Source organism: Talpa occidentalis, unplaced genomic scaffold (genome assembly GCF_014898055.3).
Source record: "Talpa occidentalis isolate TD23 unplaced genomic scaffold, MPIMG_talOcc4v2.1 talOcc4.5, whole genome shotgun sequence".
Lineage (NCBI taxonomy): Eukaryota > Metazoa > Chordata > Mammalia > Eulipotyphla > Talpidae > Talpa > Talpa occidentalis.
The window spans coordinates 85,682,739-85,743,686 of NW_023604861.1; the positions used below are offsets into that span (position 1 = coordinate 85,682,739).

The 60,948-nt window shown below is 45.7% G+C and overlaps 1 protein-coding gene across 1 annotated transcript; it reads left to right on the forward strand.

The window, feature by feature from the left end:
* Positions 1–2,558: 2,558 nt before the first annotated feature.
* On the forward strand, positions 2,559–59,551 carry HK2 (hexokinase 2). The gene is made up of 18 exons (XM_037527700.1): positions 2,559–3,080; positions 18,173–18,335; positions 33,845–33,993; positions 39,603–39,722; positions 40,332–40,427; positions 41,194–41,293; positions 41,578–41,761; positions 44,960–45,115; positions 46,490–46,723; positions 48,039–48,343; positions 49,636–49,784; positions 50,027–50,146; positions 53,954–54,049; positions 54,529–54,628; positions 54,721–54,904; positions 56,557–56,712; positions 57,960–58,193; positions 59,327–59,551. The coding sequence occupies exons 1-18, from the start codon at positions 3,018–3,020 to the stop codon at positions 59,469–59,471; spliced, it is 2,754 nt and encodes a 917-aa protein (XP_037383597.1). The 5' UTR covers positions 2,559–3,017; the 3' UTR covers positions 59,472–59,551.
* Positions 59,552–60,948: the final 1,397 nt, after the last annotated feature.

A 60,948-nucleotide genomic window follows, 5' to 3' on the forward strand; every position in this document is an offset into this window, starting at 1 on the left:
AACATGCTGGTGACAGTGTCAAACAATGTACTAGTGAAAAAAATAAGAGGAAGGGTGGGCAGGGAGGAAGGGATTGTGTTATATAAAGACTTAGCAATCACTGTCAAGAGCTTATATTTTACTCTAAGATTGGACTCCATTGAATGGCTTTGAGCCAGGGAGAGATATAGAATGGTGTATGTATATATATATATATATATTAAAGATTTATATATTTATTTGTACAAGCAGTGGGTACAGTCAGAAGCGTGGGAGGGTGAGAGAATTCATCAGAGCCAGAGCAGGGAACAGAACAGGCAGACTGACTGAAATACACTGCTGAGGGGAGCAGTAGTTGGCAGGAGAGGTCTGCGCACCATGTAGGACCCTCGCTGGGGGCTGGGGATCGAACCGGCGCTGCCGAGGCTGCAGGCAGCTTTGCAACCCAGCGCTCAACCACTGCGCCACCAGGGGAGGCCCTAGAATGGTGTATATTTTAAATAGTTCACTTTAGTCTGAGTGAAGAAGAGACCATAGAGGTCAGCACAGAGGTATGTATAATGGAAGCAGGGGACAAACAGGATGATGTGGTATTGGCTCTGGCCAGGTTGCTGGAGGCTTAAGTAGGAGGTGACCAAAACCACAAAGAAAAGTTAGATATTGTATCTATTTTATAGGTCAAGTTGACAGCTTGCTGATGGACTAGCTGTATATGAGGGTTAAGTGGCAGGAAGGACTCAAGGATGATTAAGGGTGGATGGTAGTGCCATTTGCAGAGAACTGGGGTGGGAATGAATAGATTTGGGAAGAAAAGTTGAGTCCCACTTTGGACATGTGTGATTTGCTAGTCACTGCAGTGGAAGTAGTTGGAGAAATAGGTCTGGTGTTCAGGGAGAGGTCCCTATCATAAACTTACATTTGTGAGTCATCGAGGTGTAGGTGATATACTATTCGCCCAGCATGAGGAATCACCCAGGGAGACAGTGTAACTAGATCAGAGAAGAGGGTGGAGGACTGTCCCGAAACACTCCAGAATTAGAGAAAATAGGGACAGAGGAGCCTGGAGAGAGAAGTTAGAGGGAAACCAGGAGAGTGGAGCTTGCTGGCTCTGACAGAAGATGGTATGTTCAGATGGGGCATGTGGTCAATGGGGCATGTGGTCAAGATAAGAAAACAGAATTTGGCGACATGTAGGTCATTATGTAGACTACGGCAAAAACAGTTTAGGACCCAAATCTGACTATACAGAAGAGGAGAGATGAGAATGTGTAATTGCCTGAGGTACAAAGTTTTCTCAAGAAGTTTTGTCGAGAAGCCAGATCATGGATGTTCTTGTTTATTTCTGCTTGTTCACAAAATGTGAATGTTACGTTCTTTTGTTATTTTAGGATTTTTTCAATTCATTTATCCAACAAATATTTTCCAAAAATTAGCATTTATTACTTGTGTAGTATTAATAGTATTTCTTATACATGTTGCAGATGGTGCTCCACTGTTTATTGTTCTTCAGTAGAGCACCAGTGACACTTCATCTGCCTCCACACTAACTCTCCAAGCATTCGTTCCCATTCTCCACAAGCACCAGTCTTCTGTCTGCCGCAATCACTATTTCATTCCTGCCAGCTTTATGTATATATATAAATATATATGCATATATGTGTGTGTGTACATATGTGTGTATATACATATATGTGTACACACACACACACACACACACATATATTTGGAGAGTGTGGTGCCAGGCATTAGCTGTGGTGCGACAACCCCTTTTCTCAGCATACATATGCCATGCCATCACACCCCACGGAATCATTCAGTTACGGACTTATCACCCACCCAGTTTCACCTAAGCATCAGAATCATAGCTGCAGACAACGTTTCTTTCCTGCCTTCCACTTCCCCAGCCCTTAGAAGGCAGAATAGGGCTTCTAAGTCAGATGGACGAAGTTGTATTTCTTTCTCCCTGTGCCACTAATTAGCTGTGTGACCTTGAGCAAGTCTCATGACCTCGTGCCTCAGTTTCCTCATCTGTTAAAGGAGGTCAGTTAACCCCACAGACCATCAGTTTTGTGGTGCCTGGCATTAAAATAAGCAGCAGCTGCGTCGCCTCATTTTGCTTCAGCGTTGTGCTGACGCATTGAGCCACAATCGGTGAGAACTAAGATGCTTCAGAAATGTGACTGGCAGCGGGGGCCCCTCACATGACCCCGAAATGCCAGGTGGCTCTCTCCCTGCAGAGGGCGTGAGCTGGTCCGGTGACCTGTCTTTCCAGTCGCCCCACACTCCGGGTCTGTGATCACGCGCCCCCCACCCATAGCCGAGCCTGACACAGCGGTGGCTCATGCGCCTTTCCGCCCCAGCCTTTTGCCACGGACCACACGTCCCATCCCGGCTGCCGGCCCCGCCTCCCGCCCAGGGCGCGCCCCTCCAACTTGCCGGCTCGGGTGTCAGAGCAACCGCGCCCGCAGGCTTTGCGCGCGGATTGGCTGCGCCTCGGCGGCGGGCGGGCCGTGGGCGCACACACCCCTCCCCGTGTAGCCAATGGGCGTGCGCGCGTCACTGACCGGGCGGCCCACGAGGCGGCAGCCCCTCAATAAGCCACATTGTTGCACGAAACTCATAGCAGGAGTCCCAGGCCGCCGCTACAGCCGTCGTGTCACTGAGCCAAGATCCGCGGGCGAGTGTCGCGTGTGTGAGCCGGGGAAGTCCGAGCGCCCTAGTGGAGCCCAAGAGTGACTCTTTCCAAGTTGAGCCTCAGTGATCCTGTGGCTGAAGTTAGTCTCTTCACTGTGGGGCCACCCGACACGTCGCCGGGAGTTATTCTTGGGTGCCTTCCAACACTCGGGCTCCAGAAACCTGTTTCCAGAGACCCGAGACCCTCCAGCCGGGCGCGCCACCGCCGTTAGTCTTCGTTTTTGTGCTGCCCGCCTTCCCCGCTCGGGGCCGAGCCTCCAAGCCCAGGTACAAAGCGGTCTGCCCCGCAACCCCGCACGCGCTCCAGCTTCGGTCTCCCCTCTGCACCGTCGGGCCACGGCAGGATGATCGCCTCGCATCTGCTCGCCTACTTTTTCACGGAACTCAACCATGACCAAGTGCAGAAGGTAAGTGCGCGCGGGCGGAGGCAGATGGCTCGCCTCTAATACAGACTTGGCGACGTTTCCGACCCGTTCTGCCGGGCCGGCCGGGTGGGCGGGGACGATATTGTCCTTGATTCTAAAGGGACCCGCTTCCTCCTATGTCGGGCCGAGGACGTGGAGAAAGTCAGAGCTGAGTGGAAACTCCTGGGTGCGAGGAGCCACGTCCGCTAGGCACCGGCGGGCGTGTGCGCGCGTGCGAGGCGCTGGGGCTCGCGCGCAGCCACTGTCTCAGTTTCTGCTACCCTGCGCGCCCTCGCAGTTTTTTTTTTTTTTTTTTTGTTTCTGGAGGGGCGCTCATTTACACAGCCCGGCTCACGTAGGAGGAGCCCCCCCCCCGCCCCTTGTGTAGCTCGAGTTCCGGCGAGAGCACGTGGGGAGAATCCTGGCGAGGGGGAGGAGGCTCTGCTGCCGCGTGGGGGCTGCTGGGGCCCTCCAGCTCTGAAGGGCTGTGCTTAGTGGACTTGCGGTTTCCCCAGTCGCTCCCCACGGCCTTGCGGAGGTGGGGTTGCGGGGAAGCCGAGCCAGGAAGCAACCCGTAAGCTCGCAGAGCCGTCCGCGTGCCGCGCCCCCTCCCCGGAACTGAGCCTCCCGGAACTGAGCTCCGCGAGGAGCGCCCCCCCTCCCCATCTGCCCGGCGCGCGCGCCTCCAGATTTGTCTCGGGAGGGCCCCGCCCTGGGGACCCCGGGCCCGCCCCCAAATGGGAGGGGGTGACTTTGGATGTTACTTTCTGCTGCGTCTAAAAGTTAGTCCGAGAGGACCTACACCGCCCCCGTCCCCTGCGGGTCTCCGTATTCCTTGAAAGTTTTGTCAGTTACGAAAATGAAATTTTTCTGCCCTAGGCCCCAGCTATCTGTGCCCACCTTTTTCTCTCCCGAGCCCAAGCTCTCACTATGTCTGGGTCATTTACACAAGAAAGCGCCTCCGGCCCTGCCTGGAGCGGAGCCCTGCTCGCCTCGGGGGATGGGGTGGGGGTGGAGCTGGGCTGGACCCGAGGCGCTCTCTCTGGGGAGAATTGAGTTTCTGAAGTGCTCGGGATTTCAGGATTGGCTTTAGGCCGTCCTCTGCTAGAACTTGAGAAGAGCGACCTGAGAAGCTGGGGCGGAGGCGGGGGTGTCTGGAGTTGTAAAGCAGATAGAGCGTTGCTCAATTACATACTTGAAATTTCTGTGTCTCAGTGGGGATACTTTTTTTTGGAAAATGTCTTGACATTATCGTTTGGTGAGACGACCTCCTCCTGCTATTCCGGGTGTCCTGAGAGCAAAGGAAAGGATGGTGGATTACCATCTTGATGCTTTCAGAGTCATGACAGATGAACCCCCAGATAAAGCATGACATTACTCACTATGACTGCATAGGGAGCAGAAGGCAGCTGGTTTAGTCGAATTTTATTTTGTTTATAAAAGGATTGATACTCTAGCTCATTTCTGGGATGTGGCTTAGCTGTGCACTTTTAATCCAGTTGATTTAAAAAACATGTCTGTGAACCGGCAGGATCTTGGCAATTTTGGGCATTTCTGCCCTAGAAGTGAGCTTAACTCTTAGGCTGACTGTCATCTCTTGGTAAGTCCTAAAGTACCGAACCAGAGGGTCTTTAATCCAGGGGAGGTCTTCTCAGTTGGGTAATCATGGCCCCAAGACATTTGAATTCTTTTACAATATTTTTCTCCTCCAATGCAGAGGAAGCTGAGACCTGAACTTGGGAGCTGTATCACCCTCCTGGCTTGCAAGTCGGGGGCGTTAGGGGATTTCCCTTTGGTCTGGGCAGTGAAAAGAGAATTAGCCAGGGTATCTGGAAATGAGTTCTAATCTCTGTGGTTTATTAACCGCAAGATCCCTAAGCAAGTCACTTTGCCTGTTTGGACTGCTGACTACTTTTTGTCAAAAGGGCTGTACCTGCTGGTACTCTGCTGTCCATTTTATGGAGTTAAGATGATTAAGCACAGCAATGTGAAATCATCTTTTGCTGTAGGCTTTTTTTTTTTTTTTACACACATGCAGTTACCTTTCAGCCTGTGAAGTGTCTTGCCAACACTTGGGTGTATTTCCTCAAAATTACCAATGGAGGCAGAATTGAGTCAGGGCTTTTACTCACTAGGTGTCAGAAACTGGTTCAGCCTTCTTGCTTAGGTGGGTAAAGGTGTTTGACCCTCGCTGAAATTAGACAGGAAGTAGGAAGAGAATCAGAGAGAAGAATACTTTGGAAGAGTCTTTTCAAGTGGCTTGAAGGAAGGATTCCTGGATGGAAGAACTGGGAGAGAAGCATGAACTTTGAGTTTAACTTTACAGTCTTTTGGATCGGAATTTAGAAATTCCCTTGTGCTATCATTTTGCACATGCTGGGTTTTAGTCCACACAGAGGGCTTAGGTTAACCTGTGTAGAACTAGCTCCATCTGGATTACTTGTCTCCTGGTGTTCAAGCCTTGTTTTGTGCCTTTGGGATGAAGAGTAAGGGTTATTTGCTTACTTCTGCCCATTGACACTTTGAAACTAAGCAAAAGCATCTAGAATTTTTTGTGTATCAGGCAGTGGTTTAAGGAGCCCTGTGAAATAGAAACAATTAGGTTCAGCATCCCTGTTTTACTGGTGAGGAACTGAGGCACAGAGTAACTTGTCCAAGGCCACTAACTTTTTTGTAAGAGCTAGAAATTGAAGTCATATCATGGGACTTCAGAGCCCCATGCTCACTGCCATACTTCCTGCTTCTGGGAACATTTGTGGACTTATCTTGACTGTGTGCATTCACTTTTGGATGCTGGAAGCCCCTTTACCCAGCATGTCCCGAGAGGAACTTGCTCTCTTCTTCGATTAATGGTGCCAGTACCTTTTGAATATTCTGACTGAGAGCCTGGGACTCATTTTCATTTCTGGTAGCTACATCTTTGTCAAGTTGGTCTCTGGGTTACTTCAAAAGCCTCCTATAGTTTTTTTTTTGTTTCCATGCTCTTTCTGGAACCAAACTGGATCATTTCAGAAACCCTATATCACCCTTCATACTGAATATCGCTTGACCCCACCTGTCATCAGCCTCATCCGCTCTGTCTATCTCTTCATTGCCTGGAAGCGGGAATTAACATTCCTCTGAATGTCATATCCATTCACACTAGGAGTTTTTTGCCTTATCAGGACATTTATTTCATGTCACCATATATTGGAGTTGACAGTTTTCATTTGGATTCAATGACAGGGAGAACTCTGACTGTTCACCTTTGTAGCCACAGTTTCTGGCCACTGCTCTGGTGCTGAGGCGTGCAAGAATGAAGGGGAGGGCATCTTCCTGGAGAAAGAAGCTGTGCAAGGGCCCCAAGAAGTAGAGGATGAGGGGGGTGGGGCGGTCTTGGATTGAAGGGAATGATGGGTGAATGGGTGGGACTCAGAGGGAATGGCAGTGGGCTACTCCTTCATCAGGGCTTGGCTTGAGGCTGATCCTGAGGGCATTTCCTCTTCTCCAGCTCTCAAAGCATTATGATTATGTCAATCTTGGAGAGAAAGAGGATTTTCTTTAGTAATTAAATTATAGTTAATATACAAGACACAGGATTTTTGTTTTTCAGGAATGAGAACTGGGATTAAGCATAGAACTAAAATGAAGAATATGTTCTTCATTTAGCCACTGACCAAAATGATTTAACATGCGTTGACAGGGGATGACATATTTTCACACCAACCCTGGAGCATAAAAAGCTTAGTTATGGGCCTTCCTGGTGGCGCAAGGGTTAAGACGCAAACTATGAAGCTGTCCTCAGCCACTGCAGCACAGGTTCCATTCCCGGCCAGCCAGGGAGCAACCCACATGGCGCAGTAGACCTCTCCTGACTCGCCCGCTGCTCCCCTCGTCAGTGTACTTCGGTCAATCTGCATGTTCTGTTCCCCTCTCTGTCTCTGGTGAATCCTCTCACCCCCCTGCACTCTGGCCTATACCCCAGTTCTTGTGTGCATAAATAAATAAATCTTTAAAAAAAAAAAAAGCTTAGTTATGCTCCTTGTTATATGAATGGAGAGTGACTTTTAACTCTGGATTTAAGAGATGGGGGAGTAAATGGGAAGCCCAAAGATCCAACACAGCTCCCTACAGTTAAGAGAGAGAAGAGTTTTCACGTTATTTTGGGTGCAAGGCCCTCTGGCAGCAATGTAGAAAACTAAGACACCTTTTAATTGTCTGGAGAGATAAGGTTCCAGGAAAAGATACTTCACAGTCTCTAAAGGGTGGTGTTTAGTCCCTCCAGGTTGTACAGTCCTAAGAAGGTGGCTTATTATGGTGGGGAGTTAGGGACCCAAAGGGAGGCTTGATTGAAATGTTTTAAGATCACCTACTGCATGCTGATAATCTTTAGATAGGGATTAAAGTACCAGCAGTAAACTGATTAAAACCTTAGTAAGATTATTTTTGACTTGGTTAACTGACATTGTCAGTTCTCATTTGTTCAAATTAATGTAATTCTTAGTATCCTAATACTGTCCCTTCCCCGTTCAGAAGACAAATGATAATAATAGGAATATTTTGTAGCTCTTGCTAATCATTCATTCATTTGATATTTCCAAACTTTTGCATCAGAGAACTCTAAGAAGCACTTTTTTCTTTACCCCTGAATGAATTAAAATTCCCTCTGAGTCCCCTCAGCCAAAGCCAACATTTTTTTTTTTTGCACCCTGAGGAGTTTGAGGCTGCTAGGGGCCCTTTTCCAGGGGGAATCATAGCAACACAAACCACAACAGTTTTCTCCCAAAATCTGGCTGAGTAGGGAGAACTGATGTGCTAAAAGAACTCTGGCTTTCTTTGTTCAGATACTTCCAATTTAAAAGACAAATTTGATAAAGGAGTTCTTCATTATCATTGAGTTTGGAAGTCAGCAATTTTGGTTTCTTTTCCAACACTGTTTTGTCTGTCTTTGTCTTTTGCAGTGGGGATGGGGGCATAGGAAATCAAATCCCAGAGTTCGTGACTACTTATTATCACTCTGTGATCATAAGCCATGCTTCTTTGTCCTGGAGTGGCTGTTACTGTTAACTTCTAAATCAGGTCCATCAATTTGAGTGCTATTGACATTTTTGGTAGGGTTGAATTGGATTTCCACTCTACTGAAATTTATAGGGCCAAAGCCTCTGTGTGTATTTGTGTGTGTGTACTTTCAACTATGGGCAATTTTGTCCCCATTTGGTAATGTCATGAGACATTTTTGGTTGTCACAAGGTGAATGGAGCAGTTTTGTAGTGCATTGCTTATTGTCAGACAGTTAGTTGATAGTAGCCCCAACTGGCACCAGAACCCTCAGTTCTCAACAGTGCTACACCATGGGACAGTCATAATGGGAAGTGACCTTTTACAAAAGATGGGTTTAAGGTGAGGCCTATAGAGTGAGGTGAGGCCATAGCAGTCAGCAGATGTCCACAACCCCTGAAGGCTGGCTTGGGGAAGAGGGGAGGAGCCTGTTGTTGTCGTCAACCAGAAAAACGTAAGTGCCCCAGAGAACTGTCAGAGAGAAGTCTGCCTGGTTGTGCCTGGGAGAATCTCACCCTGGCTATTGCTGGGGTTTCTATGGAGGCCAGACTTCTACTCGGCTTCTAAATAAGGCTGCGTGTGAGCTCCAGAGCAGAGGATGGGGCACATGGATGGCCAGTCCTACAGTCATGGGGAAGGCAGTGTGGCCAAATGCATGCAAAACCAGACTTCCAGGGTTGAATTGGGTGAATCCTCATTTGCCGTGTGAACTTGGGCCAGTTAATTTAACCTCTGGGTTTCTTCCTCTTGTAAAATTAGTGTTTAGATAACACCTTAATAGGGTGTTGCAAGGGTTAGAGAGGGAGTTAATATATGTGAAGATCTTGAGAGTTGTGTCTGACATATGTGGTATGTGTCACAAATGTATATGGTAAATATTAGTCCATATAAACAAAGACTCTAGATACCCTGCTGCACTATCAATCTTTGTGGGAGCAAAAGGGAGGTCCCATTTTTTTCAAAAGGGCTTTTAGGGCCTTTTTATGCTCTGTGTCTGATGCTGGATATGGAGGATGGAAAATTCTTAAAGTTGAGGAACTGTCCTCATTTGCCTCCTCCAGGTTCTAAAACTGCTTTACTGGGCATAGGAGATCCATCCTTGATTTTCTCCTCTAACTTGCTTTTTTTCTGGTCCCCTGGGGAGTTAACATTCCCCATTCAGGGTTCTCTGGGATATCTTGTCCATTGATGTACCTCAGGTTGATGTACCTCAGGTTGAAGTGTTCTCCATGGAACATCATGAGAGACACAGCTTCTGAAAAATGACAGCTTTAGCTTAGCCCCCTGTTGCTGCAGAAATCTGATCTGTTTGCGGTCAGTGCTTCCTCCTAAGAGCAGAAGGGCAGAGGCTCCCAGCAGTCGCTGAGGCCATGTATGCTGGACTGGGCCAATTAGATGCTTATCACCCTCCCCCACATCTACCCAGATTCCGCCTTTCCACTGGGGAAACTGTTTGAGGTGCCTGTGTGTTCAAGTCATAAAATCAGGTGATGGTGGGTTTTGGTTTCACTGACCCTGGAGTTTCGCTGAAGGGAACAGTTGCTCCCACGTTGTTTTTGCACATGAGTGGGGGGATCCCTGGTCATCCTGGGACACAGCAGAGAGCTCTTTGCCTCTCAGATACACACTCTGGGGCCACACACTGTGGCTCCTCTTGACACAGTAGGTCAAGGTTCTTGACAGGGGTGCCCAGAGTTCTTGACAAAGCTCCAGGGGATCATCTGTGTGGAACCCACACTCTGCTCCCTCCTCACTTCCCACAACTCCCCATCCATGTGCAGCCTTTGTCTTGTGGTAACTGAGTTAGGAGTCTTGACTATTCCTGTGGGAACAGGAGCCAGAGAATTTCATTTCTCCTTAAGTTCTACTTTTATTTTGGGGGTTGATCATATTTTTTGTACTGACATCTGTGGATCTCTAAGCATTTCCTTGACATTCCTTCCCTGGCATGGCCTATGCCAAAGGTGAGTGGGACCCAGCCCCGGGGCCTTTGGAGCCCACTGCCCACCTGTCTTCCTGGCTCTCCTCACGCTCTGCTCAGCATCCCTGCCCTGGAGGCCTGGAGGTGGACCATGTTCTTAAAAGTCCTTATTCCCAACCTCTTCCTTCTGGCATCTTTCTACTCTTCTGATAAATGAAGGAATGAAGCCAGATAAGGCACCTGACAGTTTTAATTAGGGTTAAATGAGGGCATTTGAAGCTGCCACCTTTCCTTTTCCCATTTGAGGGACTTCCTCCCCCTGCTTCCTGTTTCCTCCCAAATTTTCCTTTCTCAACCCTTTCTGTGAAGCCTTCCAGCCATGTCCATTGACTCCTTTCTCCCCTTTAATCCTCAAAGGTCTTAAAACCACAAACACATGCAGTGTGTCTTAAATGCTAGACTCTGTCTAGTACCCTCCTGTAACTAGGCCATCCTCAAGCAGACCTCCAGGCTAGACATAGTTATTACTGATCATTCAGATGAAGGCACAGGGAGGGAACACAGCATGGGGACAGAACTTTGCTCAAGGGAAAGCCAGAATTCAGACCCAGGAAGCCTGACTCTGGACCCCAGGCCCTCACCCCAGCATGGGGCTTCCTGGGGCAATGAATGTGGATATTGCAGTTTCAGGGGTGATGAGTCAGGTATCGGTTAGGAAGGGACCTTTGGGATGTTTAGGCCAAAAAACCCTTCATTTTACAGATGAAGTACTGGGTACTAAGGGACCAGTCTCTGCTTCCACTGGGCAGACCCTAGAGCTGGAACATGTTTCCTCTGTCTCAGTCCTGTGTCCTTTCAGGCTCATTTGTGCAGTGCCTCTAGTCCCCTCAGATCAGTGGGGACAAGAAATCCAAGGTGTCAAGAGTGCATTGGCATCATTGGCACAGGAATTGGGAAAGGGATTTGGGGAGAGGACATTCCCTCTGGGCCCTGAAGGGCAAGTGGGAATTCCCCAGAGGAGGGGAACATTCTAGGCATGGAATCAACACATACATGTTTCTATATTTCCAGATAAACATCTCTTGGTATTGATGTGCATGGTTTAAATGATTGCAAATCTGTATTTTATTACTGTGAGAAACTGCCTACTATCTACCCTCACCTTAAATTTGTAATTACTTGTTGATATATTTACCTCCCACCAGCCAGTAGACGGGGCCCCTTCCAGGCAAAGACTGAGGCCTCCATTATCTAAATGTCCTGAGTGCTTGGTATGTGCAATCAATGTCTGTTGGTAAATGAACTGTGCCAGGGTCTGTGCACATCTGGGATATTAGCCCCTTGCACTGCTGCCCCGCAATTGGGACAAAATGTCTGAGGACAGGAGCATCCCCAGAAGGGCATCCCCAATGCCCATCTCCTGGAGCCCTGCTGGGTGCTGTTCCCTGAATCCTGCTGGGCTGTAACTCCGTGGCTGAGAGCAGAACTGGAAGAACAGGAAACCCTGTGACTCAGAACGGTGCAACAGGATCCTGGAGGAGTGGCCTGAGCCTTTGAGCCTTGGAGGTCAGCTCCACACTCACCTGCCACCCCAGGCTTGTGAGCGGGCCCTTCCTGCCTCAGAGCTGGATTCTCCCCAAGGTGGTGCACTGGTCCTAGGGAGGGCCCTCTGTGTTCCCACTGAAGGAAGTATTTTGGCAGATCGGTTTCTTTCTTTTTAATTTCTTATCAGAAACACCTGGCTTTGCCTTGAAACTTTACAAGGTAAACTTGCTGCTCTCTGCACAGCCTTGGTCCTCCCAGGAGAAGTCTATGAAGGCTTTATTACTAATGAGGTCGCTGACAACACTTGTCTGGCTTTCCCCATATGGGGACACCTGTGCCCCAGATTAGAGCACTCTGCTGGCCCCTGGATATGGTGGGTCCTGCCAGGGACTTGACCTGTGGTTTTGGGGAAGCTTCTCTAAACCTTGGTTTCCTTTCAAAGAGTTATGGTAAAACACTAGCAAAAGAATGATGCAAAAATATGAAATTCATTTTGAAACTAACTCAAGAGCTAGCTCAGTCGATGAAAGGCTACATGTGGTTGTGTTTACATTGTGACCTTCTCCTCTGGTTTGATCTCTTTTGACTTTGATCTCCTTTAACCCTCTGACCATGTGTATTGGGTAGACTAGGGGCTAGTCAGTGCCTTGCTTTTGTTTCTTTCTCTCCCTCTCTATTTTTACAAAATAGAGTATAATATACATAGGAATAAAGTATAATATACATAGGAAACAGCACATCAGGTTACTACCACTTAGATTCAGCAACAGGTTGTTACCAGTAGCCACTGGCACTAACCCCAACTAAGTGTAGCACAACCCTGACTTCTACCAACATATGTCTGTGTCTGGACTTAATATAAGTGGGCTCAGAATGTCCCTTTTTGTGTCTTGCTTCTTTCACCCAACATTTTATCTTGCGATTTCTTCTATATATGTTCCTTATGGTGGTAGGTGGTGTGTTCTTATTACTGTAGATCATCCCTGCCTCTGTCCCACAACACTATTTTGAATTAAAGTAGGTGAATCTAGTTAAAGACTGTCACTTTCAAGAGGGAGAGGTCCTTCCTAAATTTCTTTCAAGGAGGTCAGGTTGGACGTGGCCTAATATACCCATGTCCCGATTGAGTGCTGGGGAAGCCCACATTCAGTCAATTGTTCTGTTGAGAATCTATTAGAAGCTAAAACTAGTATTCATCTGGCAGGTCCAAGAGAGAGAGAGGATGCTAGGTACTAAATTAGAAATATCCAAAGATGGGAGAAAGGAAGTCCAGCTGGAGTCAGGTGTCTTTGTGTCCTTGGCCCTAATGCTTATATTTGTGGAGTCACTGAATTCACCCTTCTCCCAGGAGGGTGTGTCCTGTAAGGATGACTGATGAGCATTGCTCCATTGTGTATTATTTATCTGCTTACCAAAAGGATTAGGTAATGTGGTTCAGCTTGCAGTAAAAGAATTTCTAGAACAAGAGTCATGGAACAGACAGGGATTATTACAAAAAACAAAACAAAACAAAACAAAACAAAAAAAATGAAAACTGGGACTAAAGATAATTTACTGGATTGAGGCTAGAGCTCTGAGACTCCTGACAGTGAAGGCAAAAGGACAACTCTTTTGGAGTTGGCCTAATTTTCCTTGGCCCATGTAGGAAGCACAGTGAACGTGCGCAGCCAGACTTTCTCCTGACACTGGACCACAGAGAATTGATTGGCCAGTGAACAACAAAGCAATCATCCATGGTGGGGCAATCTTTATGATCCTCCCTTCCTGTGATCCCTTGATAAAAAGTGATAGGACTGAGAGTCATACTAATAGAAGTCAGAGAGCCAGAGCAAGGCAGTGAGGTAAGTAGCTTTCTGATCCAGAATTCGTCACCTTGCAGGATTTTGGGTTTGCTCACTTCTCCTGAACCATTTTACACGATCTTCCAACTGTCTCTAGGTCAACATACATCCACCAAGCCACACATGTTGTATATGTACAGTAAGTTCTCACTTAATGTCATTCACATGTTCTTGGAAACTATGACTAGGAGAGAAACAACATAATGAAACCAGGTCTTCAGAGAACTTTGTTTTAGTGTTAGTGTTGGCTGGGATTTTTTTCCCCTCATCAATGTTAAAATAAATGATGATGAATGAAATGGACCTGCCGTATGCTCTCAGCTCAGAAAACAGTTTCCCTGAATGCCAGTTTCACAGATCATTTACTCACATGCGAGATATTTCCTGTGGTCTGTCTTTCATGGAGTTTTCTTATCTGCTCAGACCCATGCCTCCATTTCAGAGACATTTATTGCATCTGTAGTATGAGTTGAGTTTTCCTGTAATGTTCTTTTTAATTGTGGATATATACATATATATATATATAAATCATGAAATTTACCACTGCAACCATTTTAAAGCATACAATTCAATGGCATTAAGTACATTCACATTGTTGTGACAGCAGCACCACAATCTAGCTCCAGAATTTTTCTTTTAAAATTTTGTACTGGGCCTCCCCTGGTGGCGCAGTGGTTGAGAGCTGGGCTGCGAAGCTGCCTGCAGCCTCTGCAGCACCGGTTCAATCCCTGACCGCAGGTGAGGGTCCCACTTGGGGCGCAGACCTCTCCTGCCGCCCGCTGCTCCCCTCAGCAGTGTATTTCGTCAGTCTGCCTGTTCTGTTCCCCGCTCTGGCTCTGGTGAATTCTCTCACCCTCCCGTGCTTCTGACTGTACCCAGTGCTTGTATAAATAAATAAACAAACAAATAAATAAATAAATCTAAAAAAAAAAATTTTGTACCAGTTTCACTCCAGTGCTTTGCATATAATTGGCTTTCAATAATGGTCAGAAAATGGAAAAAACTGGGGTCCCAGTAGTGGTCAGGGATTCAGGAATTAGATGATATGAATCTTATACATTTAGACATTGAAATTTAAGCTTTCACACTTCTCTTTAAAACCTCGTAAAGTATTCAAGGTAGCATTTATAGTGCTTTATAGAACAAACTGTTCAGATTGGATTGTTGTGCTTGCCTAGATATAAATAATGAAATGGTCAGGATCATTTTCCCATGGAGTCAGATAGAGTGGCCCCAGGATCCAGCCAGTGGTCACTTGCCACTCAGCTGGAATTGGCCTGCAAGATGAGATGGACCCTCTGGACCAGCAGTAGGATTATTTATAATTTCTGACAACTGTAGTCTCAACTGTGTGACCTTGGTTGACACAGTCTCTTGACCTCTTTGCTTGAGGTCCCTTTTTGGCTCTCCTCTCCAGGCCTTTGCTTTCAGGGTTTTCCCATATCTGTTTGGGGCTTGCTGTCTCAGCAAACCACTGCACATTCTGAAGTGAAGTCCATATGAGGGCAACCTTTTTTGCTCCTGCATTCCTTGCGTCATTGCTTTGCTTCAGTTTCCCGTCCTTTGTGAGTGTTAGTCTGGAAGAACATGTGGGTACTTAAGGAGATGAGTTTTCCATTTGGGTTATTGTTTTGTTTCAAGAGGAGGATGGGGTTAATTTCTGTTTAGAGTTTCTCCAGGATCTTCCCATAATTCTGTAGAGGAAGCTGCATATCAGACTGGAGTGTTAGGGAAAGAAAGAAACTGACCAAAATTGCCCAATAAGGAAGTCCTAATCTTTTCAAGATTGCTAAATAGATGTCCTAAAACTGCTCTTTCTTTAATACACACCCTTCCCTTCAGGCAGGTGAACTCACACCTCAGTTTGGCTTTGTTCCCATCCTGCCTGTCTCCCCAACTTGAGTACCCCCTTCTCCCCCTCTTCCTCCCTGATAGAGACTGAAAGAGAAATAGCCCAGTGTGATAAGCCACACACCCACCACAGAGAGAGAACGAACAATCAAAGAGGAACCACCTCTGTTTTGTTAACCCAAGTGACTAAGTAGGGTTAAGAAATGGCCTACTGTCCCGTGTACATTTGGTATCTCCTAAATGACTTTCTCCAATGACTTTGGACCTGGTGCTTCCCCCATCCCCCCAGTTGCCTCGGGGATAAAGTTGGCACGATTCTGCAAAGTGCATTCACTTCCTCCCCAAGCCAGGAAAACCTGTCTTTGTATGGAGACTGCTTTTTGTTTCTGACTTCTGCTTCCCTTGGCCACCCTTCACCCAACACACAAGTGCCAGCCAGGGCTAGGGGGGCCCCCTGTGGTGTATTTAGGAGGCTATGACATTAGAGAATTCATCCTCCCTTTCTGAGTGTCCCCAATAAACTCAGGATGAATACATCATCATGCTGTCAAAGAGGGGAAGTTTGGATCCAGATGTACATACCTGCATTTCCTACAGCTGTTCCATATCCTTTCTCTTGGTCTCACGTGACAGAGAGGAAACCAAGCCCTTGGAGTCATTCAATAAAACATGAGCAAGCGGATTTGTTCCAAGGGCTTGAATTTAGAGCCAGATACACCTCAGTTTGAACCCTAGCTTTTCTTCTCACCACCGTAGGGGTTTGAGTGTAGAAGGGATTTAGAAGTTTTGCAAAATGGCAATGAGGTCAAGTTAGTAAAGCCATAGGATGGTGTCTGGCTTGGTAATTGTCTAGCTATTGTAATTATCATCATCATCATTTCCACCTGTCATTGAACACTAAAATATGATTATAAGGGCAACATGACTCGAGTAAAGGCTGGGCTGTTTAACTTGTTAAATTCTTTGAGGGTTAGAATAAGAAATATTGGCTGGATTTCCAGTCAATACTGTAGCACCTAAAACACAGATGTTACACTAAGAATGGCTACTGTGGAATTGTGACCACTTCGTTTTTGTGTGTGCCGCTCATATTCCAAGAGTGTCTGTGCAAGGTGGTACAGGCTCTGTCCACTCTGCAGGAGCTCTCCTGCCTCCTTTGCAACATCCAGGGCCATCCATGGGAGGTGGGGGTGGCAGTGTGAGGCTCCTGGCCCTTTCCTTCTCTCTGGAAAGCAGTCATGTGGGAGTTGCAATACTATCATGTGTCTAAACTCATGCCAGTGTTTGGAGACATGTCTGAAGCCCCTGTTACTCTCCAACCTGCCTGCCAGCCCTGTGGATCATGCCCTCAGCTTGTTGCTTTGTTTCTGTTTTGGGGAATGACTGGAATAGAAGTTGGCCTTTTAAAGGCCTGAATGTACTACATTGCCATTTGGTCTGTATAGACCCGCTGCTGTCTACAGAGGGGGTTTGACCTTTTGTGTTTGTGTGACTTTGGGCACACTGCTTTTGGTAGAGTGGAGGAAAAAATATTGCCTACCTCACAGGGCTGTTGTGAGGAGTAAATGAGTTAATATAGTATGATGGTTGAGGATAGGGTTTACTGTTAGTGCCACATCAGGGTTTACTGTTAGTGCTATTGCCTACGATGACATCTTAGATTATTCCCAGAACTGGCCTGGCATTGGCTTCTGGTCTGGTGACCCTGAACTTTGAACATTAGCACCGAGATGCATAAGCCATGAGATAGCATTCTTGGGCCAGCCCAGGTGTCACTGCATATATAAAACAGGATACTGGGCCTCCCCGGTGGCGCAGTGGTTGAGCCCTGGCTTGCGAAGCTGCCTGCAACCTCTGCAGCGCCGGTTCGATCCCCGGCTGCTCCCCGGCCACCAGAGGAGGGTCCCGCAGGGTGTGCAAACCTCTCCTGCTGCCCGCTGCTCCCCTCAGCAGTGTACTTCTGTCCTTCTGCCTGCTCTGCTCCCAGCTCTGGCTCTGGTGAATCCTCTCACCCTCCCACGCTTCTGACTGTACCCAGTGCTTGTATAAATAAATAAATCTTTTTAAAAAAAAAAAGTACATTAAAAAAAACAACAAAACAACAACAACAACAACAACAACAACAAAACAGGATATTGCTGAGGCCATTAAAATTTCTCTGGGTCTGCAATCACCAGAGATTTGTCTCTCTTTGCACCAAAAGGGAGTTGCTTGCCTTCTGCAGAGCCTGTGTGAGTGGGCTTAAGTCAGGGAAGGGTGAGTTGGAGAACTGAATCAAGGGCAGTTGAGACTACAAGGAATGGGGAGCCATCAATGCAATGAGAAGGTGAGTAGAGGCCAGATCATACAGAACCTTGGAAGGATTTTGGGTTTGGTTCTTATGGGAAGTCATGGAAAGGTTTTAAGCAGGGGAGTAGCAGACCCTGGCTCAGAGTATAAAGTAGATGGAAGAGGTAAAGGTAGAGTTAGGGATTGTATATGTCTGGTCAAGAGGTGATGGCTGCTTGGCTGCGCTGAGTGGCACTAGAATGGACATGACTGTCTTGTGAGGTGAGGGGGAACAAGATAGGAGGTTCAATAATGAACTCCAGTTCCAGGGAGGTTGCCACAGGTTTAGAAACTCAACCTTTCTGAAAAGAACTCTCTTCTCCCCAAATATGTCTTTTTCCTGATCTTCACCATGCTCTAGAAATAAAATTAAACCAATTTTTCTAAATTTAATTTTTTGCTTTTTTAAAAAAAGACAAGGTCCTGTCCAATTCCTGTTAAATGGCCTTTAATAATATGTACAGACTTAACAGATTCTCTTCTGTGGGAGGGCTGAGTGATGTTCCATGACACAGATACACTGTAATATATTTAACCTATAGGTCTCCACTCTTGTTTCCCACCTCTTCCAGGTTGACCAGTATCTCTACCATATGCGCCTTTCTGATGAGCAGCTTCTAGACATCTCTAAACGGTTCCGCAAGGAAATGGAGAAGGGACTTGGAGCCAACACCCACCCCACTGCCTCAGTAAAAATGCTGCCCACCTTTGTAAGGTCCACTCCAGATGGGACAGGTACTGTGCCTGGGGGAGCTGGCTCTGGGTGCTCCATTGATTCCTCTGGCTGGGGGGGGCAGGGGGCGGATTTGGGTGGCTTTGCTCAGGGATCCAAAGAAGGATATGTCAGTGAAGTTTTTTGCTTTCAAAACCTTAGGAACCAACGCCGTCACCCATTTTTTTTTTTCCATCCATGTGCTGAGAAAGGTGGCTTGTCTCAGTTTGGGATTTTTTGGTCCTAGTAAATATGACTAATATGGTCACAGCCATAGGCCATGGAAATTCTTGTCTGGACCTCCTAACTGGCCCATTCTGCAGACATACTTGAGAAACAGTGTGATACAGATTGTGCTAGATTGTTTCTTGAACTCCATAAAGCTTCCATAAAAAGAGAATGAGGAGTTCAAATATGGGAGTGTGGGAAGAGCTCAGTGCTCATTAAGATATGCACGTTATGATAGTAAAAGCTCTGAAGTTGTGCACTGAGAGTTTGTTAAGCTTGTTTAATTCCCTTGTTTGGACACAGTGTGTTTATTTCAAGACATAGCCAGCAAGTGATTTAATCAAACCAGAGAAAAGGGCCATGGTGGAGACTAAAATTGAAGAGTTGGCTGGGACTTGATTACAGAAGGCCTTGCATGTAAGCCTAAAACATAGTCTTTCTTCAGTAAACATTGAGGAGTAACTGGAAAATTTTGAGGGATGTGAGCAGAACTGTCTTGGAAATGCACACTATCAGCAGTATGTGGCGTGCAACGGGGCAGTGATGGCTGTTGGTAGAGCACAGAAAGGGGTCCTGGTGAGATACAGTGGACAGGGCAGGGAGAGGACTAATGTAATGCCAGGGTATTGAGCACGGCTCCCTGGAAAGGGGGTTTGGTGGTGGTAACATCTTCAGAGAGGGAAAAGGAACCAAGTTGTGTCACCGTTTTCACATAGCTTGTCTTGTTTAAGCCTCATAAAATGCTCCATTTTAGAAATGAGAGGTACCTTTGGGGGCCTTGAGAGGTGGGGGATGGGGGACAGCTACCACATCTAAAGGATGGGAGAAAGAGTGCAAGGGGCAGTTGCAGGGCAGTAGAAGAACCTGGAACCAGAGTCTGAGAGCCTGAGGCAGCCGAAAACACCAAGAAGCCTGCTGATGCTGGTGCTGGTGCTGGTGCGGATGCAGAAAAGTCATGAACTGGGGGTGGGGGAGGGCACCAGATGGCCTTGGTCTTTGCAGCATATCTGTGTCCTTGAGCCTTACTGTGCGGGAACCTCTAGGGGCCTGGTCTATCCTAACAAGACTTGGCATCTTTCTAAGATAGATTCCTAAGATAAGTCTTTGTTTACTAAAGTCTGGCCACTCAGCCTGGACCCAGAGGGTATGACCTTGCTCCGCATTACTCTCTGAGTGTGTGAGTCTCAGTCCTTCAAAGAGCTCTTTGAGCTGAGTGAGGGGCCTGGGTCCAATTCCTGTGTCCTTTAGATAGGCACATTTACTGTTCCTGTCACTCCCTCTGACTCTGACCATGCCCACTTCTATTGTTCCCACTTGACATTCTGATAAATTTACTAGCTCCCCAAGGCCAGATAATTTGTCTTTATTTCATGCACTAGCAATAAACAAGTACCCTAAATATTTGCTAAATACGTATGGACTAAGAGCTTTTTTGAGCACCTAAGTGTAGTAATTCTTTGACTTTTCACAAAACTCTCTAAGGTAGGTGTAGATTTTATCTACATTTTTTTAAAGATGAAGAACTTGAAGCTGGATAGTCAAATACTTACCTAAGATCATGCAGCTAATGAGAGGCTGAGTCAGGATTCATGCTCATTTATGCCAAGGGCCACGTATCAAGGCTGCTCTGGAGCTGTGGCAGGTGTGTGGCCACATGCAGCACACGCTCAGCTGAACTGTTTTGAAGTGGGGTTGTCTGTATATCTGGCCTGTATTACAGGCGGTGGGTCGGTTTGTTGGGAAGAACCAGGTATGGGACAGGCAGTTTCCTCTTCTCCTTACTTTCATGACATCAGAGGCACTGAGATCTCTCTCTGCCTCTTGACGTTTGCTGCAGCCCTGCACAGTGCGGCATTGAGTCTCCTTCCCTGACTTCAGGCCAGCGCCCTGGGAGCATTGGCATTCCATCTCTGCCCTGTGTTGAAGTGCATAGGTAGGCATTTGGCCTCTGAATGTGAGTTACCTAGACTGAATACAGGAACCAGAGGCTGATTCTGCAGGTTCTGGGATGGAAGGGTCTGGGGCAGGACTTGACCCCTTTTCTCCTTTTACACTTTTGCGATACCCAGGGGGCCTTTTTGTAACCTCAAATTCTACTGTATAAATGGTGATGGCGTGGAAAAGGAATAGCATGTATTGGGATGGTTTATTCATTGAAGCAGAGCAAGTGCCCCTGAGGACTGTAGACAGACTATAGGAAGCCCAGACCCCAGCCCTGCTTCCTTTGCACTGGCTGGGGGCTTGTGGGCAAGCTCCTCACCCCTGCTCTCTGGAACTCAGCCTCTTCTTCTTTGTAAAATCAGATGTGTATCTGGCAGTCTCAGCCTGATCTGCCTGTGTACTAGAGCTAGTGTGTTAGTGTATTTACACACTAAGAAAATTCTTAAAACCTTTACAAAGTCCACAGCTGGACACTGATTAGTTAGTGCAGAAAGCAGTCCTCTGTGACCTAGTATAAGACATGAAGTAGATATATCTATATTTTGTAAAGTCATTTATATATGTGTGTGTGTACTGGTATATAAAGTATATACACCAAATTACTGATAGTTGTTATTAGTTAGTTGGCAATAACTAGTAAAGCTGAAATGTGTGGGTTGACAGCCCAGCAATTCTGCTTCCAACTATATCTTCAACAAACTCTAATATGAACGCAAGGAGACATGCCTAAGTATGTTTATAACAGTGTTACTTGGAACACTGCACATTGGAAACAGTTTATGGAATAGCTACTTGACAGAATACTATACAGCACAGTTGCATGAGTGAACATATATGAATATTTATATATCTGAAAAACAATGAGTGAAGAACATGTACCTCAGTAGTTGAATATAGATTTTAAAAAAAAGCCCTCAAAGCAAAGCTGTATATTGTTTATGGATACACACACACATCACAAAATTACTGGGACATAAGTTGGAGAATGTACAGAAGATAAATGATAGGAGTAGCTTTTGGAGACAGAAAAGGAAATGGAATTTGGGAGAGGAATGTAAGGGAATGTAATTGAAAGTGGTCAACATCAAGGCTTTCAATTTTAGTTTTTGTCAGTTCGGACTATGAGTTATGGCATGTAGCAGTGAGGATTGATGACTATTCAATAGAAAAGTCCTGCTGTCAAAAGTGGAAATTCTCCTTTGTTATTAGTATCCCAGTAAAGTGCTGAGACAGGGGGCGCACTTTCGTGCAGGGACTGCTGGCCTTTCTCCTGGATGTGATCCGGCAGACCCTGGGCCTTGCTGGTGCATCTGCTTCCTGACCCAGGTCGGTCTGGGCTTTGTGGCTGAAGCTGCTGGCCGCAGCGGCTCTCCCATAGAAAGCAAGAGAACTTTGCTTTAGTGGTGTCTGCTCAATGCTGATCTTTCTCAGCTCAGTCCTTTCCAGTGCTACTTTTCTAATCTGGGAAAGTAAATCTCTGATCTAAGTTTCTAATCTAGAGGGACCTAATCTTTAAATCAGTGACTTTCTAGCTTTTCTGTATTACATACTCATGCCAAGAAACAAACACAGATATTTATATACAATTGAAACAGATTTCAATGTTTATTCTTTTTTTTTTTTTTTTTTAAAGATTTATTTATTTATTTATTTATACAAGCACTGGGTACAGTCAGAAGCGCGGGAGGGTAAGAGAATTCACCAGATCCAGAGCCGGGAGCAGAGCAGGCAGAAGGACAGACGTACACTGCTGAGGGGAGCAGCGGGCAGCAGGAGAGGTCTGCGCGCCTTTTGGGACCCTCCTCTGGTGGCTGGGGAGCAGCTGGGGATCGAACCGGTGCTGCAGAGGCCCAGCGCTCAACCGCTGCACCACCGGGGAGGCCCTCAATGTTTATTCTTAAATGTAATGTGACCCAATCTATTATTCTTTTCTAAAGAGAGTATATTTAAAAAGGTTTTTAGTCAGGATCCCACTCATTTCTTTTCCAGCCTTTAGTTATATAGAAAGCTGCTGCTTTAAATGACCCCCTCCCAGTCTGGTCCTAGACTAGCATTGCAAAATTGGCTATGTAGTGCCAGGGTTGAGAAGTAGTTCCATGTGAGGATTGAGGATGAGAACGCTAGGTGTAAATGGGGTTAAATTCAAGCTGTTTGCTTTTGAGCAGTTCAATTATGCCCTGATCCTGCATTTCCTCATTTGCAAAAGAGGAAACCTCCAGGGGTTGGCTAATTGAGACTATAGGGGAGAATTGAACAGATGACCTTCTTATGTGTGCTAAAAATACAGCTCCACACAGCTGCGGTGAGCCACAGCAAGAGGCATGCCCAGCACCTGTTTTACCAAGAAAGCAAGTAAGCCTCCCAGGTCCTTTCTTTTGGAGGGAGCAGGTATGAGGGTCACTCCCATCAGCCAGAGGCCCTGCATTATGGAGTGAGGACCAGGTCCCAGCTCTCTTCTCTGCATATCCCACCCATCTAATGTTAAAGTCCTGATAGAAAATGGGGAGATTTCAGGAGGCTTCAGTTGGCTTCAGTTCTCCCATTTATGACAGAACCTCCATTATATTAAAGAAAAATGACCTCCAGGTCATGATTTGAGTTCTCTGTGAGAAGGAAGGGAATGTCAACAGCCACCAAGCCTCATGGGAGCTGATTCTAAAATACCTGCACTCCATAGATGTTGTGGACCATGGAGTGTGAAGAAAGGTGGTTGGCACAGATGCAAATGAAATTATATAATTGGGCCATACATGTATGGTTCAAAAATATCTTAATCAGGTGATTAAGTTTGGTGTCTGCCAGGGTATGTTTAAAAAATGCTCTGGATTTTTTTTTCCAATTTAAAGAAGTTGAAAGAAATGTATAATGAACATGCATATAGGCTACCTAGGTTCTACACTGGTATTTTACTAGACTGGCTTTATCATACTCTGGCCATCTATCAGCTCATTGTGTTTTATCTGATGCATTTACCAAGTAAGTTGCAGAAACCAGTTTATTTCAACTATAAAACTTCAGTATGTAGCTTATTAAATTGAGTCCTATATTTACTTTTTTCTTTGTTTAAAATTTATATACAGTGAGATAACAAATCTTAAGTATTGTCTGATGAGTAGACAAATACGTACACCTGTTTAATACAACCCCACCACGATAAAGAACATTATCATTAGTCCAGAAAGTTACCTTGTGCCTCTTCCCAGGAAATCCCTGTCCCTAACCCCTGGGGCGGGGGTGGGGTGGGGTCTGTTTTAAAATTTTTATGCATATTAGTTTTGCCTGTTCTATAACTTCCAGTAAATACTGTCTTACATCATTTCCTTTTCATACAAGTCTTCATTTACTCATCCTAATGTGTGTGCTTTATTTATGTTGTATGTATAAGTAGTTTATTCCTTTTGGTTGCTGATTCCAAGGTGTGATTGGAATCCTATGTAACATGAATATTGGTGGACACCTGAGCTGTTTCCAGTTTTTGCCTATTATGACTAAAGCTGCTATAAACATATATATATCTTTAATTTTTTTTTTTTTTTTTGCACAAGTCTCTTTGTGGACACATGTTTTTAATTTCTTGGGTAAACAACTAGGAGTGGAATTGCTGAATCACAGAGTTTGGTGTGTGCTTAATTTATAATAAATGGCTAGATCTTTTTTTCTGAAGTGGTTGAACCATTTTATGCTCCCACCAACAATGTGTGAGGAGTTCCTCTTTCACCAGTATGTCTTGTCTGTACCCCTCCCTGCAGTGCAGAGTTGAGTAAAGAAATCTTTCATTTGTATCCGACAGGAACCTCTATGTAGGCAGTCCTCACCTGCATGTGACAGCAGTACCAGCTCCAGACACAGTCCTGTCAGGGTCTCTCCACAAAGTCAGAGACCTGACTTACAGAGGGGCACTTCCATCTCAAGAGAAAATACAGGAATAATTGACACCATTTGATGAGCCCCTATTTACATACATAATCTGCGCTAGCCTATTTGCATAAATAATCTGTTTTACTTTCCATGCAGATGCTACAAGAAAGACATTCCTGATTTAAAAATAAGGCAGTTGAGGCTAAACAAGGATTGAATGGTATTTGCCAAGGTCACCTGTGACCAGTTAGTAGCAGAGTTGGGACTTTAATGTAGTCCTGACACTGTGACCATAAAATTTATAGTTTACATTGGCCAATGTTGCTGTACAGACATTTGTAGAACAAATTGAGTGATGTTTTTTAATAGATCATAAATGTGAGTTGGCTTTGTACAGTTATAATAAGAAGCTCAAGTACAACCCATCTGAAAATCTATAACTATTCCAGTTTAGACGTAAATATCTTTGTAGTGTCTTTATCACCCTTGTCTTGACCAGAGTGTTTAGATAGATGTCTTACAAGGCAGAGTAAGATGAAGAGTTTGCTTCATTGGCCATTCCACACTTCCCTGAATTGGAATTATTGTCACAGGTGAGTATATCTCCACCCTCTAGCCAGATTTAATTTCCTAGAGAGCAGGGAATGATGATGGTGATGGCAGGGCTGCTAAATGCCGGTGAGCACTGTATTCAAGTGATTTTATTTATCCTCACAGTGGTAGGCACTATGAGCCCTGTTTATGAAAAAAGAAACTAGATTTAGAGAGATCAGGCAACTTTCCCAAAGTCACATGGGAGAAAGCAGAAGGTTTGGTTTGTTTGCCAGTGTCTGGGCCCTTAGGTACATCACCTATGGTGTATTTTATGCTTATATACCCCACATACTGCTACCCGATGAATTAATTCTCCCATTCATAACTAAGGCTCGTTGTTTAGTTTAACCAGTTTAACAGAATCCCCTCTGAGGCAGAGTTGGAACGTTGGTCCTCTTTGGAGCAGCTATGTGCCAAGCTGCATTGCACTCCGCCTTTGAAGACTGAAAATTGTTCTGGGGAGATATTGCTTTCACAGATGAAATGATTACAGAATGATACTGGGTCGTATAAAGCAGGCACACAATATGATAGACTAGATTGGTGAAAGGTTATATAGAAGCAGATAAAACCTTAGAGAAGCCCTTATCGCGGTAGCCTAGCATTATGATAACAGTCATGTAATGGAGATAGAGCAATAACCAGTATACACACAGGTTAACAAGAGGGCTTATTTGATACCTACATTATAAACTGAATATTGTATTTATAACAAATGTATATATAGCAGCTAGTCTATTAAACATTTACAAGCACCAGGCATTGTGCCAAACGCTTTATGCATTTGTTGGATTGAATCTTGACCAAAAACTGTATGTGTGTCTCTGTGTCCTGGGAAGTGAAGGGGAGAAGGTGCTGGCTAGGGACGAGTTATTACTTTTCCCTTTTAAATGATGGTAAGGGCCTTCCGGGTGTTGCAAGAGGTTAAGACACAACCTATGAAGCTGTCTGTAGCCTCTGCAGCACGAGATCTATCCCCGGCCAGGTAGATACCCACATGGTGCTGCAGACCTCTCCTGGCTCACCCGCTGCTCCCCTCAGCAGTGTATTTCAGTCAATCTTCCTGTTCTGTTCCCCATTCTGTCTGTGATGAATCCTCTCAGCCCCTACACCTCTGGCCTGTACTCTAGCTATTGTATGCATAAATAAATAAATCTTTTAAAAAAATAAATAAATGATGGTAAAATCTGGTTATCAGATTTCTAATAATTTACCCCAAGTCATTTAGCTATTATCTGTCAAAATGGGATTTGAATGCAGGTCTGCCTGCTTAGAAATCTTAACACAGTCAATGCCTCTACAATATTGAAATATAATCTTATTTTTGTCTTTTGAAGAATGGTTTCACATCTGTGGAGCTATTGTAATACCTCTTGTGACTGGCACATTTGGAGACTAGGAAACATTTCCTGAGTATAGAAGTACCTGGAGGCTGCTTTCTTGTGGTGTGCTGGGAGCTTTGGGGGTATTTACAATGCATTTATATTCTTGGTTCCTCCCTTCAATTGGAGCAGCTCCATTTTTATCTATTGCTACACTTTGACATTGGGCATCCATTGCTTAAAATGGTTTGAAAACCAATCATTTAGGAGATCAGATTATCCCATTCCTTGGCTATGCCAGATACCTGCATTAACTGACTGTGTGAATTGATACTTTAATAACATGAAGTCACTTCTTTATTTCTGTGTTATTGAGTAGAAATTGATATTATAATAATGGAGTGGTGGGCATCCTGAAGCATAAGAAGAAGCCTCCAGAGGAGGTGGTAATTGGTGGTTCCAGGTACGTGGGAAATTCGTTCTTTGAGACCCATGTCTGCCAAAGGTTATTTTGCTGATTACCTACCCATGACTTGGACATTTTTCTTTTTTAGTTGTCCTCTCAATTGGAATTCATGCCTTACATTCTTAGAGTGCTCCACTGTGGTGTCCCAGCAAGCACTTGAAAACTAAAGAATTAACAAAGTCCCCTCCAATCCAGAGTGACTTTATGCAGGAAGATTGGAACATATGGTGCCATCACCTGGTGTCCCCAAAAATGTTTCTTCAAGTGTAGAGTAGCTAGGAGCAGATTCCTTTAGGGGCAGTGAATTATAGGGACTTAAGAAACTAGATGTGAAATTTTGAATGTGTGTCTTTGATCTACTTCAGGGGTCAAGATTGCATGTCTTGGGTACTGGGTAACAAGGAAGAACTAATGGTTCAGTGACTGGATTTAACATGGCCCTAGGGTGACAAGCTATCCTGGTTATCTGTGACTTGCTCTGGGTTTTAGCACTGAAAGTTCCATGTTGGTCTTGGGATAGCTGGGGTGGTTGACCACCCTGGGACCCAGGTCTTAATCACTGTTTGGCTTGACTCTGTCACAGCAGCCTCCAAACTAGCCTCCCTGGTTCTAGATGTATCTTCTATGGTGCTACTGGAGCCCCTTTGGAAACACAAATTTGGAATTCTGCTTATAAATCCGAAGTCCTTGGCCTTTGCAAGGACTTGTGGCCATGTCACAAGTGTTATATGCTGCAGACACTCTGGACATACCATTCTCTCAGTATGTTATTGATGAACTTCCACACTTCTGTATATGTCTCTGTTGCTCAGCTTGATGACCTCATATCCATCCACTAAGACCTGGCAGTCTTGTGTTGTCAATTTTTTTTGAGGAGCCCTGTGCCTTGACCGCCACTTGGCTGGAAAGTATCCAACAGCATCCAGCTAGCCAGGTATGAGGCCCCATTGTAAGTGGGGATGAAGGAAGATCCTGACCCAAGGGTGACTGTAAGGAAGGAGCCTGGGGCACGGGGGCATTAGCGGTAGATAGGGGAGAGGATAGCAATAGCCTCTGATCCTGGATTGGTACCTGCCTGAGGTGGGGTCCACCCCTCTAATCAATCCTTCCCCCATCACACACACTCAAGCTCTGGACTTGAGGTCCAGGGAGTTGCTGGAGAAGCTGCTAAGATACAATTGGCCCTATTCACAGCCCAGTGGCCTAGGGAAATGATGACCACATAATGTGAGGAGCATGGTATGAGAGGTTATGTGCAGAGGGGGCTTTCTCTTTTCCTGAGACCAGATAGTATTTGGGCCTTGAATATAGAGAAATAGATATCTGTTGTGTGTGTGAGTGAGGGCCTCCATTCCAGGTTTAGGGAATAGCAGCTGCAAAGGGCAGGTAGATTTCTTTGATGCTTTCCTTTTCTAACAGCTGTGATTCCCTTGCTCTTCAGTCTTTAACTCCATAGAACAAGTCAGCCTGTGCCTTCCTAAGGTTTTCTGCAGCAACAATAAATAAATAAAAAATAAAAGGTATGCGGGTCTTCTGGAACTTGTGGTGATGAAGTCCTGGGGTGAGGCTCTATCCTTAACCAGGCAGGGCACTGCCACTTTTGAACACTTGCCTTGGATGAAATGGCACTGCTGCTTAAAAATTAAAAAAAAAAAAAAAACAAAACAAAACAACAAACAAAAACCAAACCAAACCAAACCTGTTTGCAAGTCACTGTAGTGTGCTGGTTGGCACATTGCTCCAAATGCCTGATGAGATGAATAGGTGGCTATCTATTTTAATTAGCTGCAAGTTAATAATGATTGGAAATAGACCCTGTTGTAAAATTCAATTGGCCCTTGCCTTTCACCCCTCAAAAATGAGTTGGGACATTGTCAGGTACCAGGCCACCATTAGTGTATGGTTTTAACAATGCTGGAGTTAGGGCCTGCTCAGATTCACTACTGGTGCCAAGTCAACTAAGATGACAGTAACTTTTATGTTCTAGCAGTTAGTCAAATGCCATTTTAGTCCTCTTTAGCCTTTCTCTGGGACAGGTTAGTTCCCAGGAGAAACTGAAATCCTTATCTTGCTGACCTTCCTTATTTGATAACGTCTTACTGAAAGTTGTTAGAATGGTAGTCCAGGATGGGAAATGAGTCAGCACACTCCAGAGAGAACAACTTGATTCTTAATTGTTGGGCAGTTTAATGGAGGGTGGCTTGACTTTTTATACTCTTAGTGCCAATTCCTCTTCACTGTGAGCCAGCATTACTTGTTTGAATACTTTTTTTTTTCAGTAAAGGATTGATAGCCCTTCTCTTGTCTATTTTTGGAGAGGGTTACCAGCAAGGGCTTGCAAATTGTACACTATAATTATGTAAGATGGCACTAATTGGGCCTCCCCGGTGGCGCAGCGGTTGAGCGCTGGGTTGCGAAGCTGCCCGCGGCCTCTGCGGCACCTGTTCGATCCCCCGCTGCTCCCCGGCCACCGGAGGAGGGTCCCACATGGCGCGCAGACCTCTCCTGCCGCCCGCTGCTCCCCTTAGCAGTGTACTTCGGTCCTTCTGCCTGCTCTGCTCCCCGCTCTGGCTCTGGTGAATTCTCTCACCCTCCTGCGCTTCTGACTGTACCCAGTGCATGTATAAACAAAACAAACAAACAAACAAACAAATAAATAAAACATGCCTCTATTTAAAAAAAAAAAAAAAAAAAAAAAAAAAGATGGCACTAATTTGTGGCTATGGAAAAAGGCTGCACCAACAAACTTTAGTAGGCCCTGAGTTCCTCTTGCCAGGTGAATGTGTCTGTCACTTTCCGCTCCAGTCTGAGGACACTTGGCCCACCAATAAGCCCAGGAAATGGGCTGCAGTTACTGATAAAGGTTAGGGTGTCTTTGCTTTCGTTTTCACCACTTTATATCTGATTTGCTCCCATCCCAGATTCTATGCCAGATAATCCTCAGCTTCCAAGAATTAGAACTTTGAGATATCTGGGTGTGGTGCAATAGGACAGGCACAGGCTTTGGGGTCAGATGGATTTGGATTCAAACCCAGGGTCATTTACTGCTGCATGACCTTAACCAAGTAACTCAACTTCTTAACTGTGGTGTCACTTCCTCTGCCACCCAGGCCAGCTTGGAGGTTGAAGGTCACCTCTAGTTTTATGTTTTTGGCATTGTCACTGAAGAATTTCTTATTTGAGGTTTATAACTTTTTCATGAGCAGCTTCTTTGCTCATTGCTGTGCAAAGCTGCTACAGAGTCAGACTGAGAGTAGAAGCTTGGTTTTAATTACTTGACCTGAGCCTGGGTTTTGTCATCCAGAAAGTTGGTATATACTGCTGACAAAGTTGTTGAGGATTAATGAGATGCTTACAGACAAAGTGACCATCACTTAACAGAAGTTAAATTCTCATCTGCTAAACACATCTATACATTGAGCCTTCAGTCAGCTAAATCCTCCCATACCTGCTTCTGTCTTTCCATTATTTTGTTACCATAATAATTCATATGTCAATGAGAAAGTCCAAACTCTGTTCTGGGAACAAGAGTGATACAGACCAGTTTCTGGGCTTCATTTTTCAAAAAAGTCACATGAAGATGGACTTGGTATTTGAACAAATCCTATAGTGAAATCTTGCTTCCTTTATATTAGCCACAATGGTGGCCATATTTAGAAGGAGTTGGAGACATTTAGAATCCTCTTCAGACTTTCTACAGACACAAGAAATAATTTAGAAACCACTAATATTTTGAGAACATAAAACACATTTCTGTGTGACCGAAACACCATGAACAAAACTGAAAGACAAACACCTAATTGGAAAAAAGTCATTGCAAATACACAACCAACAAAATTGTTTTCCTTAATATGCAAAGAACTCTTTTACGTTGTTGAAAAAATAATGAAGATTTTTTTTTTTTTAAAGGCAAAAGAGATGAACAGGAAATGAACAGAAAAAGGAATTCAAAAGGCTGGTCAGTATTCAGAATCTAACCTTACACAAATGAAAGAAAGCAAGTGAAAAAAAATGAGACACCATTTTGACCTAGGAAATGGCAAACAGTAATTCCAAATCACAAGGGACATGAAGAGAGTGAAATCCACCTGTTGGTTTGTGTAGAAATTGCTGAGAACCTCGAGGAAGCGAATTTGGCAATCTCTTCCAAATGCACATTCTAAAAATCAATGATTCAAACCATATTTTGGGGGCTGTGTCTGTTATAGTATCCACTGTCTTTATAAAACAATTGCATCTTTTCATGGTTATTTTGGGGAGGTGGAGAAAAAAGAAATGTTTGCTTTTTATCTTTTCCACTTCTGTATTATTTGAACCTGTAAAAAATCAGATGTTTATATTTTATGTTTATATTTAAAAAAATTGAAATTATTTTCTAGATATAACAGCATGTTTAGCATTAAAAAAAAAAAAAGCACTTTACCTGATGGTCTCATATATAAACCCCACAGTTGGCACTTAAATATTTTGTTTAACAAAACAAAAACAATATGGGATGTTATCTTAATATATTGCCTCAAATCTCAACTATAATCATCCAGCAAAATAATCTCTCTGGGCCTCCAGGACTCTCTGCTGTGAGGCTTGTGTACTTTCATTTCTTGACTGCTTGCCGTGTGCATATTCACATTCTGTTCTGTATTTCACGCAAGCCTCAGGACCCCAGGAAAAGTCAGCAGTGTGAGCTGTGCTCTACAGGTGAGGTGACATGCTCAGGGAAGGCCACACAGGCAGGGAAGCAGCGAGTCAGATTCAAATCACAGTCTGCCCACCCATCTCTTGACCATTCTTTCTGAGGGCCTCTCATGTGGAGGTGGGCACTAGGAGAAGAGATTCACTGTCCTGAGGGGTCACCTTAGGATTTAGCTCCAGGAGACACGGTGCTGAGTCTGCCTCAGATTTTGGACTCTGGAAGGAATATAGCCCTTGGCTATGGTAGCTGTGGTCTTGTATATTTGTGGAGGGTGTGCTGGGGAGGAGGGATGCAGAGGAATGTCGATTCTGGCAGATCTGAAAGGAAAGCCAGGGAATGGCATTCCTTCCTAGGAATGGAATTATCAACAGCACATTATTATTTGTGGTTTCCCTTCAGCCCATCAGAAAATAAGCCAAACCACCACTCTTGATGGAGCTGAGCTCCTTAGTAAATCCAGCTGGACTGGCCTTGAATCATGACCAACAAGGGTCAGCTTCAGTTGCCTCAGTTCCCCTCTGTTGCCAGTTCAGCAGACTGCATGTATCCTGGGCTTCAGAGTGCTGATGCAGCCAGTTCATCTTGAATTTTCCTTTTCAATCCTCATGACAACTACTACATAGTTTTCCGTACAGCTTGGCTGAGCTCCCTTTTACAGGGGAGGCTCAGAACCTGAGTGCCTGGAATAGTTGCTTGTGGCCACGGGGAGGGCAGAGTCACCCCAGAGGGGTCTGAGGTCACTCTAGCTGTCTAACTACTGCAGCTAGTGGAGGGGGCATTCCACATGCCAGGGAGGGAATGGAAAGTTAGTACCTCTGAGGAGGTATGCCGAAATCACTGGAGCAGATTCAATGGCTGTTTTGGGACAGATTTCTTCAGTCTCCCCTAGCCTGTCAGTCTGTGCTCTCTGTAACACTGGGCCTGGAAAACTCAAGGAGGGTGTTAGGCTGTGTCTGCCAAGAGCCTGGATGGAAAGTTTCTAGCACTTATTGAACATGTCCTAAGTTCTTGGCTCTGTGCTGGGTGCTTGAGGTACATTATTTTCTTTCTTCCCTCATGACAACCCTGTGAGGGACCATGTTCCCAGGCCTGAGGCTCAGGAAACTGCTACAGTTAAAATGTGGCTGGTGGTCTCACAAAGGTCATATGGGCCCCAGGCCAGTCTCCATTTATCCAACCACCAAGGTAGAGGTGAGTCCCACTGTCTCTAGGGTGGGTGATATTCACCAAGTTGCTGCCCTGTACTGTAGGGGCTGTGGGTGATACCCTCAGGGAACTGGGGAGGCGTGGCTTTTCTCAGGACTAAGTTGCTAGAGCTGCAGAGGACAGAATAAACCCTTGTTGATCTATTTATTCAGGGTATTTCCCTCACCCTCTCATCCATTCTACCTTATTTCAGCATCAGAGTCCCATTGGGAAAGGGGCTAAGTGTTGAAAAACATGCAGTTAAATGAATCCCCCAGGAAATGATCCTGTGTCTTAGAGAAGATTCAAGGCAGAGCAGCAGAAGTCTGATGGAGCCAGTACTGATTGAGGGGGCAGCCATAGGGGTGAGCTCACCTCCCCCTCTGCCCTGGTCTGTGGTGTTAGGGCCCAACCCTGGCTCTGGCCCCTGTGCCCCTTCAGCACTTTCATTCTGTGTCATTCAATGGACTATGTCTCCTGTAGCCAGCAGTATTGTTGTCTAGAATCTGGATGTTTCCAGTCTGCACTCCTGTTTCCTGGAAGGAAGGGCCTTCCTTGTGTACCTTAGGGGCGACACCTGAAGATCTTGACCTGTTTGTGGAGTTTTGCTCTCCCACTTCTGCCCTAGCTCTGTGGCTTGTCTGAATGGAACAGTTGAGTGAAACAGCTGACTCTTGTATTACATACCTTGAGGTCTGCATTCTCCACTTGGCTTATTTCCTAGGCCTCTTAATTTAGAGCCAATTGGACTCCATTCCACCCCACGTGAGACTCTCTCATCCTGCTGTAGAACACTGTTACCATCATATGCAAATATTAAAAAGTAAATTTTGTATCAGGATCATAATCTGGCAGAAGGCTCACAGACCTGTAGCGGTGTGCTGGGTGACCTGGGGGAATGAAGAAGAAATGGAGGCCTGGACTTTTGGTGCTGGCCTTGATGGGCCCTGGGAACTCAATAGGGCCTTGGCTGAGGGCGCTTAGGAACACGGCCCTTGTGTGGAGGTGGGTATTCCATGACTGGTTGTGAAACTGTCTCACATATGCGAATTGTAAATGTAATATAGGAGTGCTTAGTGTTGAGGAAAAGAATCCGATAATAAATAAATGTGTGTAGAAAAACATAAGACCTACTGGCCACCCTGTCATCCAGGGGCATCCAGTGATTTTGCTAGGACTTCATAAATTTTAAGTCTTGGTCTTGCTGTTTTTCCCAGAAATTACTAGCCGTTCTTCTCTCTGCAGAACATGGAGAGTTCCTGGCTCTGGACCTTGGAGGCACCAACTTCCGTGTGCTTTGGGTGAGAGTACCAGACAATGGGCTCCAGACTGTTGAGATGAAGAACCAGATTTACGCCATCCCTGAGGACATCATGCGAGGCAGCGGGACCCAGGTCTGACCCTTCTCTCAGGGTGCTCTTGGGGGCTCTGGGCCCCTCAGAAGTAAACATTTCTCCTCCTGTGTGGACTGAAGGCCTTTCTTGAAACTCACATTTCCTGGCCTCTCTCTGCCTTTTTGTCCCCTTACATGCCTGGAAGTGGGGCTCGGGGACCTTGGTCACGAGAGGTGCAGATGGACCAGGGAACATGTTATTGAGTCCCTGGGTTTTGGATGTGCTGCAGCAGGGGGTATTCTGATTTGCCATCTTTTATGAGGTCTACTTGCATGCCCTGCTTGTTATATAAAGCCCACTGTCAGGTGGCGGGTCACCTGTGGTGGTGAGATCTGCCCTCTGTGGACTCCTAGAATACAGCTGTGGTCTGACACTTCCACTAGCCACTGTGGTCACCCATGCAGCCCTCTTTCACTCGTGATTGCTCCATTGCATCTCACGGCAGTGAAACCTGCCCGTCTCCCTCTTGACTGTCTAAAACAGAAGAGGTTTTGTACACAGGGATGAGACTCTGTTGAGAAAACACCAAAAACCCAGCTTTGTGGTGTCTATCCCATCTGGCACTGCAGTTGGTTTCTCGTGCCTCCACGTTGGCTCTAAATCATGTTTAGTTATCCTCATACCTCAGTGGCTTCTAGAGTCAGGTTGTTCTCAACAACTATACCATAAAAGGGGTGAATGGAGAAGAAATGTGAAAGCCAAGATAGAATCCTCAGTAATAGCCAGAAAGATAAACATCAGGGGTGGAATTGCCATGAGCACTGGGCACTGCTCCTTGCTGAGAATCAAATTTCTGGTCCTTTCCCTCCAGGCTTGAAGTCTACCTGGATGACCAGGTATTTCCTCACTTACCCTTCCCCCCTCCAAAACACTTCAATTCAGCGTTGTATTGAAGAGGATGGGCAGTCATCAGGGGCTGGGGCTGACTCATGATCTGTTGTGTGTCCGGGTGGACAGACACACTTTGTGGGGATTTCCCCTTTTTTACCCTTACTCAAGCCCTGTGAGGCTGGTCTTGTTATCTCGGCTTTGTAAATGTAGACTTGGGCTTTGAAAGATTGACATGGCCTTAGATCACATGGGTAGGTAGGGCCAGCAGTGAGATACAAAGCCAGGTTGATATGACCAGAGCCTGTGTTTGCACAAGTCTGGGGGGATCCGTCTACTTGGTAGGCTGCACGATGTGGCTTATGGGTGTGCTGCTCCTTGCACCATGATTGCCCTGCATCCTGACCACCTGCTTCTATTTGCAGATTGGGAGTTACTCCCCAAAGGGTCTCTGGTGGTTCTGCAAATATAAGATCCTATGTGTGGCCTCTCCCTTTTTAGAGTTCCTACAAGAGAACCCGACTAGAGAGGGGGCACTCTCTGCCCCCACACCTGAAGATCTGGCTGGTTAATGAGTTACGGCCACAGGTCCAGTCATCATTCCCTTTTCTTGGGTTCCAGGAGAACTTTTTCCCCTTTCATTTGCGGTTTAGAAACCTTCTTTGGGATGTTCTTTCTGCCCCTTCTCTAGCTGCCCTCTGTCCATGCAGAGACTCCCTGAACACGTTCCTGCCAGCACAACTGGTGTAAAGCTATTTCCAGCCCACTGTTCTCACCTCTCCTGACTACCTCCTGGGAAGGGGATTTCGGACCATGAGTGGAACCTGTCCTGGAAATATTTTTAGACCCCTTATATGAACTTGGGCCTGGCCCTGAGGGTAAAGCTTCCTTTCCCTCCTTTAATGCCGGATTTGGTCAAGGGAGGCTAAGTCCCTGAGACTTAAGCTCCATTGAGGTGGTCACACAGCTGCAGGATACATAAAAAATGTTTTAGTCCAAATTAAAAAGAAATTTATGAAACCCACCTGGAAAAAAGCTATAAAACTATTATGATATTCAAAAGATCTTGAATAAATGGAAAAAATGTCATATAAAAATGAAACAAACCAAAAACTAGAAGAAAATATGTGCTTACCTCACTCCAAGAAAGGGAAATAATACTATGTGTCTAAAAGCAGCAGGAAACTACTGCTAGAAAAACCTGGTAGGAAATGCTTTTATTATATATATATATATATATATATATATATATATTAAGATTTATTTGTTTATTTATATAAGCACTGGGTACAGTCAGAAGAGCTGGAGGGTGAGAGAATTCACCAGAGCCAGAGCGGGGAGCAGAGCAGGCAGAAGGACCAAAGTACACTGCTGAGGGGAGCAGCGGGCGGCAGGAGAGGTCTGAGTGCCATGCGGGACCCTCCTCCAGTGACCGAGAGCAGCTGGGGATCGAACTGGCGCTGCAGAGGCTGCGGACAGCTTTGCAACCCAGCGCTCAACCGCTGCGCCACCGGGGAGGCCCTATATATATATTTTTTTTAATTGAAGTAACATTGCATTATAACATTATATGTTTCAGGTGTGCATCATTCTAAATCAACATCTTATATGCTACATTAAGTGTGCCACTTAAAATGGAAGGAAATTCAGAGTTGTTATTGCAGTGGTAGAATTCTAAGTGCTCGTCTCCCTTTTTGGATGGGTCTGGGGATGGAATCTTAGATATCAATTTGTTAATTACAGAAAAACAAATGGATTATAAAAGTGAAATTAATCTAAGTTCAAACCAAATCCCCAAACCCAAAACCTGTAAAGGCTTTTCAAGATCTGTGAACCACGGCCAGTGTGAGTCCCTGGGAACCTGTTTCCTAGCACTTGATCTGCCACTGGAGAGCAGGGTATTACAAATGGTAATAGGACCACTTAAGATTTTTCAGTGTATCTTGTGGGAAGAGGAATGAGCAGATTGTCAGACCAATAAGGAAAAGGAACTAATGTCTATACAAAGATGCCCTTTGAGCTTTCTTTATGGCAGAATGTGTTAGCTCTTCTTCCCAGCATCTTGTCCTTACATCATAAACTAACAGAAAAGGAGATAGCCTTCTGATTATGGAAGCAGATGTGCTCCACTTTTAAAGAGATATAGGTGTAGGTTCTTCTAACCACTTTTAAAGAGGTATAGGTAAAGGTATAGGTTTTTCTAACTACTGAAAATAAAACTTAAAAAAAAATTATTTATTTATACACACAGGAACTGGGGTAGAGACCAGAGGTGTGGGGGGTGAGAGGATTCACCAGAGACAGAGTGGGGAACAGAACAGACAGATCTACTGAAACACACTGCAGAGGGGAGCAGCGGGCAAGTCAGGAGAGGTCTGCTGTACCATGTGGGTATCTCCCTGGTCGAACTCATGCTGCATTTTAACCTCTTGAGCCACCCGGGAGGCCCTGAAAATAAAACTTTTTGCAATGGTAGGTCTGTTCTCTGTCTGCAGTGTACCACCTGGTAGCCACCAGCCACTTGTGGTATTGACAACTTAAATGTGGCAAGTATACCTGAAGAAGTGAATTTCTAATTATTTAAAAATTTAATTAAAAATAGAGACAGGGCCTCCCCGGTGGCGCGGCGGTTGAGCGCTGGGTTGCGAGGCTGCCCGCAGCTTCTGCGGCGCGGGTTCGATCCCCGGCTGCTCCCCGGCCACTGGAGGAGGGTCCCGCATGGCGCACAGACCTCTCCTGCCGCCCTCTGCTCCCCTCGGCAGTGTGCTTCGGTCCTTCTGCCTGCTCTGCTCCCCGCTCTGGCTCTGGTGAGTTCTCTCGCCCTCCCGCGCTTCTGACTGTACCCAGTGCTTGTATAAATAAATAAATAAATCTTAAAAAAAAAAAAGGAAACATTTAAAAAAAATAAAAATAGAGACAGAATGGGTACTGTATCAGGCAGCGCATTATTCAATGCCTCATCACTACCTACTTTTCCTCTGTCTCCCCCTGTTGGCAATGCAGCTGGAGAGGGAGCAGTAGTCAGGATGACGTGGTCTGGAACTAGTTGCTTTTCCTCCTTCTAAAACCCCCCTTACCCGCACAGGTAATGATTGGCTGTGTCTCTTTGGACAGCATCCGCAACTTCCTTTTTCTGGATTAAAAAAACTATATGTACTAACAATCATTTTGACTAAGAAAGGGGCTGGGAGTTTGCTTCACCATATTGCGAGTTTTGTCTCTGATCGACTTTTCAGCAGAAAACAGAACTTACTGAATATTTACCTAGAAACCCTATTTGCATATGCAAATACTTGACCTTTGCTCACAGGATTTGGCTCAGGTGCACAGGTGATCCTCCTCTGAGAGGGTCTTTTCATTGCCCTAACTTTGCCCTTGAGAATGTTTTGATTGGGAGATTGAGAGTTTCAGCATCAGTTGTGATTAATTTGGCAGCTGTGATTGTTTCAGCATTAGCTATGATTAATCCATTAATTATAAATAATTCTATGATCAGACAGAGGAACAGGATGGCTGCTGGAAGTTAAATTAGAGCTGTCTATCTTCTAGAGGGGGTAGCTTGTCTTCCTGGATCCTGCCCACTGAGCATATATACCACAGACATCTGGGGAGCCAGTAAGCCTCTCAGCCTACCTTGCTCCCCCCAATCTCTCCTTTCCTTTGAAAATGCAAACACTTTTTGTGGTTTAGTTCTCAAACCAGTGCATCAGGATCACCTAGAGGGCTCCACTCCCACTAATTCTGATTTAGTTGGAGTAGAGCCCTAGGATTTGCATTTCTAAGATGTTCCCACACTTTGGGAACACCTGGTTTAGTGGAATCTTCCTTGTTCTTGTACCTCCTGTATAAGAAAAAGGAAAAGCATTCTTCCCCCAACCCTGACCCAGTTGGCTTTTAAATTTTGCCTTCAGACCAACTTGGCCCTTGGAATCTGCTCAGTCCCTTTGGCCTCTGCTTATTTTTTGTACCAGAATGACCGTGACCTCAGCCTCTAAACATTTGGAAGGGTCATCAGCTTCTCTTTGAGGATGTTGAATGGGCAAGAAAGATGCCGTGGGACTGCGGGCTTTGGGGCTGATTGAAAGCTAGATTGTTGTGAATACAGCTTTTTCTTAGGTATGGGAGCTGTGGATCATGTCAGCATGGTCACGAATGTGAGACTGCCTGTCCACAAAACCCTAATTAGTTTGAGCCACTCCCTGGGTATTCCATTTTGATGTTAGAAAACAAAGATAAGTCCTTTGAATTGCCCCCAGGAAATTAGTTTTCTAGAAGGGAGAAGAAACATAAATGTTACTTATTTTTGTTAAGTTAGTTCATAGAATGCCAGCAGAAAATGTCCCAGACTCTCCCCTAATCACAAGAGGTGGGAATACTAAAGTGCCTCTTGGCAGTAGATGAGCTGCTCTTCCTGGTAAAATAGCCAGCTGTGCATCCATGTCAGGGGGGCCTGACTTTGGCTATGATTTCCCCTGCCTCACAGGGTTATATATACATATATGTGTGCATGTATATGTATACATCTCTGTGTAAGTGTGTGTGTATAGGGTTATCGAAAAAGGCATAATGCATTTTTCTATTTTTTTTTTTTTTAATTTCTTTCATTAACTTTGTGAGGGCAAGGATAGGTATCCCCCTATTTAATAAATGGGCAAATGGAAATATCAGAGGGATTATATATCTTGCACACATCCAGCGAGGTTTCTGGGCCAGAAGTCCATACTCTTGATCTCTATGCCCTTTTTGCTTCCCTGCTCATTGTCTGTGTTGTGTGTCCTTAGCTGTTTGACCACATTGCTGAATGCCTGGCTAACTTCATGGAGAAGTTACAAATCAAAGACAAGAAGCTCCCCTTGGGTTTTACCTTCTCGTTCCCCTGCCATCAGACAAAGCTAGATGAGGTAAGATATTGCACACTCTTGTTGCTTAGTTCTTTAGGCTGGGAGGACTGGGAAGATCTCAGAGCCACCAGCTGCTGTGGCGTTGGAGGTGGCACTGCCAGTTCAGTGCTGAGGTTTGAGTACTGAGAGTCCTATCCTTTTGGATGAGTGTTTGTAGGTCTGGGGGATGGTGAAGAAGTATCAGATAAGGGGGGTGTCTTTATCACCCTTGCAGGACAATGTGCTACCCCACATATATTGCGCATTGTCTTTATCTTTCTTAGGGAAACAAGAATGAGAAATTAGCCCAGAGCTCCTTTGATCTAAAGTGTTATGATAAAGATCTTTGAAAGAAAGATGCCTAGGGGTTAATGGTGAGAGGCTACAAATATTAGTTTAGCAGTTCTACAGCCTGCTCTTTCCACTTCTTGGGGGCAGTGGATCATGAAGGAATCATTTTCATTTGCTCTCCTTCTTGGGTTTTTGATGGGACCTGAGTAGCTCCTTCCTAGGATGATCTGGAAGCAATAGACACATTCAAGCACGACTTCAGTTTAGCCCCGTGGCGGACATCATTATCAGTGGTCTGTGTTTTAGAGGAATCAATATTTATTCTTGGATCCTTTTCAGAGTGTCCTGGTCTCATGGACCAAGGGGTTCAAGTGCAGTGGCTTGGAAGGCAGAGATGTGGTTAATCTGATCCGGAACGCCATCCAGAGAAGAGGGGTGAGTAGGGATGGTGGGGATAGGGAGGCAGGAGGTGAGGTCTGGAGGCTATTTACATTCCTCTTGTGGTCCACTCTGAAGTCTTTTCCCAGTTTATCCTCAAGTCAGCATGAAAACTTTTCTTCTTCCCTGGTATGTTTACCCATTACTTTTTCATTTTATTTCCATTTTACTGAGATGTAATTGACACACAGCTCTGTGTTTACAATGTACCTCATAATGCCTTGGCATGCATATATTGCTAAATGACTATCACACCAATAATCTTATATTAGATGTCTTTGGACTCCTCATATTGCATGCTGGATAAATAATCTTAACCTGGGTGGTGCAAGAAAATCCTAGTTCTTAACTTGAAGAAGATCCGAATTTTATTTTCAAGTCAGAAAGTTGGGGTGCTGCTGACATGAGAGTGGAATGGGGCAGGGAGAGGTTAAGATAAAGGTCTTGTCACAGGGTTATAGGAAGGGAGGGACAGAGAAAGAAAAGGAGACACTGATGCCAAGATGTGCTCTCAATGCAGTGCTGCATATAAACTAGACCCCAGGCAGCTCCCCATGACGAGGGCAAGCAGGGTGGGGAGCCAGCTGCTGCTGTTAGATTGGATCTGAACCTCATTTCCAGTTCTGACCTTTGGCTCCAAGTAGGGCTAGTAAAGTCCTGTAGCACTTGAGGTGTGTCTTGTTACTCTTTCTCTCCATCTTTGCGAGTGTGACCTTCCTATGATGGTGAAGGTCAGAGCCCCCTACCTCTTTCATCCCTCCAGGACTTTGATATTGACATTGTGGCCGTGGTGAATGACACAGTTGGGACCATGATGACCTGCGGTTATGATGACCAAAACTGTGAAATTGCCCTCATTGTGGGTGAGTGTGAGGGGGGTGCGTGGGCTGGAAAAAGAAGAGGACTCCATGACCTGGGTGTTCTTTTGTACTTCATATTAGAAGAAAATGGCTTATCACTGTGGAGGGCTAAGCCAGTACTTGTGGAACTGGGGGTGGTAGTGGATTGTACCACATTAGAATGCCCCAGGAACCTGCAATAAAGAACTCCAGCCACCCTGGCAGTCTCAGGATAGTGGGAAGAGGGAAGTGGGGACTGGGGAGAGGGTGGTATGGGTAGATGCTGAACAGTCCCTTGCTTTGGCCAGGTACGGGCAGCAACGCCTGCTACATGGAAGAGATGCGTCATATTGACACGGTGGAAGGTGATGAGGGGCGGATGTGTATCAACATGGAGTGGGGGGCCTTTGGGGATGACGGCACACTCGATGACTTCCGCACTGAATTTGACCAGGAGATTGACATGGGCTCCCTGAACCCCGGGAAGCAACTGTGAGTAGGTCCTGCATTTGTTCTGTGCTCAGGAGTGGGTTCAAGAGCTGAAGTGGGGCTGGCAAGGGCCAGGCAGATTCTGTGTTTGCTTTACCTCTAATATCCCCAAAGACTGCCAAGGCATCCACTGGTGATGGGGCTACAGAGCCAGCAGACAAACTAGACAATAAGTAACAATTTGGTTATAAGCTTTAGAGCAGTCCCTGCTCTTTCCACCTTCACTTTGTAAGTTGTTCATGGAAATAGGTCATGAGCCACATAAATGGCGTTGGGATGGCAAGATAAAGGTCTTTGAAAACTCCTTTTGTAGCTCCCACCCCTGTCACTACCCGGAAGACAAGACTGTGACACTGGATGGATCCTCGTTCCTGGCTGAGGCTCTGATTTAGACCTCTGGTGGGTTTGCCTGTGATCTAGGCTGGACCCCACGGAGTCCAGGGTCTCCTGTCCAAGCTGTAAGCAGACCCAAGGCCCATGGAGAAGCTAGCCAAGAACCCTCCTGTCTGCCTTCCCTGTGACCCAGTTGGGGGTCTGGGAGGGCACTGGCACAACATTTTGGGCCCAGAATGTTGCATTCTCCAGTCTGGCCAGACTTGGTTTTAGTTACTTTGACTCTTTCAAAACAGGATTTCCCTCTTACAAACCTTTGCAAATGTCCCTCCCTCTTAAAGATCTTGAAAGAAGAATTGCAGCAAGCTCTGAAGGCAGTTACAAAACATTTTGAGCAATACAGGCCCTCTCTGGTCTTCTTGTTGCTATGACTCTTGCAACAAAGCTTTTAGCACACATCTCTGCCTAGAGAGGGACATCCAGCCATCCTTGTCAGCCAGCGAGGTGCAGGCAGCCTTCTTCCTTACAGAGAGAAGCATCCTTGCTTCCTGAAAGCATGGCTTGTTAAGTCATACACTTCTCTCACATGTTGAAATGTGAGTCCACTTACTTGTACATTTCAGAGGAACATACTGGCAGTGTCTTCCATGGGTGGTGAAAAATTTATAGACTGAAAAGTCACTCACTCAATGCCTGCCTCCATGATGAAGTAAACCCACGCCATTCCAAGGAGCCACATGCTTGCCCTTTAAAGTGTCAGAAGACAGAATTGCCAGCCAGGCCTTGGCAACGCACCTCTGGCTTAGCTTCAGGCAAATCAAAGCCTGGGCGGACATATGCCAGAGCGTCAGCCATGGTAGTCCCGAAGTCATTACCAGGCTCCATTAGGAATTCTTCTCCCCACCTTTTTAAAAAATGATTTTTGATTGAAGTAATAGTGTATTATATAAATTTCAGGTGTGCATCATAAGCCAACATCTGTATGGGCATTGACTGAAGTAAAGTGTTAAGAAAATTGGAACAAAAAAATGTTTTCCCTTTACTTTTAGGATTTTTGTTTATTTATGTTTTGGGTATATTTATTATTTTTCCTTTTTTTTTTAAATTGAGGTACCATTGGTTTACAATGCTGTATATGATTCAGAGGAATAGAGGCACACCTTCAGATGTATGTCACCACACCACACCCTCCACCAAGGCACCCATAGTCCTCCACCATCGTCCGTTGCATCCCCTCACACTTTGCTCTCCATTTTCCCCATCCTCTCTGTTAGCCTCAATTTTACAATCAGATTTCTAGGGTTTGTTTTTGGTTTGGTTTTGTCTGACACTTTGTTTTGCTTCTCTATGGAATAAAAACTTATAAAACCCACCCACACTTTAGGGCCCCACTGGTCCCCTTACCCTATGTGCCATAGAACCAGCTATTTCAGAGAAGGTGCAGAAGCAAACAAACATGTTCCATACTGTTGGAGCCAGGCTACCTCCCAGGCATTGAGCCTATGCTGGTGCTTAAGCATTTTCTTTTTTTATTTTTTTAAAAGATTTATTTATTTATGCATACAAGAGCTGGGGTTCAGGCCAGAGATGCAGGGGGTGAAAGGATTCACCAGAGACAGAGTGGGGAACAGAACAGGCAGACTGACTGAAATCCACTGCTGAGGGGAGCAGCGGGCGAGACAGGAGAGGTCTGCTTTGCCATGTGGGTTGCTCTCTGGCTGGCCAGGGATTGAACTCGTGCTTCAGAGGCCACGGATTGCTTTATAGTGCGGTGCTTAACCCCCTGTGCAACCAGGGAGGCCCTGCTTAAGCATTTTAAATGTACCCTAGGCCTAATGGATTTTGCCAGCTCTCCACTTAGCTCCAATATCTGGCCTTAGGTCTGGAGCAAGTGACTACCTAGGGACCTGAGCACCTCTTCTGTAGATTCTACCAAGTGACTTCAGATCCCTTCCATAGGCCAACTAGTACCTGCAGGTCCTGGGTGCCTGCTTTCTTTAGGCCCAGATCCTTTCTGAGCTACCAAGAAACTGGCTTTCTTTGCCAAAAATTGATAAGGATTTAGTTTCTCCTGTGACATAATCTGAACCAGTCTTTTGACTGTCATTGAAGTAAACAGTGTCACCTAGTGTTGAAAAAATAAATTACCTGACTACCCTCTGCTTGGTGGCTGTTTGTCATTCCAAAGTAAGACTTTATCTTGTCACCTGCCTGCTCAGACACTTCCAACATGTCTCACTCTCAGATTCCTGAGACCCCCTGGCATTTAGAGCTCTTTCTCATCTGTCCCTACCTGCCTTTCTAAACTTGCTCCATCAGCCCCCTATACCCTGGTTGTTTCCTTAGGAATCCATGCCTGACCCATAAGGGGAGGGGCAGTGTGAGGTGATAATTGGCCTAAGCCCCAAATAAAATCTGTTTTGTCTTTTTTTTTCCCTCTTGTAAATAGGTATTGAAGTTGTTCTACATGAGGTTGCAGTTTAAAAAAGCATTTCTTTACTAGAGAAAAAATTTAAAAACCATTACCCTACACATAATTCACTTTAGCTAAAACTTGTTGTTCCAGAATGTTCCATGTTCCCTGGATGTTTAGTCTGACTGCAAAAGGCCTATTCATTCTCCATAGTTCAAAGCCATCCTAGCTGCAGAGACAGCCTGAGCTTTCCTTCTCCAGACCAGCCCCCACCCAGCTGTTTGTCTTTTCTCACGTTTCATTCCATGTCAGTGCCACACCCGTGAACACTGAATTGTGCACTGGCCTCTAATGCATGTTGAGGTTTCATATATGTGTGTGTTGTCACCACAGGAAACTTGTGAGTTCATTGACAGTGGGGACTTTTTCTCTTTTTTGGTCTGTATCTCCTGCAGATTTGAGAAGATGATCAGTGGAATGTACATGGGGGAACTGGTGAGACTTATCCTGGTGAAGATGGCTAAGGAGGAGCTGCTTTTCGGGGGGAAGCTCAGCCCTGAACTCCTTGCCACGGGCCGTTTTGAGACCAAAGATGTTTCAGATATCGAAGGGTAAGCTTCCAGGCTCTTCTCTGTTCACTGGATCCCCAGAGGGATAGCAGGCAGCTGGGAGTGAGGAAGGGGCATTGACCTTTCAATATGACCTTTCAAATAAGAATGGCAAGAGGGTCTCTCTTAACGTGGGGCATGGTGGGCCTGTGTCCTGCTTCACTTACCAGATCTGTCTCCACACTTGTCCTGCTGACTATCAAAGTGACTCACAATGCTGGAATGATTGTCCCCCTACCCCCAAGGGATGTTGTGCAGTTCCAGCATGCATGTGGATGGGGGGTTCTTGGTGTAAGGCTGGAGACGCCCAGTGGGCCCCTTAATGAGTCATTTGCATCTACTTCCTGTCCTTTCTCTGGAGGTGATTCTCTGTTGGTGATTCTCAGAAAGGACTCTATCTTGACCTCTGCTTCATAATAGAAAAGTAACTCCTTGGATAGCCCAGAGATCTACCAATTTAGTTCTAATAGGCAGAGCTGAGGCCTGCATTTTCACAGAGTGGTGGGGGTAGGAGTTGAGGACAGTCAGCCACTGTTTGTCAGTTAATGACCCCCAAAGAATTGGACCTAGTTTCTGTTTTTGAGACTTCCTCTTGTTGCTTGAGGAGGCCCTGTTATTTCAGGGAGCAGGTAGTGGAGAGGAGGTGACTTTGATGTTAACAGGAACACTACAACAGTTCAGATGATTTTAAGTGGAAACTCTTGAAGGAACTGTGCCTACTTGTTTAACCCGGAGGGGAAGAAAGTTCTCATATTTGTGAGGCACTTAGTTCCCTAAGAAGGGTGCTAATCTCACGGCACCAGCCCTTTATCGCCATCTCTAGCACTAGTGAAAGCAGTACCTGCTCCTTCCTGAAGTACAGACAACTCTTGACTGATTTACAGAGAGTAAGAAGGGTGGGCTTTACAGGGTGGTAGTGGCGGAGACACTGCCCTTTTACCTTAAGATAAGCAAATATAGTACAAAGTCATACACACAACTCAGAGCCCAAGAACAGGCCCTGCCCTTATGTAGTATGTGCATAAGAGATAATAGTTTTTCTCACTACAAACTAGGCACCTGGATAAAGGGGCACCTGCAGGGGTGTGTGTGAGTGTGTGTGTGTGTGTGTGTGTGTGTGTGTGTGTGGTGTCTGTCTAGAAGAGAAGCCTCAGGTTGGCTCTGCTGTGTTTTCTCCTCCCTTGTTCAACCACAGCTCCCTTCCCCTCCCTCCACTCCTGGGGCCCCCAGTGTGGGCAGAGCAGTGAAGTGAGTGACTGTCCTCTTTGGGAGATGGCATTTGCTGCATCTGAGGGGTTTCCTTGTCAGTGCTCACCTCATACCTCTCCCACTGGCCACAGTGGGCAGGACACAGGTGGCATACTATCTGTTTCTTAGGGAAAAGGATGGCATACGGAAGGCGCAAGAGGTCTTGGTGCGATTGGGCATAAACCCCACACATGAGGACTGTGTGGCCACTCACCGGATCTGCCAGATTGTATCCACTCGCTCAGCCAGCCTGTGTGCAGCCACCCTGGCGGCCGTCCTGCGGCGCATCAAGGAGAACAAGGGCGAAGAGAGGCTGCGCTCTACCATTGGGGTTGACGGCTCTGTCTACAAGAAACACCCTCAGTGAGTCAGCCTTTGGGACCCATAAGATGGAGCCCCTAAACTGATGACAGCCTTGAGAGAGAGCTCAGTGACTTCATGAGCCAGCACTACATTGCATTCTGGGGGTGGTAGAGAGGGACCATCTTGATGAAGGTCTTTGTAAAATGAAAGTTCCCACCTGGGCAAGTGGGAGCAAGGAAGGTGCTGTCCCTAGCATGGGTGGAGGCAATTTCTGAAGATGGCCAATGGCGAGGGCTCAACTCAGAACTCCCCGTGGCCACTGGGAGCTTTTCATGCCACCATTTTGTTAAGGAGTCAGTGTTTCTATCTTTGACTCTCATGCTTATTGGTGGTCCCTTCAGGTCCTGTGTCCTCTGGCAGAGACCTCCCCAGCCCAGTGGGTTACCAGCCTCTCTGGTTACCTTGGTATTGAATTGATCTGCCCTTCCCTCCATGTTTTGCTCCCTTGGGTCATCAGTGCAATATATTCAGATTTTAGTTGGGGCGTGGAAGATATCTCTGTATTGTGCCCACTTGTTATCCCATCCTTTTCACTTAATTTGAATGCCAATATGAGTGCCAGATCAGTGGGCTTTCATTAACTGAATTGGTTGATGCAGAAGGTCCTAGCCCCATCATCCCCTAGTCTTCTAGCCCAGTGCTTCAAAAATGTTCAAGTGCACACATACATCATCTTGTTTGGAAGTAGATTCAGAAGGCCTGGGGTCAGCCTGAGCTGTATCTCTAACAGTCCCCAGTGATGCTGCTGGTTCACAGGCTACTTGGAGCAGTGAGACCCCAGAGACCACGTCTCCAGAACTTCTTAGTGAACATAGCTTTAGTTGTTCAGACACCTTTGTGATCATTGGCAGAAAATGGCCATAGAGAGGCCAAAGTCCAGAAGAACAGTATTTCTACTTTTTCTGTTTTGGGTCTTTCCCTGGCAGCTGCTAGTGAAATGAATGATGAAATGTGAATAGTAGTTGCTGCACCGATCACCTGATTCCAGTGGGCTGCTCCAGCAAGAGGCTGGGCAGAGGAGAGAGGCCAGTGGCCTAGACTGATTAGGAGAAAGAGGTCTTATGTGACTGCATGCAGGGGACTGTGGCTTCCTTGAAAGCGCCTTTTCCTTTTGGCAGTTGTTGAGTCACAGCTGACTATCTGAGCTTTGACACAGTGACTCCTAACTTGGGGAAGAATGAGGAGAGGGTGCTTGGGGCAGCATCTGCTCCTGCAGGTACCTCCTGGCATTTGGGCCAAGGCAGTGAGCTGCTGTGGCTCCATTAGTACTGTTGACCTTAACTGTGGTCTCTTACCCCCATCTCTATCACCACAGTTTCGCCAAGCGACTTCACAAGGCTGTGCGGCGTCTGGTGCCCGATTGTGACGTCCGCTTCCTCCGCTCTGAGGATGGCAGTGGCAAGGGGGCAGCCATGGTAACAGCAGTGGCCCATCGGCTGGCCGACCAACACCGAGTTCGCCAGAATATTCTTGAGTCTCTGAAGCTGAGCCGTGAGCAGCTGCTGGAGGTCAAGGCGAGGATGAAGGTAGAAATGGAGCGAGGTCTGAGAAAGGAGACTCACGCCATGGCCCCTGTCAAGATGCTGCCGACCTACGTGTGTGCCACCCCTGATGGCACAGGTATGTGGCAGGGTTACACCCAACCCACCACTTAGGAACTTTGTCCTGGTGTAGATATGCCCAGCGGACTTCTTAGCCTTAGCATTGGACATTTGGGCCAGCATATGTTTTTCAACTATATAACTAGGAAATTCTAATGTTTAATAAACTCAAATAAAGTATTCCTATGTTAAAAGTTGATAGTAGTCAATACTTACTGAATACTTTCTATGTGTCAGCACCTCTCTGAGCATTTTATACTTATTAATTTTCATCTAATCTCTAGCCACTAATGGAGGTTAGTAGGTAATTTTATCAGCAAATTTGATGTTTGGCACAAAACTGAGGCACAGGGTCTAAAAACCTTCCCAAGTTCACATAGCTAGAAAATGACAGAACTGCTATTCAAACCCAGGAATTTTGGTTCCAGGGCCAGCTCGTGTATTCCTGGGTCAGAGGTTCGCAAACTATGGCCCATGGACCAAATCTGGCCCACTGCCTGTTTTTGTAAATGAAGTTTTATTAGTGCACAACGATGTCCAGTTGTCTACACATTGTTATGGCTACTTTGTATTACCATGGCAAACTTGTATGGTTGCAGCAGAGACTATGGTTCACGGACCTGAACTGTTACTACCCACCCCTTTTCTGAAAAAGATTGCTGGTACGTCTTCTAAGAAATGGTGGTCTTTTCCCAATTCAGAGAAACGATCATTGACCAGGCTCAGGATAGCATAATTGCAACAGGTTCTAGAAGTAGAGACTAGGATTTGTTTGCTGCTCTACCCTGTTTAGCTGTGTGGCCCTGGTAAGTGACTCAACCTAGCTGAGCCAGGGTCACCCTCCTCCATCAGAGGGGAATGCCATGCTTCCCTCTCAGTGCTGCCCATAGATCACATGAGGATTGTTTGTGAGGCATACAGCTCAATGTGATTGCCCCACTAAAGAGGGTTTTCTCATTTAAAAGATTTCACTTCTGTTTCCTTTAAGGAGTGGAACTATGCTGTTCCTTCTGCAGTCTAGACCCTAACATAAGGTGGCCTTTGATTTAGCATGGGTGGTGTGTTTGGATATTTTTGAGTGTATTTCCTGTATTCTGCAGAGCCCATTGTGATTTCCGGGGCTCCGCCTCCTGAATTCATCTGAAAACTGCTAAAGAGTCAGTATTTCTCAGGTTTCTGGAATCTTGTTCTTTACTGTTAGGTGGCCCAGGAGAGCTCCCTGTTTTAGGAGAAGGTGCTTTAGGCTTTGCCACTTTGCTGTGATGAAGTGGTGATGCCCCAGTTCATCATCCTCCTGGGTTTCTTTTCCAGAGAAAGGTGACTTCCTGGCCTTAGACCTTGGGGGAACAAATTTCCGGGTCCTGCTGGTCCGTGTGCGGAACGGGAAGCGGCGGGGAGTGGAGATGCACAACAAGATCTACGCCATCCCACAGGAGGTCATGCATGGCACAGGGGATGAGGTGAGGCAAGGTGGCACTTCTGGGAGGGGGCCCCAGTAGACACCCACTTCTTGCCTGGGAGGGCAGAGATTTCTCTGCTCATTCATAGTCTCAGGGAGAGCTCCGTGGACGTGACCCTGGTCTGGCTTTAACCGGGACTGTGCCCAAGTTTGCATCTCTCCTGGATGGAGACCTAAAACTCATGCTCAGGTCCTGCCCTGCCTACGGCCCCCTTTCTCCAGTGCCCCAACTTCTCTTTGCAGCTCTTTGACCACATTGTCCAGTGCATTGCCGACTTCCTGGAGTACATGGGCATGAAGGGTGTGTCCCTTCCTCTGGGTTTCACCTTCTCCTTCCCCTGCCAGCAGAACAGCCTGGATAAGGTAACAGTGCCCTCCTGGAGGGCTCTCCTAATGGGCTTTATTGGTTCTAAACCAGCTAGAGATTGGCGTAGAGGAGAAAGTTGATCAGAGAGGAGGAAAAGAAGGGCCTGAGTGACCAGACATGAGGGGGGCCCATTGATGAGAATGAGTAAGTCAGGCTTGGTGGAGGTTAAGCAAGTTGGCTCAGCTGTAATAATCTTTGGGATGATGATAGTAATGATGCTAATCAAAATATTAACTAGCATTTTTAAAGCACTTTATGCCAGGTAGTATGCTATGCATTATCTCAATTAATTCTCACAGCAACCATAAAGGTAGGTGTTTGTATACTCATTGTGCAGAAAGGAAAATAAGGCTTATGGAGATGCCAAGTATTTGCCTCAGGCTGCTTGGGAGATGCCAAGCTGTGATTTGAATTTGTTTCCCAACACCTGAGCCCATACTCTCAATTAAGTTTACATGCTCCTGAGGCCCTTGTCTGGGTGCAGGAGATATTTTCATTTATCTCCTGGATGCTCTGGCTCTTATCCAGTCTCACCTTTTGCTTTTCATCCCCTTTCAATTTGCCTTGGATGAACGAAGCAGGTGGGTAGAGACCTGGTGCTCCCAGATTCTCTGGACATGGGGAGAAAGTTGAGCAGAGAGGAGAAAAAGAAGGGCTTGAGTGACCAGACATGAGGGGGGCCCATTGATGAGAATGAGTAAGTCAAGGCTGGTGGTGTTGAACTCTGTGGGAGAGCTGAATAGGTGATGTTTGGGTTTCATCTGGGTCATTCTTGGTAAGTTAGAAATCAGATTGCTGTTATTTAAGCAGTTGTTTCTCTCTGTCCCCATCGTATATCTAGATGCTTCTATGCATGTTACAAGTAGGCAGTGTGTTATACAGAGTTGCAAGGGTAAAAAAGTCGTTGCTCCTGCTTTGGGTCCTTATAAACTGGGCTGATGACTCAAGCTCAGAAAAGCAAGACCTGCTGTTTGGAATGTGGCACCAAGGAGATGCTGAAGCCTTGGGGATCTGCCTTGTGATGCTAATCTGAGTACACAGAGGGCATGAGGAATACTTGACTCAGCCAAGCCAAAAGAATGAGTGGATGCGAAAGACAGGTTGACTTGGCTGTGGAGGAGGCTGTATAGGGAGGGACAGTGTAGTTCAGTGACTTTGGTCTTGGGTGGAAGAAAGGCCACAGGTTTCCCAGAATGGCAACCCCCACGCTGCCAATGAGTTTTATAAATGCTTTTTTTGCCCCTCTGGCAGTTAAATTCACCCTGTGCACTGGTATATTTAGGTTGGGAAAGCCCTGCAATAAAAATATGGCCTGATCCAGTATTTCTCAACACCTATTGGTGCTTCTACACCCATTCTATTTTTCATTGTCAGTACACTGGGTTTTCAAAGGCTTCTTATGTGCATCAGTTTATCAAAGGGAATTATCCAATATGTGGATGAATATTTAATGTGTTACTTAATGAAACATTATCTGTTATAACAAAGACATTAGAAACAAACCTAATCACTCATTGTCAGGAAAAAGTTAATAGATTATAAGCCATTTACTGCCTTGTATTGTGACTAGTTTTCTGGCAGAAATCTCGAAAAGGGAAAATACTGGTGGTATGGGGAAATTTTTTTTAAAGAAAAGTATAATTTTGATCATATAGATACATATAAAAATGGGATAAATAGAAAGGGAAATAAAATCCCTCATGGTATATACTACCAGACTTTTTTACTGGAATGTTTTTAAACAAAGACTGACTGTTCATGACAGAATGTATGTATGTCCTTATACATTTGTCAGGTGGCCCCAAGACATGTTTTTGCTTGAATTTTAAGATTCTAGGTCATTGTATTAGATTGTATTCCTTTTTAAAAAAAAAAAAAAAGATTTATTTATTTATTTATGCAAGCACTGGGTACAGTCAGAAGCGCGGGAGGGTGAGAGAATTCACCAGAGCCAGAGCGGGGAACAGAACAGGCAGACCGATGAAGTACACTGCTGAGGGGAGCAGCAGGTGGCAGGAGAGGTCTGCGCACCATGTGGCACCCTCGCCGGCAGCCGGGGAGCTAACCGGCCGGGGATCGAACTGGCACTGCAGAGGCTGCGGGCAGCTTCGCAACCCAGCGCTCAACTGCTGCGCCACCGGGGAGGCCTTCCTTTTTTTGTTTTAAGATTTATTTATTTTTTCATTTGTTTTAAGATTTATTTATTTTTGTTTTAAGATTTATTTATTTAAATACAGGCCAGAGGTGTTGTGGGTGGGGTGAGGGTGAGAAGATTCACCAGAGAGAGTAGGGAGCAGAACAGGCAGATCTACTGAAATACACTGCTGAGGGGAGCAGCTGGCGAGACAGAGGAGATCTGCTCCACCATGTGGGCAGCTCCTTGGTTGTGGTTCAAACTTAGGCCACAGCAGTAATAACGTGATAGTGCTGAGACTTAACCCCTGTGCCACTAGGGAAGCCCCGTATTAGATTGTATTCTGTAGGTTTTAGGTTTCTGTAAGGAGGTTTGTAAATATGGAGAGCAAATAAAGCAGAAGCTGGGTTCTCTCTGTTCTCCCTGGTTCTGCTCTGGGGACATCACCCTGTGGAGGGGAAATCAGCAAGTGCCCAGGCCCAGAGGCCTCAGACAGCCTTCACCAGTAGGGGGCCTGGGCTCCTCACCCCAGCAGTTGGGGCCTCTGCTTGTCTTGTTATTAGGAATCACCTGAAATAATGTTATTTAAACATTCTGTAAACTTGAAAGAGCCACATACAAAATGTTGCCAGATACATAAAGCTAATTTGAAGATAAGAGAACTGGTGGAAATGCACACATAGCTATTTTGATGTAGGCATGTAAGCCAGGCCAGTGCTGGGATGTGCTTGTTTCTCCCGGGTCTGAACACAGGGTGACACATCCAGGTTGACCAGTGATACCAAACTCCAGGGCAATAAGATGCCATGCTGATGGGCATGAGCAACCTAGCAAGGAGAAACCATGCAATTAGGCAGCTATCTGTTCATAGCCTATGTGTAGATTCTGGCCTCGCAGGCGGGGGCCCGAGAGTCATGATGCTTGTTTCCTGATGGGCTGGGCAGCAAAGTGGAAACCAGGCATCAGTACACTTTAAACAGTTCTCCCATGTCCAGTGCCATGCTGCTCCTGGAGGGCCCTGTGTTAACACAGTAAAGGGTCACATTAAACGCGGGGCTTATGGGGACTCCAGGGAGCCTGGTGTGCTTTTCTCACTGGGGTGGTGCTGCAGCTGTGACATCATCCCTACTATGGGCAGGGGACTGTTCACACTGAAACTTGAAAATTAAGAGCTACACACTGACCCTTCTGGTGTAAATACAGGACAAGACAGAACAGTGCAAACTGCTTTTCCCAGTGAAGGGAGAAGCCATGGAAGTTAGTTCTCTGGCTTGGGCAGTTCTTTGGTGCTTGTGAGCTTATCTGTTGGAGTCAGCGGGTTTAGGAGTGAGTTCTGCTCCTCTCCTTCAAGATGCAGGCCTTGGGCAAGTTACTCTAGAGCCTCAGATACCTGTAAAGTGGGTATGGTAGTGATAAATACTTCACAGGGTTGCTGTGAGGATTAAATGATGTAATGCATTTGATGTGGTTAGCCCAGTACATGGTACAAAGTAAGTGCTCAAGAAATCCAAGTCTAATGGGCTCAGAATCTTTTGTGAGTGAGATGATTGGCAACTAAAGGGAATCTGTAGCCTCTGAAGTTGAAAGCTAGGAGCACAGCTCAGCCCCCTGAGAATGACCCAGGAGCCCTTCTTTAATACTGTCATCTCTGCTCATGTGTAATTTTTAGAGCATCCTCCTCAAGTGGACAAAAGGCTTCAAGGCATCCGGTTGCGAGGGCGAGGACGTGGTCACCCTGCTGAAGGAAGCCATCCACCGGCGAGAGGTAGGAGAGACATGGCATGAGACCTGAAATGATGTGTGTTCAGAAAGTGGGGACTTGCTGAGTACAGTTGATTTTGCTTAGGGGGAAAATTAATGGAGCCCTTCAGCAGTTATTGACTGTCCACTGTGTATCAAACAGTGCTCTTGGCACTGGGTGTTCAGGAGTGAGCACAACAGCTCTTGTTCTATAAACAAACCCATGAGCTAACGTCAGCTGCCATGAAGTGGTCAAGAAGTAAGCTGGGTGAGGACAGAGTGGGCTGGAGAAAGGGCACTCTTTTACATACTGCACGTAACCAGGGAAGGTCTTCGAGGAGGTGATATTAGAACAGAGAATGAATGAAAATGAAAAGAGAGAATGAGAGTCACATCATCTGTATAATAGACATTTTATGTACATATACGTCTCCTTTGCAAGTGTCTGAAGGGAGAATGTTGTGGCTCACTTGTGGACTGGGGTGTCTGCTCTTGCCCTCTTAGGAGTTTGACCTGGATGTGGTCGCGGTGGTGAATGACACAGTCGGGACTATGATGACTTGTGGCTATGAAGACCCTCACTGTGAAGTTGGCCTCATTGTTGGTAAGGACCCAGCTGTGCTGCTGTGTGGAGTCCCTCAGCTTCAGATGGGTGGGAGGATGGTGCTGAGACCCTGGCATCTCTGTGATTGGCAGGCACGGGCAGCAACGCCTGCTACATGGAGGAAATGCGGAACATTGAGCTGGTGGAAGGGGAAGAGGGACAGATGTGTATCAACATGGAATGGGGGGCTTTTGGGGACAATGGCTGCCTAGATGACTTCCGCACAAAATTTGATGTGGCTGTGGATGAGCTCTCCCTCAACCCTGGCAAACAAAGGTAGGCACGTGTGTGTGTTTGTGTGTGTGCGTGTGGTTACACGTAGCCTAGGACTGGACAGTGATGAGTGATCCTCTACAACAGTGATTCCAGAATGTTCCATCCCTAGAGATGTGAACAGAAGAGATTTCTTTGGAAAGGCTTTCTCGTCAGCTACTCCTAGAAAGTTCTGTGGGTTTTTTTCTTTTTTTAATATTATTTTTTAAAGATTTACTTAATTATACATACAGAACTGGGGTACAGGCCAGAGTTGTGGGGGGTGAGAGGGTTCACCAGAGTGGGGAACAGAACAGGCAGATCTACTGAAATACACTGCTGAGGGGAGCAGCGGGCAAGTCAGGAGAGGTCTACTGTGCCATATGGGTAGCTCTTTAGCCGGCCTGGGACCGAAGTCATGCTGCAGTGGCTGTGGATACCTTCATAGGTTACGTCTTAACCCCTTGCGCCATCAGGGAGGCCCCCCCCCCCTTTTTTTTTTAAAGAAAGTTCTGTGTTAAGTCATTTTTTCTTACTGCTGGACTGAGGCACTTTCAAAGTCTAGTTGGAAAAACAAATGACAGCAGTTAATGTTGCAAGGAGAATTTCATCTAGGGAATTGGTCCCACAGGCTTTAGAGGGATGAAAAGACAAAACAGGGACACTGAAGAACACAGAGTTAATATGTATGAGACATGGCTTTTGCCAAGAGGACTGATGAGAAGGTCTTAAACCTTGGTCTGGGACTGTGAGGAAAAACAAGTAGAAAGTTGAAATACCTGCTGCCCTCAGGGTGAAGTGTTGTTCGGGTGACCCAGACAGGAAGAGGAAGCAAACAGAAGCAAGTCTCTTCCTCCCCCTTCCACCCAGTTCGTGGACCCATTATTGTCATTACTGGGCAAGGGGCCAGTCCCAGCATCACCAAGCCTCATGTATAGTGTTGGGGGCTCAGGGCTGAGAGAGCGAGAGTAAAACCCCACACCCTCTCCAGTAAGGCCTTGTATGTAAGGTTTCCTAATTGGATTAATCAGGGGCCATAGTCCTACAAGATTATACTTGCAAAACATTTGTCTAGAGTGGAGGTCAAAGGCTTTTATAAAATACCACTAGGCCTACACATGTTTATTAATGAAGGAAGCTGGCTGGGGTAAGACAAGATGTAGTCTTGGTTGACAATAGGGACCACAAAATTTTTAAGGTTCTGTGCAAGGCCAAAAGATCCTGAAGCCACCGTGTAGTTATATGCAGTTCTAGTGGCTCAGACAGGGTGGTCTCCAGCTCATACTGGTTACTTGAGTGATAATGATCAGGTTGGAGAGAAAGCACGCTAAGTGAAGTTAAAGATTAAAACTCAGCATCTGACCCTTCTGGAAGTGTGGGGTTTAGGTGTATGTTCCATCTTGAGGAGACAGGGATAAGCCTTGGAGAGAAATAAGCCCAGCAGGTGGGAAGCCTGTGGGCCTTGGGCACTGTGGTCAATTCACCAAAGGCCGTGGGTCAGAATGTGCAGACACCAGGCGTCCTGCCCAAATGAATCAAGTAGCATTTCTGTTCCCACTAAAGGGAACCTGAGTGCTCTCTGTTTTCTAACATGTTGGGGGTGACTAAGCTTGTCACGTCTTGACACATCCCATCACCTTCCTATTTAACCTCCACTAATGTAACACGCATTGCAGGTTTGAGAAAATGATCAGTGGCATGTACTTGGGTGAGATTGTCCGTAACATCCTCATGGATTTCACCAAGCGTGGACTACTCTTCCGGGGCCGCATCTCAGAGCGACTCAAGACACCGGGAATCTTTGAAACCAAATTTCTCTCTCAGATTGAGAGGTGAGTATCTAGGATCAGGGGAAATGGGGGACAGTGTCCTTTCTTATTGTGAGTAAAGAAGCTAAGGAATTTCCACTACTCAAGATCAGACTTACATAAAGTCAGTTTAGTAGCTAACATATTCATGTCTATAGTGTTTATAATTTAAAATACCTTATGGACAATTGATGTTTTATGGGAAAATATGTAATATTCTCATGAAAAATCACTCCAAGCTGGCATGATTCCATGTTGGATTTTAAACCATATATCAAATGTAGCAAGACACCTTATAGGATGCAAATTGATATACACAGAGAAAGATGACCTGTTAAAGCCTTATTCTCAGCTGGAGAGTTCTTAACTGCTGACTGCAGTAATAAAGCAACCAGGATCAATGAAAGTTTGCACATCAGGCAATGCAGAAACTTGTGTATGTCAGCTCATTAAAGCAAAACCTTCCTCCTCCAGTCTAATGGTGGAAAAGTCTGCTCCAAATTAGAACAGTGAAATATCAGAGCCCTTTAAAATTTAATACTGTGTCATTACTCTCAGCCACACAGAAAAACAGGAATTGGAATACTGACATGAGTGGGTCCCTAGGCTGTCTGCACCAGTGAATGGAAAGAATATGTTCTATTAATGCACAAGAAGATTCCAGGGTTCTCAAGTAGTATAATATATAATATAATAGTGGTTCATTTCTTCCCTGAAATCCAATTTACATTTATTCCACAAGTGTGCACACATAGATTTTAGACTACAGGGGGTGGGGGGGGGGTTAGAAATAGAACAGGGATCTAGCATTGGTTGGTGATGCTTGTCCTGCTGACCCATGAATGGCAATGAGAGAATGAACGTGAAAGAGCTTTGCAACTGAAACTGGCATATACAGGCATTATCACTGCCTTGATGATGATTTCCAAATGAGTGGAATACATAGGCAGTGACTTTCCTTTTGTTCTGAGTATCAGTTTTGTAGTAGCCATACCCTGCCTTGTCTGGCAAAGTGCACTAGCTGTTTCTTCCTATTCCTGTCACCTGCAGGAGGAGTCCGATTGGGCCAGTGGCATGAGCACTGGTTCTGAACTGAGTTCAAGAATAGGAGCCATCTCCTAGGGGCATGGGTTTTATGCCCCACTCCCGGATGTCCAGGCCTCCATCAGATGGCCATGCCCCCATGATAAAGGAACCAGGTCCCTGGAGTGGCAGGCCACCAGCCCCTCTTGGCATAGGACTGACCTCTTGCTGTCTTTCTCTCACCCCAGTGACTGCCTGGCCCTGCTGCAGGTCCGCGCCATCCTGCGCCATTTGGGGCTGGAGAGCACCTGTGATGACAGCATCATTGTCAAGGAGGTGTGCACCGTGGTGGCACGGCGGGCAGCCCAGCTCTGTGGTGCAGGCATGGCTGCCGTGGTGGACAAAATACGAGAAAACCGTGGACTAGACACCCTAAAAGTGACAGTGGGTGTGGATGGAACCCTCTACAAGTTACATCCTCAGTGAGTTCCTGGCCTCTACCCTCCCTGTCCATCTTTCTTCCTGTCTCTTCATTCTTTCTTTGCTTCCCTTCTCTTTCTTTTTTTAATTTCATAGCAAATTACTAGGCATTTCAGAGTATAATGTATATTATAAAGAGTATAATATAATGTATATATTATAACTGCAAGATTACTAATCAAAAGTAGACCTGTCATTGTGAAAATAGGAGCCTCAGTTCTAGGTGAGGGTTCAGAGCAGGACAGAAGTCCAACCATTAGCACCAGGATTTGGTATAAGGAGCCTCAGTTCTAGGCTTTGCAGAAGGTGAGACCCTACTGTGTTGGATCCAATGATGATATTTTTTTCTTGTCCCACATTGAAGGGATCTGTGATCATCATAATGTTGTCCTATGAAAACCCCCTTAGTTGGCTCCTTTTGTCTTTAAGATTTATTTATTTTTATACAAGAGCTGGGGTACAGGCCAGAGGCGTGGGAGGGTAAGAGGATTCACTGGAGACAGAGTGGGGAGCAGAACGGGCAGATGACAGAAACACACACTGCTGAGGGGAACAGCGAGCGCAACAGGAGAGGTCTGTGGCACCGTGTGGGATTCTCACCGGCCGGGATCGAACCTGCTCTGTCGAGGCTGCGGACAGCTTCACAGCACAGCACTCAACCCGCTGCGCCACCGGGGAGGCCCTTCTTTTGTCTTTAAATGGCATTTCGGATTAGCTGTGTCTGAGATGAGTCAATACCCCTGGAAAATAAAATACTACACGTGTGGGGCTTGGTACTTATCTCCATAAACACATTATACACTGCTGCAGGGCATACTTGACTCTCCACCTTCTTTTTCTCTGACTAATTTTTAAGAACAAAACTTGCCCGAACCTCAGACATTTGAGGTTGAGTCCCAGAGGTAATTATTTTCCCACTCATCCTCCGTGATGTAGAACTTGGGCACGTAGCTAGCCTCTCCAAGTTTCAGTTTCCTGATACTTAACACATTGTGTCCCTGCACGGTGGCTGTCATCTTCTGCCTCATCCATTCCTGGGCTGCTAGCATCACTTCTTAGGGTCTCACCTTTGAAGGCGCAAATCAGTCATGACTAAGCTGTTTTTTTCCCTGTGTCTTCCTCTCAACTTTTCCAGCTTTGCTAAAGTCATGCATGAGACCGTGAAGGACCTGGCTCCAAAGTGTGACGTGTCCTTCCTGGAGTCAGAGGACGGCAGCGGGAAGGGGGCTGCTCTCATCACTGCTGTGGCCTGCCGCATCCGTGAGGCTGGACAGCGATAGAGTTCCAGAAATTGGAAGAGACTTCCTTTGGTTCCCCTCTTCCCGCTCCAAATTATAAGATGCCATCCCCTTGTGTCAGAGACAGACCCCTTGACTTTTTCTTAGCAGAGAGGACCTGGTAGAACTGGGCTTCGTCTCTGTGTACACTCACAGTAGAGTTCAGTGCCCAAGGTTTGGCGCTTCTGATTTTAATGCAATTTGAAGTAAGGATTTGTTCACACCACAACCATTCCCACTGGTTCTCTTAAAACATAAAATGTAACCCTAGTAATCTTCTTGCCAAATTCCTATGTATTCCTGTATAAGCATACAGGATGGGGATACTAATGAAAAAGGTACGGTTGCTTTACCTTGGAGCCCAAAATGACATTTCTAGGTGGAGAACATCCCCTATCTCAATCTCGAAGGTTGCTTTTTCTCCTATCAGGAGATCTAGGAGGTCTCCACTAATTTGAGCCTGATTCTCCCACAGGCAGAACTTGGGGGGAAGAGGGGTGGCAGGTTATGGCAACCACTCTTCAGCCTCATCGTCAAGGATTTGCCCAGCAGGTTCCAGCAGCTGCTGTTCTTGGAATCAAAGCAACCTGAGTCTAAGCAAGCAAGCCAAAGCCAACAGCTGATCCATCCTGCCAGTGGGCTTATTGTTGAATCTCCTTGTGGGTTCATGAATCATCCATGGGCAGTGGACTTTTGGGGAAGGGGGGACTTTCTGGTTTGTTTTTAAATTTTTCCTGCAGAAGTGGAAACACTGTATTTTCATTTTAATTTATGTTTGACGTTTATTTAGTTCATGAAGTACATCAGCTTCTTCATCTTGACACTGTATGTAAGAATAGTTGTACGTAATATATTTATATGTCAGTTTGTTATGTGTACAGATACACAGGGTCTCCTCAGACTCAGCCTCATCCATAGATGTAGATCTGTAGAGTTAAAGGGTGGAAGGTGGAGATGCTGACTGGTTACTAGAAATACCTCATTCGCCTTTGGGAAGAGAAGGGAAGCCTCTTCAGGGTGAGTGATGAGAGAGCAGCTCCTTCCTGGCTCCTCCTGTCCCTGCAGACTCAGAAGGCGAAAGACATGGGGAAGTCAGGGACAGAATGGAGGAGGCTGGGCCAATGGATTGAAGAAACCACAGCAACTGGCTGCTCTGTCTAAAGACTTTCCTGGGGCAATATTATATGGGATGTTAACCAAAGGAAACGGGAATCATTTCAAATAGACTCATTGTTTAGAAATCTTCCTTTTTAGGGCGGTCAGTAGTTTTTTAAAGCTCTCTAATAAGATAAAGGAAGCCACCAAAAACATTTTTTTTAAAAAAATTGTGTGTAACTGTCGACAGCAAACCAAAACAAGACAATGAAACAATCAAACAGAACCTCAGGGACAATACTTTCGGTGGATCTGTGCCCTCCCAGCAAATTTTACTGTGAGTTTGTTTTGTAAATGTTTTAGGAGAACAGTTTTTCAAGGACTT

What these genes read in the sequence shown, in the direction of transcription:
- HK2 (XM_037527700.1), top strand. Translation starts at nt 3,018, where the DNA reads ATGATCGCCTCGCATCTGCTCGCCTACTTTTTCACGGAACTCAACCAT. An exon ending in TGAAATTGCCCTCATTGTGG is followed by an intron (nt 41,294 to 41,577) that starts GTGAGTGTGAGG and finishes TGCTTTGGCCAG; the next exon opens with GTACGGGCAGCAACGCCTGC. An exon ending in CTCAACCCTGGCAAACAAAG is followed by an intron (nt 54,905 to 56,556) that starts GTAGGCACGTGT and finishes CACGCATTGCAG; the next exon opens with GTTTGAGAAAATGATCAGTG.